Genomic DNA, 65,000 nt, shown 5'->3' with positions numbered 1-65,000 from the left:
CACACACACTTAAAAACCAAGCCTACACGTTGACTAAAGGTTCTGCAACAAGTCCAATCATCAATTAAAGACTTCCTTACTCACGACATGGTCTAATATTCTGTTTACACACACACACACACACAAAAACACACACAAACACACACACACACAAACTTACATGAGAGTATTAAGAAACCAAACCTTCATATTGTCTTAAGGTCCAATTGTCAGTTAAGGAGTTCCTTACTAACTGCATGGTCTACTACTGTGCTCAATCACTCTCTCTCTCTCTCTCTCTCTCTCTCTCTCACACACACACACACAGACACAGACACACACACACACACACACATTAAATAAATGAAGAGTGAAATCATGGTGATCATGGTTGGTGAGGCAAAATGGCAAGTTGTGCAAAGAAGCCCTGTGTCTGCAGGGAGGTTGTTCGGTTCTCCGGGTTCCTCTGGCACTCCAACCAGGAGGTCCACCAGAGAAAATGAATTCTCCAGGCTTGCAGAATGAAAGACCGTTTGTAGGCGGCGTGCGAACGACATGGTGAACGCTTGCACATCCCTACAAACCGTCGATCGACCGCCGGTCCATCAGGGATGAACCCCACCTCTCGCGCGGTGACAGCCGGGAGAGGCTCCGGTCCTTCAGACAGTGAATGAACGGTCTGCTATGTTGTGTGTGTGTGTGTGTGTGTGTGTGTGTGTGTGTGTGTGTGTGTGTGTACCGCATCGACCAAACATGCGTCATGGCTGCAGCCCCAGGTTTCCCCAAGCGCGTGAAACGTCTCGAAACTTTGCCGACACGTTTAAATCCAGGTACATTTAACAAGTGAGCAGCATCCCTTCACGCTGGTGGACATGCAAGACATGTGGAATATTTTAAAAAATTAGAAAACGCAACTCATTTTATCAGTTAAATTTAAGTCCGGGTGATGCATTAGAAATAATTAGAAATAATGTCCCTTTTTTTTTTTTGTTTCTGCCGATCGACCCGCGTTGGCCTCCTGAGTCCGTCTGGGTTGGTGAGTCACGATCGACCCGAAGCCTCACCTGCTGGAAGACAGCGAGAACTGAGGGGAAAAACACCGGCTTCCTTGTGTTTAAGGGTTTTTTTTTTTGTTTTTTTTGTTTTTTGTAAGGCGTGACTGTGCACGAGTCACCATGTCTGAGGCCCATTGAGTCATCAGGAAAGAACGCATAACCAATCAATACATTGATCAGCCATGATGGGACATCCATTTCTGACTGCCATAGATGGATGGATGGATGGATGGATGGATGGATGGATGGATAGATGGATAGATGGATAGATAGATAGATAGATAGATAGATAGATAGATAGATAGATAGATAGATAGATAGATAGATAGATAGACTTTATTCCATAGAAGCCATTTACAATCAGACATTATTAGCATCAACTAAAGTTAACAGCATGTTATCAGCATATGAATAAATATAAGATAAGATGAGATAATACATTATTGATCCCCTTCGGGGAAATTCATTTGTCACAGGAGCACAACAATAATAATATCAATAAATATGTATAAAAATATGTATATACATATAAATTGTAGAGACCATTAAGGGGACAATTTAACAGAAAGACAACAAGGATAAAGATAAACAGGATGAGGATGGAAGATATATGTATTTTATATATACATACATATATATATATATATATATATATACACTGCTCAAAAAGAATATGGGGAACTCTGAAATAAGACATCCTAGATCTGAAGGAATGAAATATTCTTATTAAATACTTTTTCTTTACATGGTTTGAATGTGTTGACAACAGGATGACTGGAAATCCAATGTATGAACGCATGGAGGTCTGGATTTGGAGTCACGCTCAAAATGAAAATATAAAAACAGGTGATGTAATGGCCTTAAAACAAGTCCAAATGAATCAGTGTTGCTTCCCAAGTGGACACTTTTATTTCCCAGACGTGTGATTGACTTTGAGTTACATTGTGTTGTTTGAGTGCTGCCTTTATTTTTGTGAGTAGTATATTTATACATTTATTTTTACTGACCATTTTGAAATTTGGATATTCAGTGAGCACATGATGGCAGTGTGTTTTTATGGAGTGGAGGAGATGGTAGAGGTGCAAATAATGAGTTATAAATTTCAAACCGTGTGAAGGTGTGCATTTGACACTGTCTGCGGTGGCGATTTTTTTTCTTCTTTATATTCATATATATATTTAGAGCAAAAGTGGGCAAACTACGGGCCGCGGGCCACATCCGACCCGTTGGTCTTTTTAATCCGGCCCGCCATTGATCGATACAGAATTCATACTTGATGTGAATGATTGAATGAATGGATCAAACAGATTATTTCATTTCTGGAGCTACTTAAGGATTTTCCTGAGCTGAATGGGCTGGACGTGAAACTAAAAGGGAAAAAGTGTATTGTGCATGAAATGCAAGCCAACGTCAGAACCTTCAAAAGCAAGTTTTATTTTCAAAGCAAATGTCAGACAAGTCTGATATGTACGGTTAACAAATGCGTTTTTTTTTTTTTTTGTTTTTTTTTTATATATGTATCGTATCTCGTGTCGACCCGAACCGTCTGTCAAATTTTTAAAAGTCAGACTTTTTGCAGTATCACGCGTACAGATGCATTTTAGATGAGAGTTGGATTTATATGCCATCTAGTGGCCGTCAACAGAAGAAAATAAGTCAAAACAAACTTGGGTTGCAAGAAATTCATCTTTATGCCTTAGAATTATTTGTTTATTGCACACGTGTTGCTGCTCCCCCAGCGCTCCCAGAACCATCACAACATGCACGCCTCTTGGTCTTGGCTAATGCACTTTTCTTCTGCGCCTGCGTCCGTGGAGATACTGCTTTAAATTTATGTGTAGAGCCACTTATGAGCCACTTCATTCCAGAAGTCTTGGAAAAAGGCAGGACAAGAATACATCTTCAATGCCTCATCAATGAAAGTTAATGATCCTGGATGTTAGTGTTCCCTCTCCTTGATGGAAGTCTTCTTGAAGGTTCACGTGACTGCGTGCACGATGTCCACCTGCCGTCCCACTCCACATTGCCCTCTGATATGTGACATAATCTCATTGTTACACAAGCGCCGTCTGTTTGGTCAAAGAATCGTGTCTGATGGCTCTCCTACAAACCCACGACATACCTTTTCTCCAGACACTTATCAATATTCGATGTTTTATATTGTATGCTGAAGCCCTTCGATCGAGAACGCTTTTTATTCCCCATTCCTGTCTATCTGTATTTGTGTGAAAAAGTATCAGTTTCTCGGGTCTGCTCTCAAAAAGTGGTAAAGATAATGTCAAAATGTTAAGATGACATGATATATCCAACAAGAGGCGCACGCAAAATGAAAAAAATCTCTTTAAAAATGGTGCCGCAATAACATGTTTAACACACATCGCTGGTTAGCATCTTAAGAACAGCCTATGTTTTTGTTCAAAACGTCATGCGTGCGAGAATACATTCTTTGTGTTATGTGTAAAATCAATCTTTTTTTTTGGAGCACTTTTGGTGAGCAGATTTTTTCAAATGTCTCAATGAACTGCTTTGCCATATCAATTTTATTTTATTTTATATTATTTATTTTATTTTATTTTATTTTATTTTATTTTTGTTAGCTCATCTAGAAATTGGGGCTGTATTTTTGCATTAATATATATTAATATTTTGTTTTCATTCATAAATGTGTGTGTGTGTGTGTGTGTGTGTGTGTTTATGTTTATGTTTGTGCGTGTGTGTGTGCATTTATGTCTGTGCATGTGTGTGTATGCCTTGTCAAAGAGCCACCTTCACTGTTCCTTAACTAAATTTCATTATATTTTTTTTTTTTTTTTGTAACTGGATGCAATTTTCATCAGAAAATTGCAACCGTATTTTTTTGGAACATATACATATTTTGTTTTCATTAATTCATGAATTTGTGTGTGTGTGCGTGTGTGTGTGTGTGTGTGATATTTTATTGTAAATTACAGATAATGGAGATTTACCACAGTTGGTTGTTGTAGGACCTGCAGGAATAGACAGATTTATTGCACGTGTTGAATTAACTGCCGGTTAGTAAATTGGTGAATGAGCGTACATTTCTGCATGTCGTGCTCGTCTCCATGACAACAGGGACTCAGAGGAGTCTGTTGCTAAGCATTGCTTTCAGTATTTGGTCGTCGGAGTGCTTTTCACCTCCCAAATTCGTACCACTGCTTCCACTTCCTCTCCCGCCGTCAGTAACTTTCTTCTTCCAGAATTACCAATCAGACTTCAGGGACTAGTTGTCTTTTTAATTTTTTCCCCGTTGGGAGTTTTGCTTGCATCGAGTCGTGAAAAAAAGACAAAAAACGGTTCATCGCAGCTTTGAGGGTCTCACATTGTCATATTGATCGCTTGATAAACAAATTTGTGGTTGTTGTATCTGTCCAACTCTGCAGTTTGTTTGTTTTTTTTGTTTGTAAGCTAAGTCTGTCTTAGCTTTGAGCACAAATCCAGTTTCAAATCACCTCAGACTCAATCCTGGATCACTGAGGACATCTACTGGTTGACTGAAGAGCCTGAACTTGCAAATGGTCCTTTGCCTTGCGTTCTTCAGCCTGGCCTTGTTGGAGTGAGATTGGTGAAGTTCCCGATCCCAACCTGGATGCTTTTCTAGGAAAGTGTCTTTGCAACATCAACAACAACAGCTCTTTTATTCTGTTTTCATTCAGGCAATTCAGCTGAATCTTCTTCTCCTTTGGGCTGCTCGCTTCGCGGGTCGCCACAGCCAATCACACGCCTCCATCTAACCCACAGCCAATCACACGCCTCCATCGAACCATCTCCACTGCAGCCTTTTCTCTCATTTCCTGTCCGTAAACCTCCTCTCTGGTCTTCCTCCAAACCTCCTGTCCTGGCAGTTCCAACCTCAGCATCCAGATCTTCGCCATCCCTCTTTTCATTCTGGTCTGGGAATTCAGCCAAACATCATGTAATATTGTAATATTATTTACACATAAACCATAAATGCCAGTATGTTGTATTACAGTTTCTAAACCCAATCATTTCTCCCAGTTTTTATCAATAGAATTTGTCTTTATTTACTTTATATTCTTGAATAAGGCATATGATTATGCAAAGTTATAACGTCAGTAAGATGAATAAAGACAGGCAAAGGAACCAGCCTTATGCATTATGTATTAATGCAAAATCTCATGAATTGGATAATAATGGAAATGACGTTTCAGTGCCGGACCTTGGTGAGAAATCACAGTTTACCTCTGAGAAACAGAACAAATGAGAAAATTATCATTATTTTAGACGTTGCTGAAATGTGTCGGCAGGGAAAACCTGCAAAGATGGATTCAGTTGCATTTGATATATTATCAAATTATCATTTATTAGCTTGTAAAAAAAAATCCAGCAAAAGAGCCGACGTAGCCTTGTTTTCCTACTCTGTATTTCATCCTTCACTCTTAGTTAATATTTTAATATTCTATATATATATATATATATATATATATATATATATATATATATATATCAGGGTGGGCCGTCAGGGCCTGCAAGGCCTTCTCTGCTGGCCCTAAAAATATCCAAATCGCAAACTGATTTTAATTATATTTTGTCCATGAATACTTATCAAATAATTTCAATTACTCTGTCCGCTTCATATCATAGCTTTTTCTCTGGCTTTGCTGCTTCCAGACACGTATTTTCATATTAAAACATTTAACCAATCACATTTCAGCCATTATTTGTTGCCAGGCAGGGGTCAAAGTCAAAAAATCTGCCTGTAGAATCAGATTGCTCTTACAAAAAATAAGTGTCGATGAAACTGTTACTTCAACCAATCAGATTTTGAGTTGCGACACCAAGGCCTTCTTGAAGGTACGGTAATGTCAGTGTGTCACACGCCCTTTGACTGGATAATCAGAGAGTGTGCAAGCCAGTGCTAGCACAAACACAAATATAGCTGTGTTGATATAATAGCTAATTTGTCAACACATGATGGCTGAAAGATTCTGGTTGCAGAATTATTGTCAAAGCTATTTTCAAGACGGACTTTTCAAGAAAAGCTGGACATCATCAAGAAAAGTCGGGCAATTCTGAACCTAGCAAGTCTGTTACAGCGAGGAAAAGGATTTGTCCGTGACTTTCAGTCCACTAAGCTGTGCCCCGAGGAACACTGCAAAACTGTATTGCCGGGAGTGCTTTTTATTTGCCCATGATCGACATGTTTGGAGTCATTTTGGAGCTACACTGGGTTTGTATTATGCATCTCTGCATAATAAGATTTTTATAGCCATAAAACCGTTGTTGCAGGGTGGATTAATAAATGGAACACTAAATATATATATGTACAGATAGAACTTCATAAAAAAAAAGGGTTGTGGAAGTTCTAAACATGATATTTCCCACATTCTGTGACGTTAAAATGCCACAATGTCCCTCCTTTTTAAGTTCGATGCTGTTTGCGTCCTGGACTTTTTACGTCCCTCCGGCTGCCACTGATTTTGATATGATTTTGATTGCGCTTAAAAATAGGACATGGCCGTCAGCGTGTTGCTAAGGTAAGAGGCAATGTACAAAAGAGGGGTTTGCCAAGTTACAGTTTAGCTCACCATCTTGGAGGTTATTTAAGTAAAAATTGACGGTCAGCTCTCAAAATTTGGTCTTCTAGTGTCACTTCACGGCATCGTGTATTTGTACGAACTAGGAAAAGCACTGGTATTGAACACTGGTATTGTTACAGTGTACAGTGTTACAGTGTACTGGTATTGTTACTGGTATTGGTATTGTTATGAAGAAGTCTGGGGCAGCAGAGAAGTATATTAGACTGGTACAGGACATGTATGCTCGCTGTGAGACAGCGGTGAGGTGTGCTGCCGGTGTAACAGCGAAGTTCAAGGTGGCGGTGGTACTTCGTCAAGGATCAGCAGAGGAATGAAGGTTAGTCAAAACAAGTCAGAGTGTATGTGTGTGAATGAGAGGACCCCAGGTGGAACGGTTAGGCCACAGGGAGTTGAGATCGAGACATTGGAGGATTTCAAGTACTTGGGGTCAATAGTCCAGAGTGCAGGAGCCTGTGGAAAAGAGGTGAAGAAACAGGTTCAAGCAGGTTGGAATGAGTGGAGAAAAATGTCAGGGGTATGAAGAGATAGAAGAGTGAAAGGTGTTGGAGACAGTGGTGAGACCAGCGATGCTGTATGCTCTAGAAACAATAACAATGACCAAAAGACAGAAAGCAGAGCTGGAGTTTGCAGAGATGAAGATGTTGAGGTTCTCTTTGGGAGTGACCAGGATGGAGAGGATCAGGAATGAGTCCATCAGAGGGACGACACATGTTAGATGTTTTGGAGAGAAGGTCAGGGACAGAGGACGGATAATCAGTATATTGATAGACAGATTTTGGAATTGGAGGTCTAGAGGAAGACCAAAGAGAAGATTGATGGACCTCGTGAGAGAGGATATGAAGTTAGTTGGTGTGAGACAGGAGGATACAGAGATGAAGAAGGTTTGGGAAAAGCCCAAAAGAGAAGAGGACGATATATCTTAGTATCACAGGGAGCAAAGGTCGGTGCAAGTAAAGTCCATCAGACACTGTTGTTGAGATGTTTATCAGCCTGCGCAAAAATACTGGGAGCGTAGAAATGCAGAGTAATGTGTTTTTCCCATCACTTGGTGGAGCAGCAGAACCCTGGTGCGAGAGTGGACGCGAGCACAAGTGTTGCAGTGCCATCCTGTGGAGGCTCACGGTGCTGGTTTCCACGGGCAACGCACTCACACAGACGTAACCCAGTGTTGGAAAACACACACACACACACACACATGCAATGAGAGGATAGTTTCATTAGTGTTAAAACACGAGTTTGCATCTGCCAAACAACTGACAGCCTCTCAGTTTATGTTTTAAAGGGTCATATCACGCCGCTTTAGCTGGTTTCTATGGCGACTGCAACTCTTTTTCTCTGCTCTCTACACTTTGTATTCTGTCTCCGCGAGGTCCTCGTCTACCTTCACGTCAACGCGAGGTGGAGCTAAAACGGAGGCAGAAGTTCTTGGATCTGTGGACATATCTGGCCAATCGGGATGCTGATCTTATTCGGATCGGATTCACAGATCTGAGAGGGGCGGAGCTTCGCTGTGATCCGGATTCGGATTGGTTGAATGGGTGCAAATTTGCGTTGATCTGCTGCGGAAGGGCCTTTGCTACAATTCTGATTCTGAATGCGATTTAAATCATGATTCTGATTTTGACTCGGGCTAAAAAAACAACAATGCTGCAGAGGGGAACTCCGCTGTGATTCGGATTCGGGTTCTGATTCGGATTTGGGTTCTGATTCGGATACTGATTCGGACTTGGGCTCTGAGTCAGATTGAGGAAACGGTCCTGCAGAGGGGGATTTCAATGAGATCCTGATTTGGACGGTGATTCGGATGCCGATGCTGATTCGGATTTGGTTTCTGATTTGGATACTGATTCGGACACTGATTCGGACTTGGGTTATGAGTCGGATTGAAGAAACAGTCCTGCGGAGGGGGATTCAATGTGATCATGAATTGGACGGTGATTCTGATTTGGATGCCGATGCAAATTCGGATTTGGTTTCCGATTCGCATTCGGGTTCTGATTCAGATGTGAGTTCTGATTCGGATACTGATTCGGACTTGGGTTCTGAGTCAGATTGAAGAAAAAGTCCTGCAGAGGGGGATTTCAATGTGATCCTTATTCGTCTGGTAATTCTCATTCGGATGCCGATGCGGATTCTGATTTGGTTTCTAATTCGCGTTCAGATTCTGATTCGGACTTGGATTCTGATTCGGACTTGGATTCTGATTCGGATACTGATTCGGACTTGGATTCTGAGTCAGATTGAAGAAACAATCCTGGGAGGGGGATTTCAATGTGATTCTGATTTGGATGCTGATTTGGATTTCGGTTCTGATTCGGATACCGATTCGGACTTGGGTTCTGAGTCAGATTGAAGAAACAGTCCTGCAGAGGGGGATTTCAATGTGATTCTGATTCGGCCGGTGATTCTGATTCGGATGCCGATGCTGATTCGGGTTTGGTTTCTGATTCGCATTTGGTTTCTGATTCGGACTCGGATTCTGAGTCGGCTTGAAGAAAAAGTCCTGCAGAGGGGGATTTCAATGTCATCCTTATTCGTCTGGTAATTCTCATTCGGATGCCGATGCGGATTCTGATTTGGTTTCTAATTCGCGTTCAGATTCTGATTCGGACTTGGATTCTGATTCGGATACTGATTCGGACTTGGATTCTGAGACGAATTCAAGAAACAGTCCTGCAGAGGGGGATTTCAATGTGATTCTGATTCGGCCGGTGATTCTGATTCGGATGCCGATGCTGATTCGGGTTTGGTTTCCAATTCGCATTTGGTTTCTGATTCGGACTCGGATTCTGAGTCGGCTTGAAGAAAAAGTCCTGCAGCGGGGGGATTTCAATGTGACTCTGATTCGGATTTGGTTTCTAATTCGCATTCGGATTCCGATTGGGCTCTGATTCTGATTCCGATTCGCGTTTGGCTTCCGATTCGAATTCAAATTGGATAAACAAGTGGACTTTGCCCTCTTTTCTTAGATAGAAATCGTGCCTCCGCTGTGGGTCTTCTCCGGGAGGAAGTGACGAGAGCAGGCGTATTCTAACCTCCGGCCATGAACTGACATTTCTTTAATATGATTCTGTTTAACCCCGATCCGCAGAGAGGAAGTGTGTGTGGGAGGAGTGTCACAGGGGGTAAGAGATACACTGGCCGTTGTGTGCAGAGCTGTTACAAGAGGCCTCTGCTTTTTTGTTCTTTCCCAGCGCTCGGCGGAGCTGAGTGGGTTGAGCTGATGTGGAATCTGGGAATGGAAACGAAGCACGTGACACATCTGCCGCTCAAATCTCCGCACGTTTTACAAAATTAAATCAACATTAAGGGGAAAATCTTTGCTTCCAGCCCCTTTTCGCCCCTTCTCCTCAAATACCAACTCGAGGTCGAGGGGGGATTTTTTTTTTTTTTTTTTTTCCAGCCGTGACTTTGAGGTTGATGTAAGAAAAGAGGTTCAGCCTCAGCTGTTGTTATGAACCGAGGACCCGGGTGACCGGACAGCTGCAAGGGGCGAGAAAGCAAAAGTTATTACGGAGCGGAGCAGTTGTCCAGCGCTTTGGATGCGGAGACTCATTACGGATGAAAGCGGCGGGCACGCTTCGGCGTCGGGGATCGCGCACGGTCCTCGCGTGCGCACAGACTGAGTAGAGGCTCGAGTGGCGTCCCTTTTGTTATTGCCGGATAGTGAGGATGCGTAAGTTCAAATAAGGTAAAGCTCTATAGGAGCAGCAGTTCGGCGTTTGTGCAGGAAGTTGCATCACGCCGTGATTGGAAGGGGACTTTTAATGCTAAACTTTATGTATCACCTGTAAATGTTTAATTATGAAGCGTCTTCCGGGACGCCCATCGCTGGCGAGCCCCCCCCTGCGTCGCGTTTTGTCGACGTTTTTCGTCGCTTCGGTAGGATGAGAAACTCCGGCGAGAAGGGGTGATGCAAGGGGAGTCTAGGATGATGGCGGATTGAAAGCTTTTCTGGAAAGGGTTCAAGAAGTGCTGACAAAGCAAGACTAAACATCACAAACCACAGTTGACAGATTTGCACATGTGCGCCGCCACTAACACACACCAGCGCCGTCACCAGAACCAGCACCGACCCCCGGGATCGATTCTATCCTGCAAACAAATGAAAATAGAGTGAATGATTCATGTCAGTGATGGGAAATGAGAAATAAAGGCCGCGATGACGTGATGTTCCTCAGCCACATGAAGCGGGATAAACTCCAAGGATGCTCTCGGAGTGACAGCCGTTCCTGTCCGTGAGGACGAGGGAGGGGGCGCTGGTCTTCCAGAGTTTCACCAAGTTTCATCACCGGATCTTCTCGACGCCCCGCTGTGTTGAGCAGTCTGATGTCATAAACCTCACAGGAAGCTGCAGATGCTCCACACGCTGCCTTTATTTGCCGCGTTCTTCTCGACCAAACTCGCCCGGCAACCAGTGAGTCAACAGTCGGCGCCTCTCCGTTGCGCAGTTGTCATCCGACAATGCGGCGTTTCGCATTGTGGACTTTCCTCGCAAAACCGCTCCATTTGCATGAATCTCCTCCGAACTCATTCATCAAATCTGAGATCACCGACATCCTTCCCGGACGGGAACTTCTCTCCTCTCACAGGTTCCTCCCGGTTGGGACGCCCTGGATCCCTGCCCTCCTCCTCCAGCCGCTTTCATACCTCCAACATGGCCTGAAGCTCCCCTTCCTACTTATTCGTCCCTTTGCTAACTCCAGACCAGACAACTTCAACATTGGTGTCCTCCTGCTGTCTTCTGAGAACGACCGGACACTTCTGCTACGCTAACTCTTGATGGGGAAATTGGATCCAAGAAATACAGACATGGGCTTGATAATTCCAAATTTTTCCCAATTAGAAGATCCTTGTATGCCGGCCCGATGATATACCCGTGGAGGTGTGGAGGTGTCTAGGAGAGGCAGCGGTAGATTTTCTGACTAGATTATTCAACAGGATCTGCGTTGAGAATGCTAATAGAAAAGTACAGAGAAGGTCAGAGGGAGTTGCATTGCGTTTTTGTAGACCTAGAAAAAGCATACGACAGGGTACCAAGAGAGGAGCTCTGGTATTGTATGGGGAAGTCTGGAGTGGCAGAGAAGTATGTTAGACTGGTGCAGGACATGTATGCTAGCTGTGAGACACTGGTACGGTGTGCTGTAGGGGTAACAGAGAAGTTCAAGGTGGAGGTGGGACTCCATCAGGGATCAGCTCTGAGCCCCTTCTTGTTTCAAATGGTGATGGACAGGCTGACAGATGAGGTTAGACAGGAATCTCCATGGACCATGATGTTTACGGATGACATTGTGATCTGTAGCGAGAGCAGACAACAGGTAGAGGAACATCTAGAGAGGTGGAGGTATGCTCTGGAAAGGAGAGGAATGAAAGTTAGTCGCAGCAAGACAGAATATATGTGTGTGAATGAGAGGAACTCGGGTGGAACGGTGAGGCTACAGGGAGTGGAGATCAAGAAGCTGGAGGATTTCAGGTACTTAGGGTCAACAGTCCAGAGCAACGGAGAGTGCGGAAAAGAGGTGAAGAGACGGGTCCAAGCAGGTTGGAATGGGTGGAGAAAAGTGTCAGGGGTACTATGTGATAGAAGACTATCGGACAGAATAAAAGGAAAGGAGAACAAGACAGTGGTGAGACCAGCGATGATGTTTGGACTAGAAACTGTTCCAATGACCAAAAGACAGCAGGCAGAACTAGAGGTTGCAGAGATGAAGATGTTGAGGTTCTCTCTGGGAGTGACCAGGATGGAGAGGATCAGGAATGAGTCTATCAGAGGAACGGCACATGTTAGATGTTTTGGAGAGAAGGTCAGAGAAGCCAGACTGAGATGGTTCGGTCATGTACAGAGAAGGGATAGAGAATATATTGGTAGATGGATTCTGGAATTGGAGCTGCCAGGCAAGAGGTCTGGAGGAAGACCAAAGAGAAGGTTTATGAACGTAGTGAGAGAGGATATGAAGGTAGTTGGTGTGAGAGAGGAAGATACAGAGAATAGGGTTAGATGGAGAAAGTTGACTCGCTGTGGCGACACCTGACGGGAAAAGCCGAAAGAAGAAGAAGAAGAAGATTCTTGTATGCCGACGTTGGAGCTGCAGGAGGTCCAGAGGAAGATGGGATGGTGTGAGAGAAGAAGAGGCCTCTGAGGAGAAGGTTAGGTAACAGCTCAGGGACGCGATTAACCGATTTTCACGGTGAACATGTGATGATGCAACTACAACCCAAATCTGACCCGTGACCTCCCCTCATCTCGCCCAAGAAAGACGTTCTCATTCAGATAACCTTCCCCTCTTCGGGATCTTTTTTTTTTTTTTTTTTTTTTTTAAATCGGGCGTACTTCACCTCCGGTAACCCCCGAGCCGTCAGCGGCGCGGCCTCCCGTCTTCTTTCCCCTGCAGCAGCGAGCGCACCTCTTCTCAGGGATATCACCGGTGAGAGCCCCATGTTATCAAAGCATCGTCCTACCCGACCGCAGATCGTTTTACTTATTTAATCATATAATCCTTACACACCAACGGGCCCGAGTTCCAGCGTGAAAAACCACCTATCTGTCTAGCTGTGTGTGTGTGTGTGTGTGTTTCCATGTACGACTTTGTGCAAAAATTAAAGCATCTGTGATGAAATCCTGCAGGAGAAGAGCTGCGCTGTGAGACAGCGCTAATATCCAGGTCGCAGAATCAAGGCAAAAAAAAAAAAACATCTTGCACTGGAGATGTTTCTTCTTCTGCAAGTAAACCAAATTTTGTATTTGCAAGTGTTATTTGCAGTCCTTATGTCCTCTATTGTAAGTCGCTTTGGATAAAAGCGTCTGCCAAATGTAATGTAATGTAAATTTCTTTGAATCGCAAAGATAAACTCGTAGTTTCAGGCTGGTTTCTGTCAGGAAATTACTTCAAATCAGCGCCGTGGTCTGCGACAGCGGCCCCGACCCAAGGGGACGAAAGTCGATGCGTCACAGCGGCGCATATTTGCATATTCCCGTCACCGTCCTTCCGACAGGCGGGTGGAATCCAGCTGGATCGGCCTTCCGATCCCTCACAAGGCCCTTTCCGATTTCACCAAGTGCCGCGATTAATCCGTCATCGAGACAAACGGCAGTTGTTGTTTTCCTTTTCTTTTTTTTTTTTTTTTTTTTTTTGTCAACCCGAGCGGCGGAGCTGCTTCTTTTCACCGCGCGCCCACTCATATTGTGTGACTTCATGTCTAACAGTAAAATGTGATCGCCGGGTCTGAGCGGACGCCGCTGAAAAGCGGAGGTGCAAAAAAAAAAAAAAAAAAAAAAAAGGAGGGCGAATCTGACGCGCTCTTTCATAAAAACCTCTCGGACCCCGACACTCGTCCGGGTCGGGGTTCCTGCGCGGGCATCGCAAACTATTAACATCCGGGAGACCGCGTTTTCGGTTTCCGATCGATCCCGACTGTATCGTCGGCGTTCCAGCTCTCAACCCACGGTGCCTCAAACCTTCCCTCCCTCTCGCCCGCCACCACCCCCGTCTGTGAGAGCAAATGACGGTCAGGGATATTGTGTGGCTTTTGGAGGCACCAAAGAATTGTGCGGCGGGTGACATCTGCAACCGCGCTGAGGTTTACTGGCTGAGCCATAATGAACTCAGCAAACCACTAGGGCTTTCTCTAAATCTCCGAGACCCCCCCCCCCCATCCCACACATGCCCCACCGATCCCCAGCGCCGCGGAGCCTCGCCGCACCGCCACGAGGGGCGTCTCCGTGAAGCGAGATGAAGAGCGGTCGGGATCATCTCACACCTGTCGCATTTTCTCCCTCACCTTGCAACACATTGCAGCGCCTGCGAGGAACAAACGGAAGAACCTCGGTTTACGAATTTAAACGGTTCTTTGACTCAAATCGCGAAAGGAATCAATGTCTCCGATTGAAATCGATGTGAGCCCGCTTACCGCGCTCTTTAGAAAACCTTTCTATTGGTTTATTTGTGGCAAAGGAATTAAAGGTAACCCTATATCTTCATTTCCTTCACCGAATCAGCAAAAGTCTCACTTATGATACCGTTGCTAATGCTATCTGCTAACGCTATCTTCAACTAGCTGTCTTTCTTTTATCCAGGCTAACTATAACTTTTCTTCGTTAACGTTGTTGTTCCTTTAGCTACCTCGACCGCCTTTAGCGCATTTTTGTTCTTCAGGATGGTTCAGACGGTTGACTGAGCCATGTCGTTGCCGCTGTCATGTTTCGCTCTTATTTCCTGCTTCAGATAGGACGGAATCCTTCACTTCTTCTTAACACCGCTAACTAACAATTTAACTATCACTTTTAACTTCTTCGGGACCCGTAATGAGGGTTAGCTTCGTGAAAGAAACACAAAAAACTGTTATAACACAACAACGAACGATGTAAACAATGCAGAGCAGCACACAAGGCTACGCTACGCTACAAAGCCCGTGACCATGCTGTGACCATGCCATGATGTAAACAATGCAGAGTAGCATGCAAGGCTACGCTACGCTACAAAGCCCGTGACCATGCCATGATGTAAACAATGCAGAGTGGCATTCAAGGCAATGCTACGCTACAAAGCATGTGACCATGCTGTGACCGTGCCATGATGTAAACAATGCACAGTAGCTTGCAAGGCTACGCTACGCTACAAAGCCTGTGACCATGCCATGATGTAAACAATGCAGAGTAGCATTCAAGGCTATGCTATGCTACAAAGCATGTGACCATGCTGTGACCATGCCATGATGTAAACAATGCACAGTAGCATGCAAAGCTACGCTAAAAGCCTGTGGCCATGCTTGCTTGTAGGTTCGTGCACCGATTCTTGTTCACAGCTCAGTGCAGAATTTGATCGAAAACTCGATTCGTTCGTATTTAAGGGTCGTTCGCAAGCCAAGGTTCGACTGCGTCGAGCCGCGATAGGTGCTCAGTAATCGCAGGGCAGCGATTCGTCGTGGTAAAGTGTAAGTGTAGCTCTGTGGTGCAAAAGTTCAAGTATGCACACACACAAACAGACTCCAAAGGTTCAAAACTGACCCCTCGGAGCGTCTCCGACGGTCGCTGCCAACCAAAGCGTCACTGAAATGGTGCGAAGCTCGCGAAAAGATTCCCACACACACACCAACACCTCTCTTCCCGGCCCCCATATTGTTACGCTCTTTGACAATAGATTGGGTTACATAATGAGCTCCATCCATATCAAAGGCCGGAGCAGGAATAGCCTGGCTCGGCTCCACGGCCTCTCCGAACGGGTCAGACCTCGAAAAGGGGGGGGGGGGGGGAGTCGGTGCCGCTCGTCGTCCGACCGCAAAGGATATCAAGTGCGAGCGGACGGACATGTGTTGCTGATCATAAACGTATTAGACAAATATCGCACCGGTCACCTAATATGTTGCGGTGAGCTGTCTGCCTTGGTATAGTCCAGAGCGTGCGGTGTCCCAGACGCGGTTTTAAAATGCATTCCTCATGGCATGACAGTTCGCGGGCTTGTGAGAACCGAGACGGCGAGCGCCGAGAGCCCGACCGCGGGGCCGGCGGGGGACGGGGGGGGGGGTGGAGATCCTGACGGGCTCCACGTTCACCTTCGGGAAACCCTCTCCGTCACGATACCGAGACAAAGGACATCATTCACCGACTTCCCCTCTTACCTGTCTCGCTCCCGCCTTTCCCTTCCGGCATTCTCTCCTCAGTATTTTTAGTGACTCGCTTGTTTTTTTTTTTTGTTTTGTTTTTTTTTTTTTGCTCTCCCCGTTCCCCCGGGTTCTCTTTCTTTTTTTGTCTCGACTGGGCAGAGCGGTAGATTTGTGCTGAGTGTTCCTCCCACACTCCACATTCAAGGGTCTTCCAGGATCCCACAGGCTGGTGGTTCAACTCTGTCTTTTTTGGTGACAGAGGAGAGCAACTTGTGTGGGTGTAGGGTGGAGGGGGGGGGGCAAACAATGGTGAGTGTGTGTGTGTGTGTTATGCTAATTAAACGTCCTTAATTGCATTGGCCGTTTGTTCACTGGCAACACATTTAAATCATTTGGGGTCTCAGGTGATGTTTTGTCTCCAGAGTTTGTTTTTATATGAAAGGGTGAAATCAGGCATAACCGTGCAACGGTGTGTGTGTGTGTGTGTGTGTGTGTGTGTGTGTGTGTGTGTGTGTGTGTGTGCTGCGACATGTTTGCCATTTTATTTCATTCATTCATTCTCTATAATGGGGGTTTGGGGGCGTCTGGATCTGATCACGGATGTCAGACATGCAATTCACCCCCTCATTCACATCGTCATGCATGTATTTAAACATGCAACCATTCACTCTTTTATTCATATGTTTAAGATATACAATCATTCACGTGTCGTTTATATATTAACATACAACCGTTCGGTCACACATCATGTGGAGAAATGATGAAATATATACATGCAACAGTTCACTCCCACATTCACATGTCACATATGTATATATATAGATATGCAGCCTTTCACCCATTCATTCACGTGTTACGCACAGAAATAAAATAATTCATCCTCTCATTCACACTTCATGGACATCCACCAATTCCCTCCTTCATTTACCTGTCATATATATATATATATATATATTTACATACAATAAGCATACCACCATTCACGCTTTCATTCACATGTTATATAGAGAAATAAAATAATTTACCCTTTCATTCACACTCCATAGACATACAACAATTCACTTCTTAATTCCTATCATGTATATATATATGTTTATATATGCATGTCTATGTATGTATATGTATATATTTACATTCACACGACATAGACATACAAGCATTCACCCATTCATTTAATCCACTCACACGTCGTCCAGACCTACAACCATATTTCCTTTTAATTCTTCTTTTTGATATGTTTCTAACCAGGAATAGTCAGTGCGTAATTAGATAAGATGAGGTTTCAGAAGAGCGGAAGCTCTGAAACTCAGAAGAATCCTGCGGACGTCTCGGGTCAGGGAGCCGTGACGACAAAGTCACCCAATCGACGAGTGTTTCAAGTGGCGGCGGCGGCGGCGGCGGCGGCGGCGCCCTTGTTCACAAATGAGACGTGCCAGAAATATAAAAAAAAATGGGAAAGTGAAAGACCGCGGACAACTGTTCATGGAACAGAACACGACCAGATGTCAGATATTTGTTAAATGTATTTTATTATTTTCCTGCTACCTAAAGTGTGTGAGAAAAAAAATCCTACCTGTTTTACTTCCTACTCACATCTCCAACAAATACAAGTTAAGAAACCAGGGAGTTGTAAGTTGTAGAAAAAAAAAGCGGGTAAAAGTAACCCGTTTTAATCCCTCCCCCATCTGGCACGCGGCGCCACTTGAAACAGACACTTGTAGTTATTTGCAAAATAGTTTTCAAACCCAGGTCCGATTATCTTTTCAGTAAACAAACATAATCGCCGCCTTCCAACCGGCGAAGATTCGCTTCGGAGAGTAATTGTTTTTCGTGCCTGGTTTAAGCCTCGAACGGCGCCCTGTTCCGCCGCGGAGCTTTACTTCGGCGGATCCTCTCGGTTTACCGAGGAAACGACGTAATCCTGAGAAGCGCAAACAAAAACGGCCGACGTCTCGATTACGGGGTGGATTTCCGTCATTGGGTGAAAGATTTAAACACCTACGAACGTTCGCCCTTTCATTTACACGTCATTTAGATCCGGGGTGAGCGATTATTTTGACTGGTGGGCCTCAATTCCTATTTAACTTTTGCGCGCGGGCCAACTAGGTATCGTGTAAATTGAACAAAATGAAAATCGTAATGTGAATATTTAAATATTTTTTGGCATTTTATTTCAACTTTAAAAAATTCAAAATCATCAACATTATTTTGTATGTAATCGTTCAAACAAAATGAAAGAACAGGAAAAAATAAGAAGTTTCGACATTCAATAATAATGGAATATACCTATAAGAATATTCAAAGAAAATAGTTTGGCGGAACGGATAAAAATGTAAAATTGTAAATTGTAAAATTTAGACAGATGCAAACATTCACTCTCCAATTCATGCATCATATAAAACCATTCATCCTCTCATTTACGTCAAATAGAGAAATAAAATTTTTAGTTTCAGTTTAGTTTCGTTACTGTATTAGACATCTGCACACTTGTAGTTCCATCTGTTTTTTTCCCCTTCTGTTACTTATCACTACCAATTTGTACATAATCTGCACGATATTATCCACTTCTACTTGCACTAGCAGTAAAAAAAAAATAGCATTTATCTGTAAATACTACATTCATCTGTAAATATCTGCAAATATCTGTATATGTGCATATTCACATTCTGCACATGTGCACTTCTGCTTTTTACACTTGCGATTCAATGCTAACTGCGTTTCGTTACTCCGTATCCTCACATGTGTAATGACAATAAAACTGAATTTAATCTAATCTAATCTAATCTAGATCAGGGGGCCCCAAAGGAAATTTTTCTTGGTATAAATTATATTAATTTCATTCGGCCTTCGTACCTTACTTTGAAAAACGACTGTTTCTGCCTGCCGCGCCATTTTACACGACAATATCAATATTCCTACCAAAGTTACGGGTTTATCGCAACAGGTGATACACAAGCTGCGCACCCGCTATGCATTATTTGTGGTGAACGGCTACCTAATGATCATTTAGAATTGATCATTTTATGAATTGATATTATCGTGCAACCTTATCATAATTGCCCAATATGAACTGTAATGGTCGTATTCAGATTAAATACTGTGAACTGATAAGTTTTTCTTTTTGAACCTCTAACCGGTCCACGGAAACATTTACATGCATAAAAGTGGAAAAAAAAAGGTTTTTGATTTTGACTTTTTATTCTTGGACACTTTGTTGTTTTTCTGGAAGGCTAACTTTAGCATACGTAGCTCCGTGTTTGGTGTCAAAATGCAGACAAAGATTGTCTCATAGCACAAAAGACATCGCTTTTTTTTCTCCTTAAGGCACAAACATGTATTTGTAACTTCCATCTGCATCCACTTTTCTCTTCCTGCACATTTAGGGATCATTCGTATTTCTCAATTCCACTTGTTGAAAATGGCGTCGATGTGGATTCACTGCGATTTAATGACGGGTCACATGATCCGCATGAATTGTGGGAAATGTAGTTTATAGCCAATGCACACGTTTGACTTATTTATTTTGAGACAATCAATCCTTTTAAGACGTTCTCAGGGGCCCGCGGGCCTTGCGTTTGTCTCCAAAGAACCTCCTGGAACATTAATTATAAATTTGTCGGGTTCTGCCGCATAGGTTTCCCTCGCAAATCAGCCCGTCGTCGGGGGTTTTCTCGTCAGACAGGGGTTTTTCTCGAGGCCGCTGCCCGTCCGGTCGTCACGGCGACGCGGCTTCCCCCCCCTCCCCGAGTTTATCACCATCCGGTCGCAGCCGGGACCGACCCCGTAACTCAGAGCGGCGGAAGCGTTAGCGTTATTTCCCCTCCATCCATCGGCCAACTCATTCGCTCATTCTTATCCTCTTTTCAACCCCCCCTTATTTTATTTGCTATTTACAGTAGAGTTTTTCAAGAGGGCCCCCAATCAGAAACCGTGGCCGGGTTCCAGGGAAAACAGGACCCGAGCACCCTGAAGAGCCTTTTTGCCTCACTTTTTATTCACTCCTGTTCTTTCTCAAGAGTTCCTCCTGAAAGTATTTGGCAAACACTGGTGAAAAAAAAAAAAAAAAAAAAAGACTTTGAGGGAAGAAAAACAACAAGTCGTTCTTGAGCCACCCACACCCCATCTGCCGTGGTATTATCTCCTTTTATTATCCGCAGATTATGTGCGCCGATATGATTCTCCAGTTTGCTCCGGTAGCTATTGTAGTTGTTATTCTTGTTGTTTTCTTTTTTTTTTTTTTTTTGTTTTGTTTGTGGAGCGCCGTGATATGAGACAGAGGACGGCGGAGGGGAGGTCCTCCCCCCGTGTGCATCTAATCGCCCATTCAAGACCCTCTTAATGGCTTGTCAGTTCCCCTTGCCCTTCCATTTTCTGTCCAATTAATTCCTTTCTAGCTCTCCGGATAAAGGGACACAATGAGGCCCCTCCGCGGCATAATGAATCATTAAAATTCAGCAATGCGCCCATTGGCACTTGGCTTCTCCCCCCCGCGCCGGTCCGGGACGGTTGCCGGGCGCGCATGCCGGGCCAAGACCGAGCGTTTCCCCCCCCCTTCCCGTCCAACCGAGCCGGGATCCCGGCGCGTTGGTTCGACGGGATAGTCGAACGTCTCGCCGCTTTTTTTTTTTTTTTTTTTTTTTTTTTTTTGTGTGTTTTGTTTTACAGCCGCGTACGGGACAGGGGGTGGGAGAGTTATCTCCGAGGTCGACGGGGTCGCCGGTTCCGACGGGGAAATTTCTTTTCAAAAGTTTCAAAGGAAAAGGGATTTTTATGGTTTTCAAAAGCGGGACAAACTGAGTTCGTTCGTGGATGTGATTTATCTTCCTCAGGTCGCTCCTTGATATTATAACAAACATGCCGAGGCGAAGGTGCGTGCAAATAAGACGAACGCAGCGAGGGATTTATCAAGAAAAGAGCTTTTATTTAAAAAAAAAAAAAAAAAAAGGAGGAGGAGGAGGAGGGCGAAGGGGTTAGCTGTGCACGTGTGAATGAAAAACCTAGTTAATGAAACAACAGTAATCTCCATCCTTTTCTTAAAATTATACACAATAACAATATACAAAACTGCCCCCCTCTCCGTCACACACACACACTCACACTCTCTCACACACACACACACACACACACACACAGGGATGTAAGGTCGGCGGTGTGGGTCACTGACTGCATGCCATGTTCAACTTTGTTAATTATTCAAATGGACGTTGCAAATACTGACGCCGAGCATCGGAGGAGCCCCGAGGCTGCGGCGGGCACAGACACACACACACACACACACACACACACACACACACACACACACACACACACACACACACACACACACACACCATCTTCTTCCCTCTTGAAAGAGTCCTCCTCCTTCTCCTCCTCCTTCTTCTTCTTCTTCCTCTCACCGTGTGTTACCCAGATCTCGGAAATGACCCCACACACACACACACACACACACACACACGTTTGTTGTCGTCCGTGCACGCACGCAGGAGGTCCAGCTGACGTGTCACTCAGGGAGTGCGGTGTCATCTTACCCCCCGTTTCCTTTAACCCCGGATCATGACTAATCGCGATTCGCTCTCCCCCGGACACCTGTTCCGTCCCCCTGCACCGTTTGCAATTCGGAATGGCGTTTTCTGGAATGATATCAGACGTGCTCGAGCCGTTTTCTTTTTTTTTTTTTTTTCATATAAAAGCAAAAAAACAAAAAGCACTGTAAAAAAAAAAAAAAAAAAAAAAAAAAAAAAAAGCATTTTTGTACTTATTAACAAAAAAAATATCCAAGAACATAAATACATGTAAGACTTTTATGGCAAAACATCACTATAAGATTGAGTTTAGTTTAGCCGAGCTGCTAATGGCTGGTGACGTAGCTGCGGCGGTTAATGTAAATCCTAATGCACATTTGCATAAATGTTTTGTGTGTGTGTGAGTGTGTGTGTGTGTGTGTGTGTGTACATTCTCCGATGCATCGCCCCCCCCCTTCTACCGCCATCTGCTCCGCCGCCAAAACCCAGCCAAACCCCTCTTCCGCTTCGGCGTGCGCGGACCGTAAACGGAGATGTACACGGTGTAGGCGTGGGCGACGCGTCCTCACGGAGGAGTTTTGGCACGCCGATAACACACTTCCTCTTTGTGTGGAAAGTCTATACAAGTGTGTTTTCATTGCAAAGATATAACTTCATATAAAAATCAGCAGGCACTTTTTTTTTTTTTTTTTTTTTCTTTTTCCTCTTCACGTCCGAAACGGCCTCCGCGCCACCCCCCACCCCCACCCCCCTTCCTTCATTAGTAGTGCACGGATGTGGACGGGTCTCTGCCCCGGAGACGACGACGACGACGACGACGACGGCGAGGGGAGGGGGGAGGGTTTCGGCGCCCCTAGGGTCGGGAGAGCGTGGTGTAGACGGGCTGATCCCAGCTGGAGGCGGTGGGGCTGTGAGCCGGCGCCATCGACAGGCCGTTGAGGATGGGGCTGCCGTACGGCCGCCGGGACGAGTGGAAGTACGGGTACTGGTAGAGGCCGGAGGGGTAGCCGGAGTACGGGTTGTAGTAGTTGGAGCTCTGGAGGTCAGTATAGTCACACTGCGAGCCGGGGAAGGAGGAGGCGGCGGCCGAGGCGGCGGCCGAGGTGACGCAGGCCTGGCCTGTGTAGGAGCCGTAGTCGGAGTGGGACGGCGAGCCGCGGGAGTGCTCGCTGTAGTGGCTCGGGCTCAGCTGCTCCGTTTTAATGTGAAGCCGATGCTCGCCGGAGGAGGGCGAGGCGGAGGACATGGCGTTCTTGCGGCTCCACACCGATCCGTTGGCGCCCACGTGGCCGTAGGAGGGCGCGTAGGGGCCGCCGGCGGCCGGCGTCTGCCCGTGACCGTGGTCCGACGACAGGATGGGGGCGCCTGAGGCGTGGCCGTTGGGCGGGAGGTACTGGTCGAACTCGTGCACGTCGAAGGTCTCCATGTTGCTGATGACGTCGGTGCTCAGCTCGGAGATGTCCACGTTGCTGAAGTCGATGTTCTGCCTGCTGCTGTCGACCAGGCGGCGGCCCTCGTGCTTCAGGTCCTGCTTGAGGCCGTGGTGCAGGTCGGTTTTGGGAGTGGTGGGCGGCGTGGGCGGGCCGTGAGGCTGACCTGAGCGGGGGAAAGGTCGCAGACACACCCTGAGCCTTTCTCGCCGAACGCAAACCCCGAATTTCGCGAGCGAGCGATCGTCCGGTAACGCACCTGCGTGCTCGGAGTGGTGGTGCCCGTCCGTCATCCCGGCCAGCCCCCCCATCCCCGGCTCGGCTTTGTACATGTGGTGCGCCAGCTCGGCCCCCGAGTCCGAGTCGACCTGGCCCGGCTTCACATTCTTCCTCCGGCGGGGCTGGTACTTGTAGTCCGGGTGATCCTTCTTGTGCTGCACCCGGAGCCTCTCCGCCTCGTCCACGAACGGCCTCTTTTCGCTCTCCGAGAGCAGCCTGGAGAACATAACACAGACGCCGATTTAAAAAAAAAAAACTGTGATTCGGGCAAAGTGAAAACTTCCATCCACTGCACGGCTGAATTCTAAATCCCCTGAGGAATCCCCTCTTGAAATATCAAGCAAAACGATGATGGCAATGATAATAAAGACCCACACACACACCCCTCCGGTTGTCCTTACCGCCACAGCTTGCCCAGGGTCTTGCTGAGCTCTGCGTTGTGCAGGTGCGGGTACTGGTCCGCCAGCTTCCTGCGGGCCGCCTGCGCCCAAACCATGAAGGCGTTCATGGGTCTCTTCACATGGGGTTTGTTCTTCAGGGAGCCGCTCCCCCTCACCGGCATGGGCACCAGAGACCAGTCGTATCCTTTGAGAACCTGCGACACGGCGTCCCGAATGCAAGCCGGGAAGCGATCGTCGTCGTCGGAGTCCAGCTTCTTTCCCAGGCCGGGCAGCAGGGACGCCTGGCCGTCGGAACCCGCCGGCGAGGACGGCGCGTCGGAGTCGGACTCGTCCTGGGACAGCGAGCTGTTGGTGCCCGAAGGGCTGCAGGGCTGCTCGCCGATGCACTTGTCGTGCTCCTCTGTCATTTTCAACATGATCACGCCGAGTGGAAATCCGAAATAAGACGAGGAAAGGTAGAAAAAATGCAAAAAAAACAAAAAAACGAATGGAAGTCTGGTTACGCGGCGGAGCGGCCGGTGCGCCTTTTACGCACGGTGCGCCGCGTAAATCCTCCAGCCGGTCCGGGGCCGCTCTCTCTCTCTCTCTCTCTCTCTCTCACCCTCTCTCTCTCTCTCTTTACCTCCCTGCTTGCTCTCTGGTGTTTTTTGTTGTTGTTATTATTCTTTATTTGTATCTCCTAGGGTGCCATGGAGCTCCGGAGGCTGCGGTCTCGCCGTGTGAGCCGGAGAGCCGCACGGCACGTCAACTTGTGTCGGGGAGTTTTAAAATTCTCACTCCACCTTCCGGCCTCGGATTGGCTGCAGACGAATCACCGCCTTCCCTCATTGGCTCCTTTTTCTTATGTGGGCTTCATTATTATAATGATTTTCCCTTTTCCTTTTTTTTTTTTTTTTTTTTTGAGCCACACACGTCGGATGACAGGCAGATGTTCCAACACACTTTTTTTTTTCCAACTATTATCTAAGGATTTTATATGCGGATTCGTGTTTATTAATGAAATATGTTGAATTACGTGCAAAAAAAAAAAAAAAAGTTGAATTATGACTCAATGTGCTATTCATCAGCAGGAGTGCTGGGGAAGGGTATTTTGGAAAAAAAAATGAAATGCATCATAACAGAAACCGATGCAGATTCGAGAATCTAAAGATGATACCTCCCAAAAAACACGGCTAAAAATAATGTTTTTTAAAGGGTAGGGATGAACTTGATCAACTTGAAAAGTCATTTCACTCGGAGGCCAAATCTCCCGCTCAAACCCCCTCCGGGATGTTCAACATGTGACTCCTCCGAAGCAGGAAAACAGAACTTTTACCAAAATACAGATTTGTCGCTTTGACTGAAGGCAGAGGAAGAAGAGGGGGAGGAGAAGGAGGGAGCGGAAGACGAGGAGAAAGAGGTGGAGGAGGATTTCGACATCGATGGCATGAAGGACACCATCTATCCAGGTTCGGTTGTTTTTTTCTCCAACTGTCTTCCATTCATACCAACTTTGTTTTCGTAAATTCATTTCTTTCTTTCTTTCTTTCTTTCTTTCTTTCTTTCTTTCTTTCTTTCTTTCTTTCTTTCTTTCTTTCTTCCTTCCACTGGGCACAAGGAGGACCTTTTGCTTTACCCATGACATCGATAGATAGATAGATAGATAGATAGATAGATAGATAGATAGATAGATAGATAGATAGATAGATATTATAACCCAAAATAAATAATAAAAACACAGGAGTAATACATTACTTTTTTAATATATTTTTGTTCAAGTAGTCTGTTTTTCACTTCTCACCAGGACCAAAGTGACTTACTTTTTTCATTTATATATATATATATATATATATATGTACATATATATATACACTCAATATATATATGTATATATATACTCAATATATATGTATATTTATGTATATATATATATTTGTCATTATATATATACGTATGTATACTTATATAAATGTATATATATAAGTGTGTATGTATATATGTGTATATATATGTGTATATATATTATATATATAAACATGTGTATATATGTATATGTGTGTATATATATGAAAAAATATATATATAAAGCTAAAAAGTAAAAAATCAAATGTAAAATAAAATCAAAAGAACTCTGATGTGTAAAAGTATAATCTATGAAAAAGAAAATATATATATATCTATATATATATATTTTTTTTATATATATACACGTGTGCGTACGTCTATAGCAGAGTGAATAAGTGTGTTTGCTTGTGTTGCTGTGCGTCCATGCGTCTCCGGACCATCTTTTTCTTGGGCCTTTCCATAAAAAGACGGGGCGTGTTTGCGCGCCTTTGGCCGAGCTCGCCGTGGACACGCGGAATTAACAGCGAGCGCAGTTCGTCGACATTTTCCCACGATGGTTTCCACCAGGAGAGTTTCGCCGGACAGCCTGTCGTCCTCACGCCGCTTATTTTATTTTTTGTTTAAATCCTACCTGTCGGGGTCACTCTGTCATCCGGACGCCACATCCCGCTATCTACCAGCTGCAGTCTGAAGACCCAGCTCAGTTTTATGTGTGTGTGTGTGTGTGTGTGTGAGTGTGTGTGGGTGAGCAGACGACATGGCGAGCTATCAAACGCCGGTGCTTCCCTGCTTTTTCTCGCATGGAAAATTCACAAAGTGCGAACGTTCAGACTGGAAGACGATCACAATCCACCGCCGTCACTTCGAGTGCATTCAAAGCCGCGTGTTAAAGCGGATTTAACACCAAATAAGGCTTTCGAGGAGGTTCGATCTCACAGACGGGACTCCGAATCTCTCTCGGAGCGAAAACGTCTATTTAAAAATAACCAAGGATCGCCAAAAGACGTCATTCCTTCGATTCCATCTGAACCCGGCGTCGTCCCCACCGACCCGTCGAATTTCACCGGTATTTATTTTGGGGCCGGGTGGAGTCGCCCCGGACGAAGGGATCGCGCACTAATCGGTTAAAAACCGACGTGTCGCTGGAAGGGAGACAGACTCGAAGGCCTCCTCCTCTTCTTCTTCCTCCTCCTCCGTCATGCCTCTGTATTGTGGGGAGAAATCTGGCCGCAGTTTGCGGGCTCGGGGATTTTGATTAGAAAAGGAAGGAGCGGCCGAGAGGTAACCGCGCAAAAACCTTAAGTGTCCTGAAGAAGAAAGGAAGGTTTTAATTTTCCTATTTTTGCAAGATGCATCTCAAAGGGAAAACCAGAGTAAGATTTTTTTTTTTTTTTTTTTTTTTTCCAGAACATTTTAGGCTATTTCTCTTGGGCCCCAGTCATTTCTACCCAACATGTAAATTATACTTGCTGGCTCTTAATGTGCACACAGACTTAAATTACACAGTCACCCGCAGGAATCCCGCCACCTTTGGCCTTTTTTCCTTCTAATACACCCGGGCACATTTATTCGCTCAATCTGGCGTGAATATGGAGGAACTTTTTCGCTGAAAAACTTCGCCGAGTTCAGGGAAAGGCCGTAATATCTGGCGCGCGTCCATCGAGCCCGTGATGTTTTTTTTTTTTTTTTTTTTTTTTTTTTTTTGCAGACGATGTGTCGCTCTCTGAGAATCCCTGTAAAGGTAACATGGGGGGAAAAAAAAAAAAAAAAATTTCCACACGGGGAGTAGCTGGAAGCCGCGTCCCGACGTCCGCCGCAGCCGCCCCGGGGTTTTCTCCGTTAAATAATCACGCTGATTGCGCTGTGAGTCAGTGTAAACCTGGTGAACTGTGGGAACCGGCGTGCTCTTCCCCTCTCGCCCAGACTATTCCGACCGCCGCCAAACCGCACGCCGGTCCGAGTCCTGCTCCTGCTAACAAGCCGTGTTTCACCCCTCCGCCACATCAACCGGACGCCGCCCGTCTTGGGTTTCGCGCCGACGAAAAGCGCGAAGGGTCGGAGGCCCCGCGGACCGTACCATCATCGGACGATGCGGGGGGGACTACGGCCGAGCTCGCGGCGGAAGCCGGACCGGTGGATGTTTTCCCGGCCAAACGTATTTTCCGGGTCATCCACGGACCCCGGGGACGTTTGACTCCGCTGGTTGTAATCATCACCGCCAGCTGCTGCGCGTTAGGAACTCCCCCCCCCCCCTCGACCCCCGACCCCACGCGCTAACCTGAATTCATCCTGAAATGAGGGGTTTACCGAAGCAATCGCGCGGTTTTATTTAAACCTATTAATAGGTGTGGAGAGGCGGACGGTGGGGGGGGGGGGGGGGGGGGGGGGGGAAGCGGGGGAAATAATTAGTCCGAAAAGTCTCGTGGTGCGTTCGGGCCTTCGGTTAAAGCCGTTTCTGGAAAGCCTTCGAGTGTTTCCAGATCGTTCCTCTTCCTCTCCTCCCTGAGCAGTTCTGTCGTAGCGGCGGGGTTACCCCGAGGTCGCTCCGCCGACGATTTTAAATATCTGACCCGCCGAACTGTCGGCGCGCATCTCGCGGCCACCGTTCGTTGAAACGCCGACCGAGGTTTTTCATATCGGAGTAAAATGACCGTCCCGGTCCCTGACATGACAGCGTAAATGGCGAGATGCTCCACGGGGACGTCACTTCCCCTGGCGTGTCTTGTCCTCGAGTTCTCCCAAGAGGCGCGTGGGTGTATGTGGGGTTTTTTTTTGTCCCGATCTGCAGACCCCCCCCCCCCCTTTTCTTCCCTCTCATCTTCGCAGCATATGTTCCGAATAAAGCTTGCGGCGCGCTCGGCCCTCTGCATTGTCTACTTTTTTGATCTTTGATTCTCATAAATCATCTCCTTAATTTGCCGGCGAATTAGACGGCTCGGGACATGCAGACATTTAGGACAAGGCTCCGAGAACAGAAAGCCCACCCCCTCTCTAGGCTTTACGGGAAAAGGGAGGGCGCCCCACAAAAAGCGAGACCGTTTAGACGGCTCGCCTGGCTGTCGGGACTTTGGCGCGCGCCGCCGAGTCGCTTTGGCGGCTTGTTTTTATTTACAAACACTCCGAGGCACTCGAAAAAAAAAAAAGCGGGAACGCACGGCGCGCCGTTCGCTTCCATGTCCGCGCGCACACACGCGCCGACCCGCCGTGAAACCCGAACCATTTGTGTACAATTCATTTATTACGGGGGTAATTCATAACCCATTACGGTGATTATTGGTGACATGGATCAAATTCTCCAATTAGACGCCGGGCGTGCCGGCCAGGGCTCTCCATGTTTATGAGCAGTTAGTCTGTCTGTCTCCAGCCTGTCTGTAACCTCGAATCGGAAAGCGCATTAGCACACCTGCTGCTAGCGGCGCGGCGCGGCGCGGCTGGCCGTGTTGTGATTATCTGGATGAGTGATGTCATATTTCACATGGCGAGAGTATCTCCGCGGGTCACTCTTAAGTATATTCACTGTGCAGCTGAAGGGTTTCACCGTGAGCAAATTGGGCTGCTGGTGTGTAAAAAAAAAAAGGTAGAAATGAAAAACTAGCTCTGCGTGCAGCAGGAAGCTGCAGGAACCCTCCGATTTGAGGGGCGCCCCGTAATATAACGCTGCTTCTTGCACATCCGTAACTCCTCCCGCTATCTTTATTCAAAGGTGTCCTGATACCCCTGTAATCAGGCTCTTTATCGCCAGCAAGGGAAAAGAAGCGCTGCAACTTTATCCGGGGATTAGCGCCTAGCGCGCACACACACACACACACACACACACGCAGGTCATCAGAAAAGTCTAAAATTGAATTGGGCTACCAAACACGTCCTAGGAATACAGTTCAGGACCCTGTTAACGCACGGCGAAGCAATATGTCTCGAATTGTTGATCGCAATTCGGTTCGTTTTCCTTTTTCGGGGTCATTTTTATAAAATGTGTCGGTCGAGCGAGACGACAAAAGAGAAGGAAAAACACCCAACTGCATCCGTCACTCCTCGTCGGATGAAACGCAGATACGTTTCCCTCGCGAGTCTGCATTTTCTCCCACATCTTGAACTATTTGATCCCGGTAAGGTTGCTTTTTTTTTTTTTTTTTTTTTGCAAATCTACCTCGACTTCATATTTCACTCTTCTCCTGGTGTCGATCAGCTCTCTGTCAACCGTCACACCCGACAACCCTGGCCCGAGGGCGGGGAAAAAAAGGAAGCGCTTATTAACTGTTTCCACGGGTTGTTTCCCGCCATCCACTTCACTTTTCTCTAACCGTTTACCTGAGAGCAGACTTCTTCTCCCGAAAAAAAAACGCAAACTGTTAGAGATTTACGACCGCGCGACGGTGCGCGGCGGCAGGTTGCGTGGGCGCGCGTGGTCACCGAGGTCGTTTCCTGCGCCTCCGGGAAAAAGGTCGGGGGCTACACGACAAGGAGAGGGGCGCGCAGAAGTATTTGTGTGGGATGAAGGACAGAAAGAAGCTTTTTTGGCAGAAGAGAAAATCCCTGACCTCATGGAGGACCTCGCCCGCTTTGGAAGTTCAGCACACCTCCTACAGAGCAGCGCCGCTCATGCACTTTTCATTCATTCGCTCATTATCTGCACAGCTTCTCCTTCTCTTGGGGTTTCTGGGTTCGCCGGAGCCGAGAAGGTAGAACCGCGAAACCGTTCGCCATTTCGTCTCGGGTCTCCAATGAACATCTTGGGCGTTTCTGGGATGGAGAACCCCGAGGAAACCCACAAGGAGAACATGGAGGAGAACGTCAAGCTCCAACCACTGCCAAGTGACAGACATCATTTATCCTCTATTAATCCCTCATGGAGAAATCTGCAATGAACCCATCATGGATGAGCTAAATGAAGGTCAAAGCGCTTCTCCTTGCTGGAGATGATCCGTTCATCCTAACCAGCCCCTCCATGCGTGTTAACCTCTGCTCGCGGTTTACGTCTTCGGTAGGGTTTTCCTGTATTTACGCCAAGTAACCAAAACCATTGCAGTCAGCGTCGCCGTGGCAACCTCCAACTGAAGACGTAGCACGATCCAAGGCTCGAGTGCTTGGGTTCCACCTCCAGCTGCATGGAGATGCATTAGATCTGCATCTCAGCGGGCTTTGAGAAACCTGGAGAACCCAACGAACACACACATTTGTGTATGCGTTGTGTTTTGATGGACGACCAAGACAACTTGCAATCAGAGAGGTTTTTTTTATTTTTAATTTTTACAAGCACGTGGATACTTTTTGTCTCGCTTATTTCTCAGGAAATGTTACGCCTGCTTTTTTGCGCAGCTCCGCGCAGTCCTCGGCGCCAAAAGGCATTAAAATTCAGCTTCTCCGCCTATTCCGGTGGAATTAAAGGACTATTTAAAGCGCCGCCGCCCGAAGGTAGAGAAGTTCAACCTTCTCGCTCCTTCCAGGTCCAGCCGAGAAGGTCCTCCACCAACCTCCTGAATTAATCCATGATAAGTCACCGATGGCCGATTAAAGCTCTGCGATGATTTGACGTTTCTGTGCATCTGATACGGCCGCAAGACACACACACACCATTAAGTCCGGCGGTGTGTGTGTTTCTTGCAACAGCGAGTAGTTTCCACACACGAGTCCTTATTTTTATGAAAATTTGCGCTGAAATAAATTAGAAGCAATGGCCGCGGCCCCCTCGGCCAACGCCTCCCCCCCCTCCCCCGACATTTTCCCTTCACGGGCGCATTTATGGCGCTCCAACCCAGGTATATATTTACGATGGCAGTAAAGCTGGCTGCTGTAGTTAATCTTCTAACAACCTCTCTTTTCCTCCGCCACCAGCGAGTCTGGGTCCAGGCCACAGGGACTGATTACTGGCGACGTGCTGGGCGGGGGGTTCGTTTTTTTTGAGGGATGCAAATTCTGCAAACTAAACCCCGGTTGCATCGGCCGGCGTGACGAGGAGCCTGTTTTTTTTTTTTTTTTTTTTTTCCTCTTTTTGTTGTGCATTTGGCGCGGCGTTCTTCCACATCTATGACAAGGGGAAGTCGGCTTGTCGTCGTCTTTTTTTTTTTTTTTTTGGTATCGCCGTTCAATTGCTCGCCGAATCATCAGAGATGAAGATGTCGAGGTTCTCTTTGGGAGCGACCAGGATGGAGAGGATCAGGAATGAGTCTATCAGAGGGACGACACGTGTTAGATGTTTTGGAGAGAAGGTCAGAGAAGCCAGACTGAGATGGTTGGGTCATGGACAGAGGAGGGATAGTGGATACATTGGTAGACCAGTGGTTCTTAACCTTGTCGGAGGTACTGAACCCCACCTGTTTTACATGCGCATTCACCGAACCCTTCTTTATTGGATCGAGGATCGGTTCGTCGATGGGTACAAAGAGTGGCCTTTTCATCGAATCTGGTTCCCTTCACCTTGAATCCAGCAAGCGCTATGCTCTTGTAGTTCCCATCTCCATGCAGCTGAAGGAAGCCTTCCCTTAGTTTTGCCGGTGCTGGACTAGAATTGCTCATCTTGTCTTTGCAAATCATGCAGTTAGGACATCGATTCCAATCACGTTACATGTGAATCCGTATTGTACGTTTTCTTCCGACCGCTTTCTTTTTTTGCCCGACATAATCAGTATGAAGGGATTAAAATCTTAAGAAAGAAATCACATGACGTACCACCACGACAGTCACAAGTAACTACAACTGAGCGCGCCAAAATCCCTGCAGCACGGATAGGCCGAGCTATGTAGCGTGATCACCCGCAGCCAGTGATGTCATCACCAATGTGTGTCTTGACCTCTGCCGAACCCCTGAGACTGACTCACCGAACCCAGGTTAAGAACCGCTGTGGTAGACGGATGCTGGAATTGGAGCTGCCAGGCAAGAGGTCTGAAGGAAGACCGAAGAGAAGGTTTATGGACGTAGTGAGAGAAGATATGAAGGTAGTTGGTGTGAGAGAGGAGGATACGGAGAATAGGGTTAGATGGAGAAAGTTGACTCGCTGTGGCGACCCCTGAAGGGAAAAGCTGAAAGAAGAAGAAGAAGATTTAATTGCTCGCTGGAGGAGACTGACCGGTAAAAATCACGTGTTAAAAAAAGTGGGTCACGATCGTCACGCGTTAGCGAAACGCACACGTTTTGACGCCGCCGATCGATGGGGTGATGCTGACGGCCGCACGCTCTTCTGCCTCCGCTGTCCATCTTCCCTGGTCTCCTCCCCGGGCCGTCTCCTGGATGCATTTGTATTTGTGCGCCCTGGGAAGATTACAAAGAGGAGCTTTGTAAGGGGATGCAGCTGCTGAAATCTGACTAGATCCAGCTGAAGAGAGAAGGGAGCAGGTGGGTCAACAACACCGCCCTCCCGTTCCCAGAATATCAGGCTGCAGAGCCCCCCACACACACACACACACACACACACACACACACCCGACCCCTCGCCCCCGACCACCCCCCCCCCCCCCCCCCCCGTGCACACACATGCATCCTCAGTACGCCGACTCTGCCCACACACAAACAAACAAACACGACACGCCTGAGTCGAAACACCGCCCGCCGAGCCGCCGCCGCCCAGCGGGGAGAAAGACGTCCCCGAAGAATCATTAACGCGCCGAAGGGCGGAGGACGATCCGTCCGTCATCTTCCGAAGATACGGGTTTTAACGTCCGATTTTAACGTCCGCCGAAACGTTCGTTTCCGACGACGGGCGCTAACGGGCAGGGCTGCAAAAATTTGGACCGACTCTTCGCTCCCCGCGCCATCGCCACAAAAGCAAGAATGGGATGCGGCGGTTAAAACGGCGCCAAAGTATCCTTAATGAGAGTTTTGACGCACGACCCCCCCACCACCACCTCACCACCTCCGCTCCCGGGGCGCAATAATTCCTCCGCATTGATAATAAGTCCTTCTGTCCGAACGCCTGAATGTCATTTCATACACAGCGCGCCCCACAGGGCTTGAATGAGCCCACTGTCTCGCTCACTTAGTATTCCGTCCCTGAGACTCTCGCAGACGTTCCCGACCTCCAGCAGAAACCCCTGCGACAGACACGCTACCGAACACCGCCGCCGCGGCATAAAGTGCGTTTCACGTGCCGGGTTTCATCCCGTTTTCATCCCCCTTTTGACGCGTTTTGATCCTGGAAACAAACGAGACCGCGGTCGAGTTCTCTTCCTCGTGACGGCGGCTCCATCACCTTCGCCCCGCGGGCGTCTCTGCACGACGGCTCCCGATATTAACGCGGCGCTGCGGGTTTGTTAGCAATTTTCTTTTCTGTCACCCGGGCGTGTCCGTTTACCAGGATTTGACAACTCCCAGTCGCTCCGTGTCTCCATATGTTTCAGAATGTGGGAAGTTGCGCGGACGTGTCACTGCTTTATATCAAAATCGCTGAATATTTCATCAGCCTCGCACCAACTGTCGGGTCTGTGAAAGCTATTGTTCGAGCGGTTTTCCCTTTTTTGTTTTTGCGGTCCATTACTCTCCTCTCCCATCCCCGAGCGTTCCTTCCAATCAAATCATTTGTCGCGTCAGATTCGTCCGAACCCTCTCACCTGCGCTGCGACGCATTCCGCGTGATCCGCCTCTCCGAAGCGCCCCGAGCGCCGCGGCCGAGGCGACAGTTTCAAGACGGTGGCGGCGTTTATTTTCAAAAGGGTGGTGTTGAGGATGTGTTGAGAGGTTGAGGGCTCGGGGGAGCTCTCCACAGCTCTGGTTTTGGTTTGGCCTCCCTGGAGAACCTCCGACGGGGAGGGGGAGCGGGATTTTCGTTTCGACAACGCAAACAAAACGTGCTGATTTTAGGGCGCGGATCGTTAATAGTGTAAAGGTGCAAATTCAAAGTGCGAATGAAGGTACTGTTAATTTCCGGACCGTCGGCCGCTACTTTTTTCACACGCTTCGCGCAACGGTGCTGCTAATTTATTGATTTTTCTTTGGGGGGGGGGGGGGTGGCTAACATGCTTCACGCCGCCAAAACACTCAGTCACGTCACATCGGAGCGATGAAATGACCATGAAACTCTGAGGCCGTTCAATTCGAAGACGACTTTAACGGTTTTATTGCGCAGGAGGAAGAACCAAGAGAGCGATCAGACGGAGAAGGACCAAAACGGGGTTAGAAAATGGACAGACTCGAAATTTCACGGTCTTTTCACCGGTCCGATGCTACGAGGCTAAATGTTTTAGCGGCATGAAGCTCATCAGCCCATAAAAAATTCATAATTTTGCCACATTGTTTGTTCAAAGCAGAAAAGTAGCGGCTCATAGTCCAGAAATTACGGTAAATGCACATTTCCAATATGCATTTGTGGATGTTACCGGCATTTAATTAAAAGTAAAAAAAAAAAAAAATCACCTGTGGATTATAGACAAGTGCAGCCTATATACACTGCTCAAAAAAATAAAGGGAACACTTAAAAAACACATCCTAGATCTAAATGCATGAAATATTCTTATGAAATACTTTGCTCTTTACACAGTTGAATGTGCTGACAACAAAATCACACAAAGATGATCAACGGAAATCAATTGTATCAACCCATGGAGGTCTGGATTAGGAATCACACTCAAAATTAAAGTGTAAAAACAAACTACAGGCTGATCCAACTTTGATGTAATGTCCTTAAAACAAGTCAAAATGAATCTGTGTTGCTTCCTGAGTGGACACTATGATTTCACACAAGTGGGATTGACTTGGAGTTACATTGTGTTGTTCAAGTGTTCCCTTTATTTTTTTGAGCAGTATATGTACACACTTTCTTTATTTTTAGCCGGTGCGGATTATATTCCGGAGCGCTGAATAGTCAGAAAATTATGGTATTATTGAGAGGAAATAATTAAATCCTTGCGTGGGTTTCCACCGGCTTTCCTGTGTGACCGAGGAGGTGAGTTTCTGCGGGCGTGGCCGCCGCGATCGACCGACGGCCGCTCCGTTTTCAGACTGTCGTGTTGTGACGAAGACCAAGAGCGAAAAAATGTCAGAACGGGGAAGTGTTAGCATTCATGAGCGGCGGCTGCTACGGTAACTGTCGCATAACCACCGTCTATTTCCCTATCTGACGGTTGCCGCGGGAACGCGCGGAGAGATAGGCATCGCTTCACGTGAGCTACTTTGCATCGAGGGAAAAAAAATAATAACACTGTCAAATGTACGGGACCGAGTGAACCTTTTTTGAATATTCAAAGCCGCAGCTCTCCGACCCACGTCGCCGCGGCAGTATCCCGCATGTAAAAAGCTAACTGGGAAGTGCAGAATGCAAAAGAAAAATGCAAAAATGGAGAATTTGCATCCGCTGCATGGTTTTTCTCCCGAGGTGCTGGCGTCGCAGGAGCTAAACTAGCTTCAGAACAGCGGGGAGACAAAAAAAAAAAAGAAACGAGCGGTCCTGAGCTAGCGGAGCGTACCCCGAGCGCTAGCCGGGGCCTGTAAATACATCAAGGCGGGCGCAAACGGAAAATTCATCGCGTACAGAACCGATTTAATCTTAAATGGATGTATTCCCAGCAGTTGTTGGCAGGGAATACGACGTCTGACAAATGTATACAGAAGTTGTTAAATATTTGTTCTACGTCCCGACTTGAAACCGTACGCCATGAATAATGCATCCGTTTGTCGCCCGCTAGCTCGTCGTTTTTTTGACGACGTTCGCTCGGTCTCTACTATTGTCCTCATCTGGCACCGGGCGAAGCATTTCCACAAGGCTGCAATTAGCATTATTCTTTTTCCAGTTCCCGGTGGATAAAAATGATATTTAACGCCCACCGTCCGGGTAAGCGATGCCTCACTCTACCAAACATCTGAAATGCAAATAGAGCAGCAGCAGCAAGGTGATTTTTCTTTTTTTCTTTTTTTTTTTTTTTCTAGATCCCAGTATTCGCACAGTTTCCTCATATTTGATGCACCGCGTGGCCTGCCAAGCGCCGAGGCTGCCACGGGGCCGCCGGTGTTTTTTCGATCAGACCGGTTTAGACCTGGGACGCGGGGCGGTGCCACGGCGGACTTCAGGTGCCAAGAATGTAATTTTCCTTAAGTGCTTACAACTGTAAAAACCAAAAGTTGATTCCTTGAGACTGAAAGTAATTACGGGGCATTTAAACAGAAGAAAAAAGGCGACCCGAGCTCTTTAGTTTTTGCAGAACCCATGAAACATTATGTGGTCTGTCTAATATCTGTTTTATTTGAATGGTACGACTTCGGTGTTGGTGATTTACATTGGCATTGCGCGATTCCTCCTCAGGAAATGCCTCTGGCTGCGGTTAACCCGTAGCCTATAAATTGCGGGGGGAAATATTGTTTTTTTTTTTTTTTTGGTATCGGAACCACGACACAGAAGCGTTAAACACTCGCGGGCTCGAAAAACGCCCGTCGGTTTTTCTGAATATCTGTTTGCGCGCCGTGCCGAATTCGACGGGCTTGCCGAGTCGTCGATGGGTCTCGGTGGAGATACCTCCTCGGCGGGGAGGCGGCGGGAGCGTGACGGCGCACCTGTCGGAGAGGAAGGCCCGGCTAATCGCTGTAAGCTGGCAGCCGAGCGAACATGTGCGCCGTGGGGGGAAGAAACCCCTCGGGGGCCGGGACGGGAAGAGGGGCCGTTCTCCCGGGACCTGAGGAGTTTCCTTTAGAAAACACAGAAGAAAAAGAAAAGAGGATGTAGACGGAGAATTCCTCAGATCATTGGCCGCTCCTTAGGTCTTCCCCTTTCCCTCACGCCCCTCGCGTCTTTGCGCATGAGAACATCTCTGTTTGTGTTGCTAAATCGCACAGCTATTGAAGGAATGACCGCATCTTTGCTGACTCATCGTTTCTGCGAAACCCCGCCTCCCTGGGAATCCGGCCCACCATTGGCTCCCCTTAGGCGCGATAGCGTAAAGGCTGCTCCCCGGCTCTCGGTTGTATCTGGCGCTCGGTGATGAGTCACTCTCGGGGAGAAGCACATCAGCGCTCCGCTGAGATTATAGAAAATACACTCTCCGGTTCTGTTGACGAAGGGTGGGGTTCCTCTTCTCACTTTTTGAGGCAGGACCACACAGCGTGTGAAAATCTGCTCCGCAACACACCTCAATTTCCATGCGCGCTGAAATATACATGAGTGCATTCGGGTGTTTCCCCAAAAGTGGATTACTTCACAACACGAGTTGCGAAAGTCCGTGGATTCGCCGTGTTTGTGAGCGACTTTGGTGACCGGCCATTTTTGAATCGTGCCAGCAGCCCAGAGCGGGAAGCCTCCTCGGCCCCCACGACCGTGTTGTGCGTTTCTAAAATGAAAGTACGGGCGAGCTGGTAGTTCTTCATAATTCTCACACGCACAAGCAGAAGTTGGGGTGAATGCTAACTTCCCTAGCGGTCTTCGTTGTCCCCGTTTTTCTTGCACTTCCTCCATAAAAGCGTCCCGTTCTGCGATGGGAGTTGGACTCCCGGTTAGCCGAGACCACACGACGCCGGAGGGCGCACCCTTCAAATAATACTGGCTGCTTTGGCTTTCCAGATTTCCCCGCTCCAAAATTTGGTAGAAAGCGTTTGACTTCTGCAGTCGAAGGCTTCCGTTGTTTTCCGACCGCGGGTCATTTTTCCCACAAGCGCGTCGGAGTGATCGATGCGGAGGGTAAAACCCCTCGCCGTGTTGAGTTGAGAGTTCCGACACAACACAAAGGTCTTTACCTGAGGGGATGCGACGCGATGGAAGGCGAGAATAACCTCAGGGTCGAAGGTGCTCGACACAACTCGTATGAAGATCCTCCACAGGGGTGGGCAAACTTTTTGGCTGAGGGGCCGCATTGACTTTTAAAATTTGACAAGACGGGCCGGATCAGCACGATGCAAGATACGATACATATAAAAAAAAACATCCGTTAACAGGACATATCAAACTCCCCTGACATTTGCTTTGAAAATGGAACCAGCTTGGTTTTGAGGGCGCTGACTTCTGCTTGCATTTCATGAACAAACCGTTTGTTTCCCTTGTAGCTTCACGTCCAGCTCATACATGTGTGTCGGTATGTCCGCAGTAAAGGCTAAATCACGAAGCCAATCGGTGTCATTCAGCTCAGGAAAATTCTCAAATGATCTCAAGTAGCTCCAAAAATGTAATAATCCCCTGTATGAGCTTCAGCATTCATTGATCCGGTCATTCGATGGATCCAATCTTTGGCGGGCCGGATTGAAAAGACCAACGGGCCGGATGTGGCCCGCGGGCTGTAGTTTGCCCACCCCTGTGCTACAGGCTTGATGTTGGGAACGCCGACATGCCTTGGCTACCTTAGCGGCTCCAGATGGGCGGGAGACATTCCATTCGGACGTTGTGTTTACAGAGGCCGTTCGGCCCGAGGTGTTGACTGGAAGCCAAATAGAAGGAGAAATTCAACACCAACAGACGTGAGGGGGGCTCAGACGAGGCGCTGCGGAGTGAACGTAAGCTAATGTTTCATGCGACAGTTAGCTGCGTTGACCAACAGCGGACGGTGACTAGAGTTCAGGAAGCTGCGAAGGCAATGCCAAAGATCTGCCGCTGGTAGGTCTGGTTTTTTGAAGGCAAACGACGGACATCCGTCAACTGAAACTAGGGAAACATAATCAATCAATCTCTTCTCGGCACATTAGCTGTTCCACCAAGCAGACAAACTTATGGCCTTGCTGTTCCAAACTCCCCCGGGTGAATGTTCTCCGTTGCACCAACTCCAAGATTTCTCTTGAAAGAGCGGCCAGACAATCCAAATCGCACAACCAAATGCCATCTATGATGTTTTTGCAATTGCTCAAATTGCCAGAGGGGGGAGCCAAAAATCCCGCAAGCAAGGGTTAACATGAGACTCGGATGTTGGAGCGAGCGGCGCGATTGTGCACGAGAACCTGAATGGGATTCATAAGACTCTCACGTGTCTGCAGAGCTCTGGCACCAGCAACGTGGTGCGTCTCGCTAGTGTACCCTCCGCAGCGCCGGTCGCCATGAATACATGTCCCGTCGAGGACAGTATCTCACCGCCAAACAACCGTATCTCTGCTTTCTTGGTACTAGACAACCGTTCTGGATCGTTCTCTTGCGCCGCTCCCCCCCAGCCTGGTTCGCCATCTGACTCCATGCCTGGGCGGTTTGTTTATTTGGCACTACTTCTTTATGTCCCTTTGTTTTGTATCTCGTCCTTTTTGTCGCTTCTCAAAGGGTTTCCTTGTGCGTGACGTTCTCAGAGGAAAGATTCCCTTCAGATGTATTTTGGCACATCTGTAGTGATCCACCATCCTGACATCTGACCTTCATTCAACCTCACCATGAGAGCTTCTCCCAAAACAATTCAACTGCAATCATAAAATCAAATCAAGGGTGTTAATGGGAAGTTAGTAAGTCAGTCATAGTTCTGCTTTGTCCTGCGAGACATCGGATTCTGAACATGCGGAGAAAAGCCTTTGGCCTACAGCTTGTCAATGTGCTTCCACTTATATCAATCTCCCCCTTCTTTCTCTGGTGTCGGCCTCTCCTCTATCTCTATCTCTTCTCCCGGCCTCGGCCCCGGGGGAATAGTTTGAAGTGGCATTTCCAGAGCTTTGTTTCCCAAACTGCATGGTTTTGTTGTGTCTCTGGCTCGGGCTTCGGCAAGTCCTTGATGGCGAGATGAAATCTAATCTAATACTGTGTCACACCGCAAGAGATGGATTTTGGGGTCCTCTTAGTGGCTGTATGCCACTTTATTCTGATCTTTATTCAGCCTCCCTTTGGAGAGCAATGGTTTGCTATTTTGTAAATATGGTTCGGTAAGATCCGCTATCCCCTTTGGGCCAAGTGTTGTCGGATACATCTAAATCTTTAATGGCAGTGACAAGGAAGAGATGTTTCTGGCTGTAATTCTGCGCCGGCACGGAAGTATTATGTTGTTGGCTCCACTGGACATCCCTCCATTCCTTTCTTGTGAATGTGATCTCTCTATAATGCCTCGTTGGAATGTCTTCAGCTTTGGAAGCTCCAACTTTGAAGCAAGGATCTGCACGTCAAACTATCAGACCCCCCGACCCCACAAACCCTTCGCTGAACCCCGGTATTTCTAGCTGTGACTGATGTGGTCCCATATTAACAGCGGAATGAACAAGTAGATCACATCGGGGATTTTTTCCCATGTTTCGGTATGACCGCTATCATTTGGTTCAACCCTGCCGACAAGCGGCCGGACGCAGGTTAAACCGCACGCCTTTGCACATCTGTCGCGATTGAGATCTTAATGGATTTTTCGAATTCATATCAGTCGCCAATAAGATCCATCTCCAATTTTTTTTTCAGCCACAGATAATGAATATCAGCTCTTCCTCACGCGGAGCCAGATGTGTTGGCTCCCCGATGAGGCCCTCTTTGGGCTGCCATTTTTGCAGCGCGCCAAAGCACCGCCGGGTCCCTGTTAGCCTGGAGCCGCTGCAAGAGATCGCTCGGCCGAGGACGACCCTGCCGGGAGCGAGATCTGACCGGTACGGCTGTCCTGAACGTCGGAACTCACAAGCCTCCCCGCCAAGACAAGGTTGGAGCCCATCGAGTACCCGTGAGTTTGATGCCAAAACCAAGAGACCAAGGACGGCACCATGCTCGAGCATGTAGCGGAAGAAGAAGGGACAACTGGATTCTGGAGCAAATGACAACCGCCAAGTGGGATCTCGATTCTCTGCGACCGACATGAGGTGAGATGATCGCCTGAGGTTCACCAAACACCCAGCAGATGCTGTTCAAGGACACTCTGTCACGAGTGTACCTTGGTATCTGTAGATATTTTCCTTCGTACCGGGCAAATCCAATGACAGATTCGCAGTTAGGGTCCGCCCAACTGCACCCACCTCTGTTTCGGTCTCTTTTCCACGAATAAAACTTGGGGAAATTGGATTATCTGGCTTTTGAAATGACTCCAACTCAGACGGATGATACAAGATTGAACACAGACCTTGTTATTATCTTAAATCCTTTGCTTTCTACAGGTTCATACAGCAATGCAGTTTCACAGCAAACTGAGGCTGACAAGCAGCGGCGCTGTACTTTTATGCTACTGTAGCTTTCTCTCCTGCTCGCTGTTGGGCCTCCAAACACACACACACACACACACACACACACACACACACACACACACACACACACGCGGTACCATGTGTCCCCCAGCCTGGTTAGTCTGTGGGCTTGTAACCCAAGTGTTTTATTAGCAACTGGTCCAACACAGCTAATTGCTTCCTGAGGGAACTGCCTCTCCTCCCCATGACTGATTAACGGCCTACATAATGTGTCTCGACAACCTTGACAATCTTTTTTTTTTTTTCTTTCTGGTCACATTTTTTTTATTGCTCTGCCCCACCACAAATCTCAGTGGATCCCCTCAAACCGGCTTTTCAATGGCAGAGCAATGGAAGCCTAATAATACACCTCATAGTAATTAACGTGTATTAATATGGCTTGATGAGTATTCCAAGTGTTGTGTTATTAACACACTGCTATGGTCTGCTGGAATCAGCTGTCTGACTGGATTCTTTTATGGTAAATGTCTTGAAATAATATTAAGAAACTCTTGACAAATCAAACAAATCAAAAAGGAATTGCAATGGATTTACTGCTTCAAAACATTGGAGGAACTCCAATATGGATTATACATACTTTATAAGAGCGGTACAGCGGCGCGGTAGTTAGCATTTCCACCTCAGAGCAATAAGGTTCCCGGTTTGACTCCGACAGGAGGCCTTTCTGTGTGGAGCATACATGTTTTGTACCACAGTACAAAAACATACAGGAGCATGTCTGTGGAGCTTCTCAGTCATCAGGGACATGGTGAATTCATCCGGGAGGCTTCTTCAGCTGCTCCAGAACTAAGGAAGCCTCTCGGATGAGGGGTGAAACGTCTTCAAGTGAAGAAATTCAACTCCGGTTGCCGAGACAAGAAGATTTCGACAACATGCAGGAGGTTCATCGGAGACCCTAAATTGTCCACATGAGCGACTGAATGTTTGTATTTGTTTTATGAACATGGTCATTTGTGCTCATAGGCCATTTTTAATGCCGCTGCCAGTGTAGTCTGAGAATCTGTATGCATGCGCTTATTCTACGTGAATGTACGGTACGGTTACGGCGTTGGGTCTGACTCTTGTCGGACACATGCATGATGTAAGCATTACGGCAATGCGCAAAATCAGGCATCATCTGGTTTCTGACCCATTTCTCCCAAAAGCAGAAAGTATTACCAGTGGACATGTGAGTGGGTGTACAGGAGTCCTGTGTATGCTTAGAACTTCCCTTCACGGACTGACTTTATTCGGTTTTTTTTTGTGTCGCTAATGTTTATGCGATATTCATCTTTTCATGTTGTTCTTGCGGAATCAAAAATAATACAGATATGGAACTTCAGACCGCGGAAAGCGGCCACCGGTTTCCGGCCCTGTTCCCGTTGCATGTTCTCGTTTCATGCATATCTTTGATGATGCCACTGGGAGCGACGAGCAGATGAGTTTCAAACGCTTGCCTCCCCAAACAGGATATAGATGATGTGTAGGCCCGGCGCTCCCCGGAGCAGGCATCAAATAGTCCCCCGCTGGTCCTTCCACCTCTGCAGGGCTGGGTCTGGACGGAAGGACTCGAGGAAGCGGAGGCCTTCCCCAAGTGTGCTTCAAGGTCATGTTGTCATATGTGCAGCAACATCATCACTTTATGGAAATCATCTGGATATCATTATTGCTTTATGATCGAATCGGAGCGCTTGGCTCCAGATCCGGCCTTCTCTGTCATTTTGCACTTCGTCGTGACCCCCGGATACAGCGCTCTTTAATTACTGGCCCCGTTGCATCCATAACAGTGGATCGGGGCCCGTGAAATCACAGTCAGGAAAGCTGCGGTAACAAATGCATGCTTCTGGTTTGGGCTCGGAAGAACCCCTCCTGCGCTTCTCCTCAGATGTCCGCGGATTACCGTCAGGCATAGAAATACATTATTGACACTGATTTGTTTTGCGCAATCACTGAATAACGTTTTTCCTCCACGAGCGTGTCAAAATCAGGGACATCTGCACGAGTGCCGACCCGCCGCCCGGATGGGTCCTCGTGCGTTCCAGCACATGTACGACTGCTATTGACTAAAAAACAATGACGGCGCGATTGGCGCGATCGCGACGGGGCGATAGTGTGAGAGGATTTTTTTTTTTTTTTTTTTCCTGGCCGTGGCGGGAAGGAGGAGCCATTTTCACATTAGCGGAATCGCATTTTGAGAAAGATTGCGGCATTCCTGGAGCTCGTTATTCGATTATCCCTAATGTCATGAATGCAAGAATGTACACCGATAAATGGCAAAAGTAGCTGATGAATTAGTTATTCCCGTCAGCAAATACCCACGCCGGTTTGCCCTCCTCATCCTTGTCCCACGGGCCACATTGCCTCCTCAATCCGCAATATGGAGCATAATTATACTAATTCATTTCAATTGCATTAGCAAGGGCCCGGGGAAAAGAAAAGGCCCTCTTTTCTGAGAAGGAGCCGTGACCGCGTGCAGTCGGCCTCCAGCTTCCAGCCTCCGGCCTCCGAAAAAACCTCCGAAAGCAAGAGCGTAGGGTTGGGGGAGGCGGCGTGACCCTTGCTCACCCCCCTCCTCATTTTCCTGAGCTCCTCACTTCTTCATTTCCCTACTGCTCTCATCCCTATTTTCTTTCGTTCCACGTTTTCCTCCCGCGCCGTTCGAAGAGAAACAACCTCAAGAACCGAATCGTCGGTGCCGCCGTCCGACCGAAAGCCAAAGTCCTTTTCCGGCGAGGCTGACCCGACGAAGCGACGGCGTATTAGAGTGACGTCGTTTTACGTTATACGTCCAGGGAAACATGTGATCTTACATGATCCTCTTTCTGTGTTTCCCCGGAGCCAGCCCTCCGTGACCTGGTCAAATCAAACGGGCCCGATGAATGAGGGGCTCTGGGGGACTGCGGGCCAGGGTACTGGTAATGGGAACACAGCCTCAATTATGAAAGGCACCATTGTCCTGTCTGGCTCGCCAACATAGAAAATGAATAAATCAAAGAGGAGAGATCAAGAGTGGAGGAGAGGAGGGGATGGATGGAGGGGGAGGGAGGAGGGAGCTATCTGACATCTGCATTTTTGAAACCCGGGCATTAGGCTCCGCAGGAATGTTGTTATCAACCGCCCTCGGCTGTAACAATACTGAGGAATTCCGCACGGAATCGCACCCACTGGCGGATTCATCCTCCGTATTCGGCTCCCGGTGTTTGTGCTCCTGCGTGGACTTCAGCTGAAGATCCGCTAGGCTATCGGCGTGGTTCGCTCGAAATCGAAGTTTCAAAGTCAGCTTTGTTTCTCTTCGATTCGTCCGCACTTACCGGACATACAGAGATGTTTGCGGATGACATTGTGATGTGTGGTGAGAGCAGGGAACAGGTTGAGGAACATCTAGAGAGGTGGAGGTATGCTCTGGAACGGAGAGGAATGAAGCAAGACGGAATATATGTGTGTGAATGTGAGGAACGAGGGTGGAACTGTGAGGCTACAGGGAGTGGAGATCAAGAAGTCGGAGGGTTTCAAGCACTTGGGGTCAACGGTCCAGAGCGTAGGAGAGTGTGGAGAAGAACTCCAGGAGAATGAAAGAAAAGGTGGAGCTCCAGAGCTGGAGGTCGCAGAGTTGATGATGTTGAGGTTCTCTTTGGGAGGGACCAGGATGGAGAGGATCAGGAATGAGTACATCAGAGGGACGACACATGTTAGATGTTTTGGAGAGAAGGTCAGAGAAGCCAGACGGAGATGGTCGGGTCATGGACAGAGGAGGGAGAGTGGATATATTGGTAGACGGATGCTGGAATTGGAGGTCTAGAGGACGACCGATGAGAAGATTGGTGGACGTTGTGAGAGAGAATATGAAAGTAGAAGAGAATACAGAGAATAGGGTTCCCTGAAGGGAAAAGCCCAGAAGAAAAGAAGAAGCACTGGACATACAGAGGACTGGAGAAGACGTTTCACACAATCCCACATGACATGAAATGAACAAAATAATATTAAAAATGAATAAAACGCACTGCTACATTAAACAATAACCATGAAACTATGAGGTACGGAGTATAAAGTGCACGCAGATGATATTTGACGGCATGAGAAAAAAAAGTAGAACGTTGTGTGAAAGTTGTGTGTACAGTTTAGTGCAAATAAAATGCAGATATTTTTTTTTTTCCCATACGGATCGAATGGCTCCAGTATCCCCCGGGCGCCAGAGAGATAATGAATGAATGAGTGAGTTTCGGGAATGTATCTGTCTGTGCCTTTAACACCGTTATAGATGTAAAACCCAGTGATGGGGCGTCAGGGCCTGCAAAGCCTTCTCTGCTGGCCTAAAAAAATAACTGTACAACAGACTGATTTTAATTGTATTTTGTCCGTGAATAATTCCCAATGGTCTGTCCGCTTCCTTTCATAGCTTTTTCCTTGGCTGTGCTGCTTCCAGACATGTACTTTCATACTAAAGTATTTAACCAATCACATTTCAGCCATTATTTGTTGCCAAGCAGGGTCAAAGTCAAAGAATCAGATTCACAGGCGCTCTCGCAAAAAAATAAGGGTCAATGAGACTGTTGCTTCAACCAATCATATTTTGAGTTAACACCAAGGCCTTCTAGAAGGCTGTATTAATGTCAACGTGTCATGCGCCCTTTGATTGGATAGTCAGAGAGCGTACTAGCCAGAGCTAGCAGGCCGCATCTGTTGCGAGCGTTGATATTATAGCTAATTTGTCCACCCATGCCGGCAGAAGGAAGAGAAAAAATGGATGCGGTTCCGGATTTATTGTCAATAAAAGCTGGACATTGCTAAGAAAGGTCGGGCAATGCCGAAGCTAGCTGGCCTGTTGCAACAAGGAAAAGGATTTGTCTGTCACTTTCAGTCCACTAACTGCATAATAAGATAGGTTTTATCGCAGTTATTGAGTGGTGGATTGATAAATGTTGCACTGCTGAAGGCCTTGGTGTGAAATGCACGGCCCGCCACTGGTAAAACCTTTTATTAGATCGCCGGTGCACACAGGGTTAGGGTTAGGGAGATAAATGTGATTGATTCATGCGTTGAATGCATGTATATAATTTTCTGTATGTGATTTCCAGCTATATTAGCTCAATAGAGTGGACAAGCTTACGGGTGCATTGAAAACAAACACGCTCTGATATGAAATCATATATATTTGATAATAAATCCCGAGTTTACTTTTTGTTTTTTCGCGTCCTCCCCCTCTTCTTCCACTTACTGCTCCTCTCTTGCAGGCAGTAGGTTTCCCAGGTGATAACCGCGAGACGCCTGCTGTCGGCTCCACCAGCTGTGCCGGAAAAAGCGGCGAAATTCCTTTTTTTTTTTTTTTTTTTTTTATTTTTATTTTACTGTGCTTTTTAGTGGATCGCTGAAAAGGACTGGCTCTGCGACGCATCTATAAACTGCCAGAGTCGGAAAGAAATCCAATTTGAACATGACTTTCCTTGGACTTTCTCACAGCGCAACATTTCCATGGGCCTTCTCAGTCGGGTTTACTGTCGTTAAAGATCACTTGCGATCACTTTTCATGCAAACATTCATTTTCTGTTCCTCTCGTCCTGCAGTCGGGGTCGCAGGAGGGCGGCCGGGGTCTATTCCGGCCGTCATCGCACCAGAGGCGAGGTTCACGTAAGCTTTATCTTCAATTTCTCCACACATACTGGACATCCAGAGGAATCCGGAACACCTTTCTCATTTTCCCACGGTTGAAATCAACCAAATGATATTAGTCACAGAGTGCACAATAACAGTAAAGTGCACAATAAACATGAAACTATAAAGTATACAGTGCATGCAGATACAATCTACTGGTGCTGAGGTGAAAGGATGACTTATTTAACGGTATAAAAAACTGAACTGTATGAATATATGTCACTTGAATGTGAATCTAAGGAGTGGCAGCAGAGTTTTCTGTACAGTTTAGTGCGAAAACCAGTCAGTAAGAAACACTGAACATCAGTAGGTGAGAAAATGAAATGGATTTGACGGCATAAAAAAAAAAAAAAAAAAGTCAGTATATTGTGAATAATGCAATAGCAGCATGATGGATTTCACTGTAACCGGGGAAATTTTTAGGTTAGGTCAGAGCCAACTTTATTGTCATCACACAAGTAAGAGTACAGGGTGATGAAATACGGTTTAGCATCGAACCAAAAGTGCAAAAAAGCAACAGACGCAGATAAAATAATTAAAATAATATCATGTTTTCAAGTGATTTACAAATAGGGATCACGTTCTACGGATGGATATGTGCAGTAATGTCATAGTCCATTCACATGGACACAGTTCACATCTAGAAATGTACAGATGATAAGTGATGCTGCACAAAAACTACAATCATGGAGTGAATGGAAAAGCGCTTGAATAAAAAAAGCAAACGCCATAAAGGTGAAGGCCATTGTGTTATTCTAGAGATTTTAGTGGATAAAGAGGTTGCAAGACTATAATTGCTCAACTGGCTCCCATCAAGCTCCGTTATTCATGTGAATCCATGTTGTACGTATTCGTCTGACCGCTTTCTTTTTTCGTGCGACATAATTAGTATAAAGGGATTCAAATATTACGAAAGAAATCACACGAAAATCGCACCAAAAACTTAGCGCAGGGGTGGGCAATTGATTTGGAAGGCGGGCCACAGGCCATCCAGGTATCATGTAAATTAACAAGATGAAACTTGCAATTTAAATAATTACATTTTATTTCATTTAAATTAATTCACTTTTTATACAATTTAAATAATTGCAATTTAAATTGCATTTTTTTTTTCATTTTATTTCAACTTTAAAATAATGAATGATCATTTAAATGTACCGACATTATTTTGTATGGAATCGTCAATACAAAATTAAACAAAGGGAAAAAAATAAGGAGTTTCAAAATTCAATATGGATCGAAAATACTTATAGAAATATTAAAAGAAAATAGCAAAAACAGGTCGGATGTGACCCGCGAGCCGTAAAATTCCCAAGTCTCACAAATGATGAGTCGGGTGTGTGTGTGTCTTGACCTCCGTCGTCTCGGGTCGAGAACCACCGGTTTCGGATTTCTCCGGAGGCTTCCAGTTACCGGCCGAAGTCCGAGCCGGACTGGAACCAGGAAGGGACTTCCAGCGCGGACCGGTCGGTTCCAGCAGCCGGATCTCTGATTCGACACACTGATACTTCACTGCCGCCTCGCATCCCCACCCCAGCCAGGTGTGTGTGTGATGAGATGAGAACAACTTTATTAATCCCGAAGGAAATTGTTGTGCCAGAGTTTCAAGTAAAAAACATAACAGTAATAGATAATAGTAGAAAGGAGGAAGAATAAGAAATATAATGAAATGTGAATTGTCTGAATTGTTAGCAGTAACTACAAAGATTGAAGATTCCCTGCGGCTGAGGGAAGAAAGTGTGTGTGTGTGTGTGTGTAGCAGCGTCCGCACAATGCCAGGCCTGTGTGATCCCGCGCATCTGTGAGCGCGCCGACGGGCTTTTACTGTCCCGCTCGCCGCCGCATCTTCTCCCCGCCGCCGTCACAGGTGCCCGACACATCTGCCCACCCCCATCTGCTCATAAAAATACACCTCGGGAAAAAAAATCGACAGGACGCCACAAATCGCTACTCAAAGAAGCGGGAGAACTTAAACCTTTTTTTTTTTTTTCTCGGACCACAAGCGCGCTCATTATCTGACCGGGCCTCAAGTTCATGACCAGACCGCCAGTCATTAATTGAAAGTCTGCATCTGGGGTGGGATTCCGAACAGTCATTACACTGTTATTTCATCTAAACACCGCCGCCCCCTCCAGCATCTCTCAGTACCAAACACATCCTGCCCATAATCCGCCCTCTGTTCCGAAGCAACCTCTGTTTGCTAAACTCTGGACGAGCAGAAAAGTTTGGCTGAAAGGGGCCTTTTATAGACATTTTTGTAAGCTAAATGAACATTTGTAATTCGCAGGGAAACACAGTGCGACCCTTAAGTTTCAGTCGGACGTTTGTGCTTCGTTGCGCCGCCGCCGAACACGTCGGGGGAAGCGTGCACGTGAGCAAACTCGGAGGGAAGGGAGGGGGTTCTATCCACGCGCAAACTATGCAAATCACGATTTCGGCGTGTACGACGTAGCGGTGAAAAGTATCACAGGTGCACTTCCTCTTTCACCTGAGACGAATTCGACTGGAAACGTCCGGAAACGAAAGCGAGCGGCGAGATTTGCCGTGAAATCGCTGGTGAAAGCGTTCTGTGTTTTTGTAAAAGTTGCGAGATCTTCTGCCCGGAGGCACGGCCGCGGATCTTTCACTAGCCTGTGTCATCTTCATTGTGTGTGTGTGTGTGTTACAGCTCTGAGTCCAGTAGGTCAGCTCACACACACTCACACACACACCACCTGTCTCTCTGGGTGGCCTGAGTGTGTGAGCTCCAGGAGCAGGTCATCGCTGCTCCTTCTAGCTGATTTTTTTTTTTTTTTTTCATTTTTATTTTTCCCCCTTGTGTCTTGCATGATTTTTTTTTTTTTTTATTTGTGAGTACACATCAGTGTGTGTGTGTGTGTGTGATTGGACTTCCTGCGTGCTTCAGGGAGCAGACGTGGGGGTGAGATGACCTCTGACCGTGAACACATGTCCGGGTCCTCCTGCTGATCACCCACACTTCCGCCGCTGAGCGATCTCTCCGTGCTCATCAGCGTCACGGCTCCGCGGCGTTGTGGCTTCTTTCAAAAAATAAAATAAAAATAGAAATAAAAAATCTCCCCCGATCGCACCGTGCGCGTGGAATGGGACGAGCAGATCAGCAGGTGGGAACGTCTCACAGAGGAAAAGTGCCGCTTGGTCATTTTTTTCAGGTGAATTTACATTTTTGGACGCTTTAGACCAGACATTTTACAGCCAAAACTGTCTGGTTTTGCATTTTTACCCGGTTGGCCGAACTATTTTCTTTTGATATTTTTAACAAGTATTTTCAATCAATATTGAATTTAGAATTTAGAAACTCCTTATTTTTTCCTTTTGTTTAATTTTGTATGGATGGTTACATACAAAACAATGTCGGTACATTTATATGATCATTCATTATTTTAAAGTTGAAATGCCAAAAATTTAAAATTTTCAAAATGGAATTTTCATTTCGTTTAATTTACTTTAACTGCCAACCCCGACTTTAGATGCTCCTTTGTGCCCATGGCCATCAGACTGTGCTGTTTGTTGTTATTGTTGTTATTATTGTTGTTGTTGTTGTTGTTGTCGTCTGTTGTCTACTTATCTGCTGTCTACTTATTCATGAATAATTTTTTCTGTCTTGCCATATCCTATCTTCCGCCTTTCTATATATATATCATATCTATATTCATATTTATTTCCTTATTTTTTTAAATTATATCTGTTGCGCTGCTGTGACAAGGCAACTTTCCATATTGGGACCAATAAAGTTCATCTTAGCTTAGCTTAGCTTAGCATAGCATAGCTTAGCTTAGCTTAGCTTAGCTTAGCTTAGCTCAGCTTAGCTTAGCTTAGCTTAGCTTAGCTTAGCTCAGCTCATCTGTGCTTATCTGAGCTTATCTGTCACATGCCCTAACTCTGTTGTCTATTCAATCCTTGTTGGTCTCAGCCCATTCGCATCCTGCTTCTTTTTGTTCATTTATTTTATTTTTGTTATTAAATGCGCCCTCAGGCCAGCATCTCCCTGAGCCGACAGGAAAAGGTAGAGAGTTGGTCGGAGAGAAGATTTACGGACGTGGTGAGAGGATCTGAAGTCAGTTGGTGTGAGAGAGGAGGATCCAGAGAATAAGGTTGGATGGAGAAGGTTGAGTCGCTGTGGCGACCCGTGAAGGGAAAAGCCAGGAGGCGAGAAGAAGATTTTATTTTTGTCATTGCGATTGTCACTCTTTTTATGTTATTGTTTTGGTTTTCTTTTTTTTCCCCATTCAGTTGTCCATTCTAATCCTTGATGTTGTTGTTGTTGTTGCTCTTCTAATTCTAATATCTTTTAATTGTCTCTATTTATATTCATATTCAAATTTATTGATATTGATAATGTTATTGTTACATTGCTGTGACTTATCTTAATTCCTGTCAAAGTCTTCTTGTCATGGTAATTGGACTTGAATGTCTTTTCTAGAAGACATTTCAGCCGTCATCCCAGAGGCTTCTTCAGTTCTAATGATCCGTGTGGAGCTTCACATGGAGGCATCGCACGTCCATGTGATCCAACAGCTTTCACTGCCTTGTCTGGCTTTATCTTTTCACATTCCTGTCCGGATAAATCCCCAAAAGTTAGTCCTTTGTCCCCAACGAATGACACCCCCGTTAGCATAACAACCCCCTGAGACCCGGTTCCAGCCAATCAGCTCTTCCATTTACATAATCCGGACCCGTGCAAAACCCTGGCAGTTATATTCGGAAAACTCCACACAGGTCATCAGAACTGAAGAAGCCTCCGGGATGACGGCTGAAACGTCTTCAAGTCCGGAATATTTCGCCAAGCGTTCACCCTGCATCATATTTAGACATGCATTCACCCTCTCATTCACAAACCAGGGTCTCCAGCGGTGACGTGCAGGCAGGGGAGGCAGGAGAGCCCATGCCTCACTTGCCCATCTCAGAAAGAAAAACTATATATATAGTAAAGGTATTTTTCATTTAACTTCCCCAGTTTTAGATGTTTTTCTATTCAAAATGGCTGGATTTTCACATTTACTGTTCAAATATTGAGAAGAGACATACGGTGAGGCCGCTGACTGTCGAGCCTCAAGGTAGATTGCGCAATGATGGCTGACTGCTGTCACGCTCTGCACTAAGACCATATTGTTGTCGCTATTAAAATGTTAAAAAACTTTTGCAATCTGATCTACATTTCCAATTTGTCAGCAACTGTACGTGGGTTACGAGTTTCTTGTGCTGAGCGATCATAAAACGTCTACAAAGGGCCACCAAGTGAGGCACGCGGTTCACCTGCCTCATGGCAGGGGGCGCTTTTGATTCCAAGGATTGTGATTCCTCAGTTTATTCGATGAATAAGCTACACTGTAGGGTTCGTGTTTTGTAAATCTGAAAAGCCCTCTGTTGGACTCCAACGACGGGGACCTTCTGGCGTTGAGGCGGAAGCGGCGTACAAAATACATTTTGTGCTGTGTTGTCCAATATGATATGTCTAGACAGAGAAAGTGCAAAATAAGTGTATAAGTGGTTAACTACGATGATTGCGGGCGTAATCTCTCCCTATCGGTGCGGGGGAAGGCGTGGTCCGCCGATAACCGCTGACCTTTTAACCCCTCGGCCTCCATGGGAACGCCGTCATTCCTGTCCTCTCACTCACAGAGCCTTCAGTCAGCAGCCCCGGGGCCAAAGCACCACAAGGATCCCTTTGACTGGGCCTAATGAGAAGACGACGGTGCGCCGTCGCCGTCGCCGCCGGCGTGCAGAGGTCGGTTTCCCTCGTTCGCTTCCTATCGGGGGGCCCGCGGATGGAAAATTATTCAATTATATACATCTCCTCCTCTCAAGGATAATGCTCACTCCCGGTAGCGCACACCATCCCGCTAATACGGTTAAATACAGTTAAATTATATAATCGCAGGGGCCGCAATTAGCGCAGCATCCTCGCCGAGAAAGGAGCCAGTATGGATATTGGCAGAGTGTGCTTTCCTCCCGGATTCCAATTGCGGTAATTAAATGCCGGGGTCTGCGTTTTGGTTTATTGGATTTATTTTGACTGATTACCCCGGCATTGACTGACGGGTAGGACAGTGGCGGTGGTGTTTTGGCGGAGACAGGTCAGGGTCTGGCGTACCGTGTGCGGGCCAAAGGTCATTTTTTAAGCTACGAAGCGCGATTCCGGCAAATTTTATCCTCGAAATACGAAAAAAAAAATTCACGATGCAAATGTGAGAGCGAGAAAATCCCCCCCAAAAATTCGAAATTCAGCCGCGCTCGCATCCCTCGGCCACTTTGCCCTGGTTGTTGGTAAAGTGCGCATATCTGGTGTGGTGTTCTGGCGTCATTTGAAATTTTTGCGCTTATTTTGTGTATTTTTTTAGTGGTGAACGCAGAAAGATGATGAAAATTAAGAGTCAAGAAATAAGATTTTTAATTAAAATTTTGCAACAGGAGCGCCAAATTAATTATTCATTATTAATATCCTTCGTTTTCAGGGTTTTTCTATGTTTATATTTTAATTATTTGAGTTTTGGTGAGGGGTTGGAACCAATTCATTCATTTTCTGTTGTTTTAAATGGGGAAAATGAATTTAAGATACGAAAAAAATCAACATACCAACCCACTTTGGGAACAAATTAAATTTGTTTCTTAAGGGACGGCTGGATTTACATAGAATCGGTCGTACGCGATCAGCTCGGCTCAAGCTAAACACTCAAACCCAGAGGTCCTTAACCTTGCTGGAGGTACTAAACCTACTAACCTAACCTCAAGACCCACCTCTTCCAAACCACCTACAACACCTACAGCTCTTCCCATTAACTATGCGTATGTTCTATGTTTTCTGTCGTCAACTTGTAAAGCGTCTTTGTGTGCTTTGAAAAGCGCTACACAAATCGTATGTATTATTATATCATATTATATTATATGTATATTATATTATTATTACTAAAGTTTCATCTGCACATTCACCGAACCCTTCTTTGTTGGATCGAGGATCGATTTGTTGACGGTTCAAATCCGAGACCAGGCAGAGTCGCCTTTACATCACCTTGAATTCAGCAAGCGTTGTGTTCTTGTCTTCGCTCAAGGAAGCGTTCCCTTAGTTTTACCGCTACGAGACGACAATCCCTCAACTTGGCATCGCAAATCATGCAGTGACTCCCATCTTTTTTTTGCTCGACATAATTAGTATGAAGGGATTCAAATATTAAGAAGTCACCGAAATCCCCGCAGCTCGGATCGGCCGAGCGACGTAGCGTGATCCCGCGCGCTATCGCCGATGCTATGAACGCCGCGCGTGTCTCGACCTCCGGGGTTCAGTCGAACCCGGGTGAAGAACCGCCGCTCTGGCCGTAAATCGTGTGAAGGAGGTGCGCGGGAGGCTCCTGTGTGTTTGCCGTGGCAGCCGCCGTATTTATTTGGTCGTGGGCGTCGGACGGATTAGCCGGTGTGTTACAGGTGCTGTAAAAGTTGTTGCTTTGGACACGGCTCATGAACGGCGTAACGACTCCCGGGCTCGTGTTAATCTCCCGGGTCGGGCGCGGAAACTAACGGTCCGGCACGACGCCGACTGGAGAAGAAGGAGGAGGAGGAGGAGGAAGGTGTTCGCTGGCGTCTCTTCACGAAATGTAAATCCGACGGATGAAGACGACCGCTCATCTTCTGCGCATTATCGCCCAGATCGGAAGATTTAGTGGAGCGAAAACCGAGTCTAGGCCGGCGCACACATGAAAGACGTGTCGTGGAGTCCGCGCTGTTTGTTTTATTGGTCTTCTGGGGGGTTTTGGGGAACAGAACGGGTTTCTGCTGGATGGATGGACGGAACCGCACGGCCTGCAGTTTATTTGCGGATGATGCTAAGCTCTTTGAAAGGAGCTCCATGAGTCACAGATCTGTCTCTTGTTGTCACACAAGCCGAGTTGTCTCCGTTCCAACCTGTCGCGTCGCTTTACTCTCAGGAAAGCTCCGCGCGTCTGCAACCAATATCCGCCCCCGACTCCTCTTTTCCCCGTCGCCTTCGTTTTGATAATCGATCGCGAATCGGCGGTGCTCGGCGAAAAATCCGTCGTCCGGGAAGCCGCCGAGCCGCCCGGCGTGGCTCCGCGCTGAGCTTAGCTCCGGCTCGAAAGCAGGGGTGTATTTCAGAGCCGGTGTTTACGAGGCCATACATCGGCGTAATCCAAGTAATTGTTTATTACGGTCCTCAATCTGGGTTATTAGCAATTACTTTTGGGTGCCCCTGCGCTGTAAAAAATCACTTTTGCTTCCTGTCTGGGTGCCTGCGCGCCACAAACTGGGCTCCTCCTAAAAAAAAACCTACAAATTTTTACTACACCTTGTGAATGATATTGCGTAGAAATGTCCTTTTTTTTTTTTTTATTATTATTGTTATTTTCCTGTTACCAGCGCCGTTGTAAAAAAAAAAAAGAAAGAAAGAAAAAAAAATAGCATGCATATGCTATTAAGGATCATTAGGAGTCTTGATGGCGTGGAGCTATTCCTCAGTGACACTCCATCGTCTGCGCTCATAAAAGTGAGTGCCGGGCCGGCGGGGGGAGGATTTTAAGTGTAGCTCAGCGCTGTAATAGTCACTTTCTTAATCAGACAGCTGGACAAATGTAGTCATTAGTCCTGCGGTGAGCGACATTCCTGTAATGGGTCTCCCAAGTCATTAGAAGGACGTCAGATGGGGGCGGCAAGACGGAGGATGGCTTCTGTCACTCATTCACCTGGGTCTGTTTGCAATCATACGGCCGAAGCAAACACTCCAATTAGGAGCCGGAGCGCCGCGCCGGCTCACTTGTGTCATCTCGAAACCGCACTTGGACACGCAGGTGCACACACACACACACACGCATGCTGAGCAGTGTGCTGTAACACACACACGCTGTGATAAAAGCTGCGGCGGCCGCATGTGTGCGCGGCAGGAAATGGCTTTTGTAGTCTTGTAATGAACGTTGATGAAATACAACAGCTTCCAATGGATCTCCACCATTTCAGATAAAATAAGATAAGATAAGATAAGATAAGATAAGATAGTACCTTATTATCGAACTCATTTTTCACTGAGGTTGGTTGTCCTCAAAGGGCCGCATGCAACAGTAACAGTATAAATGTTATTAAATGTAATGTAAAAGTGAATGTAACTACTCCTTAATGTTAAATAATTATGAGTTTAGAGCTCCGAATCCAAAATGTGACGTATGCTCTCCCATCTTTCTTCCATTTACATCAACTTTTTCTCTTCCTGGACATTTAGGGATCATTTTTTATATGTCTCAGTTCCACTTGTAAATGGGATTGTTGTGGATTAGCTGCAAGCTAATGGCTGGACACTGCGGGTCACATGATCGGCATGAATTCTGGGAAATGTAGTTTATGGTCAGTGCACGCGTTTGGCTTATTAGTTTAAGACAATCGGACCTTTTAAGACGTTTTCGCGAGCCTCATATAATGACGTGGCGGTCCACATTTGGCCCGCGGGCCTTGAGTTTGACACATGTGTAAAACTTACCTTGGTACTCGACTCTTTAATTGCGATTTGTCTGTGAATAAATGTTGCGGTCTGTAAATTAGCCGCTGATCTCTGAGCCGTGGCCGCCCGTTGTTGTGTTGACCGCTCACTAGCGCAGTTAGCATGCTCCGCGGCTAAGCGATATCGCATTCTTTAAAAACCGCAGCAGTTTAAACGCTGATCGAACTTTCCACTTCCTTAATCCTCTAATTTTTACAAAAGGATTCAAAAGTGACACAAAAATGCATTTGAGTCATTTATTTTAAGACAATCAGACCTTTTAAGATGTTCTTGCGGGCCACATAAAATGAGGTGGCGGGCAACATTTAGCCCGCGGGCCTTTCGTTTGTGAATTCCCCCAATGTGCTGTAGGGGGAGTTCGTTTTCACAGCAGCACAATAATAACCATATTAATAAATATAAATATAAAAATGAATAAATGTAAAAATATGAATGTAAATGTAAATATAAATGTAAATATAATTAATAATAAATAAATATAAATGTAAATATAATTAATAATAAATAAATATAAATATAAATATGGATAAATATAAATAATAATAAATAAATATAAATATAGATAAATATAAATAAAATATGAATATAAATATAAATGTAAATGTAAGTAATATTACATAAATATAAATATAGATAAATATGAATAAAAATATGACTATAAATATCAATGTAAATATAAATATAAATAATAGTAAATATAAATATAAATATTTTGAATATAGTATATATCATCATTTCACTCTCCAAAGCCTGTGGCGGGTGGGCTGCAGCCCATCTGTCATCGGTCGAGGCGCAGGATTCCCCATCATATAGGAACATGCAACCCTCTCATTCGCACGTCCGTGCAACTTACGGTCTCCGATGGACCTCCCGAGTGTTTCTGGACCGCGAGGAGGAACCGAAGAACGAGTCCACCCCGTGCAGGCGTCCTGTTGGAATCAAGAGCCGGGACCTTCTTGCCGTGAGGCGGTAACGTCCATGAAGCTGCAAACACGTCGTCGGTAAACGCCCGGCGCTCACATTTCCTCCCCCGAACTCATCTCCTACTCGGCAGAAGTTTTACGACCCAATTACGGAGTTAGAGAAACTTAAGTTTAATCTCTCCTCCACACACGCCGGACGTGCCGCGCGTCCTTCAATGCGTTGCGCGCGCGCAAATTCCATGTACGAAAAGCACCGAGACACATGTGCCCGGCTGCACAGCTGCACATGCTTAGGCCAACTGTGCATCTGTCCCGCATACATCCGTCAGTGCCTTCACATCTGTGTCCTCCAGGCTCTTCGGACTGAACCGCACACACACACACACACACACACACACACACACACACACACACACACTGCACACGCCCCCCCCCCCCCCCCCTCCAGCCAGGCTTGGCTCCATGCCGCCATCTCTTAGTCCCCCAGCTGATGGATACATGTGCTAACCTCAGATCGCTATGGAGCCCCGTTGCCTATTTAAAGTATTCTTAAAGAAACGCGATCCGGCCGCTTTTTCTCGAAACGTCTTTTTTGATTGAGCGGGAGACGCGGCCCGACTGCACCTCGGATGATTCCTGATGCAGAATGTCTTTTCACGGCGACACATGTTCAAATCCTTTCTGGCACGCTCGTCGGAGCAGCAAATGCCGCCTCGGTGAATCTAAACCCTCTCCCGTCTCGAGTGGGACTCTTCACCGACCCCCCCCCACACACACACACACACACACACACACACGCACGCACGGACGGAACAGCCAAGGCCCATTACCGGTGACGGCTGCAGACAGCGAAGGCAACATCACACACACATCTCAGTGTGGTTTTAATAGAAATGTTTGGTGTGCCGGCTTCGCCGTTGGAGATAGAGAGATCTCTTTTTCCACCGCAGAGTCCCGTCCCGTGATGATGTTGTTGTCGTGAGTGACGGCGTCTCCACGCCACCTTCACCCCGAGGTTACCCCTTTCCCCCGAGGTCATTAGTCATCAACACGGAGAGCAGAATGGATCCTATTGTCGTCTCCACGGGCCGGAGCGCCGTCTCAGCCGCACAAGTATTGCCATGTGGAGAACGCTCGTGGCCGAGCGGCTTTTCCCGGGTGCCTCTGAGTGTTTGCGCGCGTCTTTGTTAGCCGTTGTGGCCACGTCGCCACGGCAACTGCTCTTTTTTTTTTTTTTTTTCCAAGGCCGGAGGTGGGGAGGTTGTTTATCATCATGAGTGTCTGAAAAGTGGTCGGGGAAGCTAATTTGTGAATTTGTTTTTCTTGCCCGCGCATGCCATCATGAGTCGATAGAATCTCAGATTAGCGCAGATTAGCGTGACCCTATCAGCTGCGACGTGACTCGGATTCCCCGCCAGCACCTCCGTCGTACATCCCCCCCCCTCTGACTCCCGTTTCAACCGAGCTCGGATTGCTTTTAAAAGTCCCGCAGGCCGAGCGAGCGAGCGAGCGCACCTTGTTTCACAACATATTTTGGCCGTGGGGGGAAAATAAGCCCTTAACAAGTATGCAAGAACCCGCCAAGCCGCAATGGCAACCGCCCTGCGCGCCGCTCAGCTGGCACGCCAAAACAAACCAAAAGAAGGAGGAACGGGGAGCGAAATCCGGGCAAAAAAAGCCGGCCTGATATATTTCTTTTTTCGCAGGCCTCCTGTTGCAGAAAGACAGCCTGCGAGGACACGGGGAGGGAAGTGTGAAGAAGCCGAATCGGAAAGCGTCGCATTCTTCTGTCAGGCGGCGCGCGCGTGAAGTTCACTTTATCCAGATGCTCATTTTAATACACGTGATGTCCAACATCTACCGGGGTAAGAAGACGGGAGCGGGTCTATGGTAGCGGCGGCGGCGGCGGCGGCGTCACGGCGATCAGAGAGCTCCCTCGGCCAAGTGCTGAGTGCCATAATGGTAAAGGCAACGACAGGCTCGGCCCACGCTTTCAATAAGACTCCCAGAGCGCGAGGTGTGGAAAGGTGTCTGGCAAAGCGCCCGACCGCAGCACTCAAAGAATACTTTGTCTGGCCGCCTCACACCCGCCGTACCTGTTTGCGTGGTGGAAACAGCCCAACGTTGTCGCGCAGTTGATTTAATAAAATTGGATCCCCTAAATGAGACTTCTAGTGTTTCAGGGGTGTAACAGTCGTAATGGAAAAATACACCCCACCCTCTTTGGCTTTTTTAGCGTGTTCTTCGAGTCAAAATGAGCGCGGAGGAGGGGAAGGGAGGGTTGCTGGACCGTCGGGTAAATGGATACTTCCCGGTAGTCCAGGTACGGTCAGCGCGGCCCGGTATCCGTCACGGGCGAACATCCCTCCGTCCGCTCGCCGGCCCTTTAAATGATGATTGCGAAAACAGAAAATGGCGAAAAAAAAAAAAAAAAAGGGAAAATAAAGGTAGCGGCTGGATGGTGGGTCGGCGCTGCGGTGTTGTAAGTTGATTTTGGGATCGACGGGGAGCCTGTTTAGTCTCCTCCGGAGCAGACCGGAGCATCGGGTTTCGGGAAGTGTGATTTCGCAGGCAGTGATTTTTAATCGCTTAAATAAGGGTGAAAATGAACGTTGCTCTGGGGAAAACAAATTCATCCGTGCAGTCATTTTGTTTACCGGCTGTCTCCGCTGTCATTGGCCGAGATTTATAAGCGTATAACAGAGGCATATAATGTGGAAAGAGCATGCGAGAAGTTTTTTTGTGTTATATGTAAAATGAATCATCTTTTCTTTTTCAGTTCACATTTGGATTTTATCTAGACTCTCCAATATCTAGACATACAATCATCACAAATCACATGGAGACAAAAAACCCTCTCATTCGCACGTTTGGACAATTTAGGATCTCCGATGAAGTGCCACATTGGGAAATTGTTTTTTTTTTTCCCCGCGTATTGTTCTATTTCAAAAAAAAAAAAGACGTGAATGAAGTGTTCGCGAGGTATTTCGGACGTGATCTGGGATCCGCGGAGGCGTTGAAATGTTTTCTGGAAAAGAAAAAAATGAAAATCCAATGAAGTTATCAGCATCCCAGATGAAACGTTGCGCGATCGCGGGGATTTCCCGGCCTCTCCTGGCCGCGCGACAGCGCAACGCCAGCGACTTCCTGTGTCAATACAACAATATCACGAGCAGATGATGAGCCGTATGTTTCCCGCGCCGCTATTTTCTGTACGTACCGCGTGCCGTTTGTCTTCTGAAAGGCTTCCAGAATCTTCCCCCCCACGGCGGCTTTTGTCGGCGTCGCTACTCCGGATCCTGCTGGAAATACAACGCTTGATAATCGCAGAACTTCTGCTTCCCGTGCCGACATCAAACGGAGCTCGGGGTTATATAACTACGCGTGCGGCGAGAGCGAGGGGGGCGTTCGCACCCCGACGGCGTTCCGACGCGGCCACTAAATTCGGCTTTTCTCGCTAAATCCAGAGAAGGCCGTCCGGCGCTGTTGTTTGTGCAAACAAAATGTTCACAGCGTGCAATTATCCTGCAGCGAAACGTCCCGACGGTGGCGCTATTCGTTTCCCCCGCGACCTTTTAGCGACGGACGTCTGGTTACGTCGCCGGGGGAGACGGCGTTTCGGGCGCCGCTTCGATTGTCGGTCGCGGCTCACGGGTCTAGAAGGAACGACTGAGAGACGTTTTTCACGAATCGCTCAGGAAACATCCACCGGCCGAGAAGACCGCTTGAGTGCAGGCAAATGAGGCCGCTAGTGTGTGTGTGTGTGTGTGTGTAGCCTCTGCTCGGAAGGGGCTTTAAATAGGTTTGTGAGGTTGGATCCTGCGGCCTCCGATGCAGAGGTTTACTTCCACAATTACTCTGCAGGGTTATTTGTGTATTTTTATGGGTCTGAACTTGTGACCTCTGGATCTATCATGGAACAAATTACATTTTTTTTTTTTTTCTCCCCCCTTCTCGCTCTCTCTCTTCCCTCGCGTACGCGATAAACATCTGCAAACCTCCCGTGAGCCGGCTATGATGACAACTAAAAGTGAAATAGCAGGAATCTCCCGTTTCGTCTTCACCCCTCTCATCCGTCCCCTGTCCTCTCATCCCCTCCATGTGTTTCTGCAGTCTGCGGAGGTAGCATTCTGCAGCGCATCTGAAGTTTATTTAGCCTCCCCCCGTGGGACCGTGGTGAGGCTCGACATCAGAAGGAAATTGCCAGCGCTTTCTGGTCAGCCTGGCACGCTCTCAAACGCGCTCTCGTACAAACAAACACACACATAGAGGCCCATCAGCTGACCCCGGGCCCGTTTTCTGCCCGTCCGAACGCCGATCTGGAAAACCCCCCCCCCGCACGTTTCCCGAGGGCAGAAAAGACAAAAAAATAAAACCCTCGCGAGTTGAAAGAGTAAACAAAAACCTGCATACAGTCGCGAGATTTGATTGACAGCTAGGATACGGCGGGCCTCTCTTCTGTCAGGTGGCTGGATTTACCGCTCATCCCCGGACTGTTCCTTCAAACCCTCCAGCTGGCAGGGGGAGGGGAAAGCGTGGACGCCGCCGCCGCCGCTCCCACATCCCCATCACCCCCTCGCCATGTCTGCCCCACCTGGAGGGGGGGGGGGGGGACAGGTGGCTCCTCTTACAACCCGGATGTACTTATCCCCTGAACCCCGCTGACCCCGACAGGAAGTGAGTCGCTAGCCAGCTGACCTCCCCTGGTGGCCCTTCCTGTCCCCGCGCTGCCTCGCAGGAAGGAAGGATGCGGTCTGTTGTCCTCAGGCGCTGCACTCCCGCTCTCCTCAGCCCGGAGACGGATTATTGATTCCAGGCTCGTCTCTCTCTCTCTCTCTCTCGGTTTCACCCCTCTCCCGGCCGACGCCGCTCCTCGGATTTGTCGCGCCGAGGACGCCGCTGCGCCGACGGGGGGGGGTTTATGCGTTCCCGACGCCGGGTTTGTTTATTTGTTATTGTCGCCTCGTCGGGCCATACATTAACATTAAATATGACGCCGGTTTTCATGTGGCGGAGAATCCCAAGGTCAGGCTTCTGGGTTTAGTCTGCTCTCAAATGATGCACATGCACGTTGTGAATTACAGGGCGCCATTTGGTGATAGTTACAAAGAGAAGGGGACTTCCAGCAGACAGAGACCTCACAAACAACAGTGTTTTGTTTTCGCCTTCGGCTGCAGTCGGGGAGGGTCATGAACGTCCTCTCCCGCGGTCCCCGGCCGTTCGCCGGATTCGCCGATAACGGCGAGGAAATCTCGGGGAGGCCGCGCGGCCGATCGATCGTCTCGCGTATCGATGACACGGGTGTGAAATGTCACCGCGGCGACCCGTCGGTGTTTACGCTACCGCGCATCAAACGATACATTCGGCTTCCTCGCTTCACCGGGAGTTCAGAGCATGAATGGATTCATTCTTCCTTCCTTTCTTTCTTTTTTTTTTTTTTTTTTTTTTTTGGGAGAATAAGGAAATGCAATATCGTGGCAGCAGGTCCGGAAAGAGAGGAAGAATGACCCCGATTTTAATCGTGGCGGTGGTTCAGAAAGTGAAGACGGCGGTGAACGTGTCACCGTGCTGATATTGTTATTTTGGATTGCGGGAAGGAAATAATGCACACGTGAAACTTTTAAAACTTGTTTTTAAGGTGCGCTAACGGTGGCACAGCGGTTAGCGCTTCTGTTTTTGGCTCCCGCAGCTGCGTTGGTTCTCCGCGGATTCTTCGGTTTCCTCTCACAGCCCGAAAACACATCAATATAGGTACGAGTGCGTGCGTATTTCAATATGTTGCGCAGAAAACAAACCTTGCAAAATTAACCATCATTTACAATCACATAAAATCAATCGGGATGAAGCCAATTCCTCTATGTTTGATATAAAGCATGTTTGTTTGAAGCATAACACGAAATGGTTTTGTTTGAATTATCACTGATTTTGCTGCGAATTCTTGCTTTTTATCACCGTACAGGAAGCATGAATTAAATATTATCATACCCTTCTATGGGATTAAATGAAAAAAAAAAGAGCGTTGGAGTTCCAGTCAGTGAAACCGAATGCGAAACACATTGTTTTCTTAGTTTCCCCGCGCCCTGAAACGGGAAGAGAACGCGGTCTCTGCCGACGGAGAGGAAGTGCGAAGTGAGACGTTGAATTCCCACAGGTGCCTTCCTGCCCTCCTCGCGTCAGTTTGCAGCAGTGCTGCCACCTAGTGGCAAAAGATCTCCACTGTAAGAAGCCCGACGACGGCGGGCCGCGACAGCTGAGGCGGACTATCTGCGGAAAATCAGTGATGGATGTGCGACTGAGCCCGGAGCGGGCGAAAGGTGTGAAAACCGATGTTTTCCGGCTCCGGGTTCGTCAAACTGTTTCCCGAGCGAACCGGAAACCCGCGCCGGCCGGTTCACATCTGGAGCCCAAACAGAGGGACGGGACGGACGCGAAACGCCGATTACTTATCGTCGGCCCGGAAGAGGCCGGAGTCTCTTTAAAACGGTGTCTCGGTCTGCCGTGCAGTCCAAGAGAGAGAGAAAAAAAAAAGGGAGGGAGTGAAAGGGTAAGGCGTTGTAAAAGCAAAGAAGGGCTTGCATTGCCACGCCGTCGCTAATTGGTCTCAGCGGTGCAGCTAATGGTTTTAGGTTTATGTCCAAGCCCGGCGGAAAAATAATTGGGAACCGACGAAGTACCCGATGCCGTGTTATATGCATTTTGGTCATTTTGCAGGAGGAGACGGGGGTAGGTGTGTGTGGTGTGTGTGTGTGTGTGGGGGGGGCACCTCCTTTCGCGCCTTCATGTTTTAAACAGATGTTCGGTAAAACCGCTTCTACTCCGATCTCGTCCCCTGCTTTCGCTCCGCTCATCCCGTCAGTCATCGGCATGTGGCGACAAAACTCCGTCGCGGTCGGGCGACATCTGTCCCTTTCGCCGATTCCGAGAACCATCAAAGTGTCGGAGGCTTGCGTAATTGAGTTAGCGAGTGTGTTTGGCACGTAATCTGATCCCCCCTCGGTCCTCGAGAAAACGGCGGTCCCGGTGCGCCAAGAGGTCCGAAAAGCCCTGCGACAACTGGGGGTTCGCGACGTGCCCCGCGAGCGGCTACGCGGCTAATGAAAAAACAACAGCGGGGTAATGCTAACGCTAGCCGCCGCACAACTGCCCCAGTCAGCAGCGGCGGCGGCGGCGGCGGCCGCAGCGCCAGTTGTCACAGCCTTAATCCTGCCGATGCTGAATGACCTCATCGCCGCCTGCAGAGGCTGCTATG

General features: G+C 47.3%; 1 protein-coding gene and 2 long non-coding RNA genes across 4 annotated transcripts; 1 reads left to right on the top strand and 2 right to left on the bottom strand.

The window, feature by feature from the left end:
- Positions 1-21,006: 21,006 nt before the first annotated feature.
- LOC147217161 (transcription factor Sox-8) lies at positions 21,007-24,559 on the bottom strand. Its single transcript, XM_086175931.1, has 3 exons — positions 23,846-24,559; positions 23,425-23,660; positions 21,007-23,331 (listed from the first exon to the last, which is right to left on the bottom strand). Exons 1-3 carry the CDS (start codon positions 24,259-24,261, stop codon positions 22,589-22,591), a joined length of 1,395 nt encoding a protein of 464 aa, XP_086032057.1. The 5' UTR covers positions 24,262-24,559; the 3' UTR covers positions 21,007-22,588.
- A 587-nt stretch (positions 24,560-25,146) lies between these two features.
- On the top strand, positions 25,147-47,251 carry LOC147217159 (uncharacterized). The gene is made up of 3 exons (XR_015108975.1): positions 25,147-25,293; positions 40,920-41,308; positions 47,227-47,251. It is a non-coding gene; the product is annotated as an uncharacterized LOC147217159 (long non-coding RNA).
- On the bottom strand, positions 30,973-38,639 carry LOC147217160 (uncharacterized). 2 transcript variants are annotated; one of them, XR_015108971.1, is made up of 5 exons: positions 38,315-38,639; positions 37,142-37,272; positions 32,793-32,914; positions 32,485-32,685; positions 30,973-31,834 (listed from the first exon to the last, which is right to left on the bottom strand). It is a non-coding gene; the product is annotated as an uncharacterized LOC147217160 (long non-coding RNA). The 2 variants fall into 2 exon arrangements; XR_015108972.1 differs by having other exon boundaries at positions 32,485-32,672.
- Positions 47,252-65,000: the final 17,749 nt, after the last annotated feature.

Source organism: Fistularia commersonii, chromosome 28 (genome assembly GCF_037954325.1).
Source record: "Fistularia commersonii isolate RoL2024-O1a breed Wild chromosome 28, RoL_Fcom_v1.0, whole genome shotgun sequence".
NCBI lineage: Eukaryota > Metazoa > Chordata > Actinopteri > Syngnathiformes > Fistulariidae > Fistularia > Fistularia commersonii.
The sequence above is the reverse complement of the archived record's forward strand: the minus strand, read 5'-3'. Positions and strand labels throughout refer to the sequence as shown.

Bases quoted from the DNA above. Each gene is read 5' to 3' on its own strand.
- LOC147217161 (XM_086175931.1), bottom strand. From the start codon at position 24,261: ATGTTGAAAATGACAGAGGAGCACGACAAGTGCATCGGCGAGCAGCCC. The intron at 23,661-23,845 runs GTAAGGACAACC...TATGTTCTCCAG, and splicing joins ACCCTGGGCAAGCTGTGGCG to GCTGCTCTCGGAGAGCGAAA. The intron at 23,332-23,424 runs GTGCGTTACCGG...TCCCCCGCTCAG, and splicing joins CCACCACTCCGAGCACGCAG to GTCAGCCTCACGGCCCGCCC.